General features: G+C 34.1%; 2 protein-coding genes across 2 annotated transcripts; one reads left to right on the forward strand and one right to left on the reverse strand.

The window, feature by feature from the left end:
- Nucleotides 1-40,069: 40,069 nt before the first annotated feature.
- LOC107857340 (protein ENHANCED PSEUDOMONAS SUSCEPTIBILITY 1-like) lies at nt 40,070-44,077 on the forward strand. The gene is made up of 2 exons (XM_016702237.2): nt 40,070-40,988; nt 43,402-44,077. The coding sequence occupies exons 1-2, from the start codon at nt 40,112-40,114 to the stop codon at nt 43,866-43,868; spliced, it is 1,344 nt and encodes a 447-aa protein (XP_016557723.1). The 5' UTR covers nt 40,070-40,111; the 3' UTR covers nt 43,869-44,077.
- A 4,041-nt stretch (nt 44,078-48,118) lies between these two features.
- Nucleotides 48,119-53,303, reverse strand: LOC124898935 (cilia- and flagella-associated protein 251-like). The gene is made up of 5 exons (XM_047413216.1): nt 53,239-53,303; nt 51,952-52,166; nt 51,609-51,872; nt 51,483-51,566; nt 48,119-48,255 (listed from the first exon to the last, which is right to left on the reverse strand). The coding sequence occupies exons 1-5, from the start codon at nt 53,301-53,303 to the stop codon at nt 48,119-48,121; spliced, it is 765 nt and encodes a 254-aa protein (XP_047269172.1).
- Nucleotides 53,304-72,089: the final 18,786 nt, after the last annotated feature.

The following is a 72,089-nucleotide window of genomic DNA, read 5'->3' on the forward strand; positions in this document are numbered from 1 at the left end:
TCCTCCTCTTCCTGAAGGGTATTTTGGAAATTCAATTCATATTCTCCAAGGGCTCACAATTTGTGGGGAATAGTACTAAATTGGGAATAAGTAGTTCTCCAAGATATAACATTTATGATAATGATTTTGGTTGGGAAAAATCAGTTAGAGTGAGGAGTGGAATGGCAAATAAAAGTGATGGGGTAATTACTTTATATCCTAGTGTAGAAGAAAGAAGTGTAGATATTGAAGTTTGTTTTTGCTAGAGACTTTGCAAGCATTGGAGAATGATCAAGAATTTATGGAGGCTGTAACAAAGAATTAAAATACATTCCTTGGTTACTAGGATCATTTTTATGTTGTATTTGCTTATTTTCATTTGTTAATAAGTAATAAATACTTTGAATAAGTATTTATTGTTGTTCCTAAAGTAATATGCAAGTATACATCCTCGTCAAGTAATAAAGTGATGATATGATCAAGTATCATTATCACATACACTTATGATCAACTATTCACAAAATTTAACAAACATTAATTACTCCCTTGCCCTTGTCTGCTGTATGTTGACTAGTTGGTCGCATGCTGAAACAAACATTAGATTTGGTGTTGTCATTTAATCTTTTATAGTTTATTACCATGCGAGCTTTTTCCCTTATTTGCTCACTATGGTTTCTTACCATGAATGTTGTTGATCTGTGTCTAGATGTTAATCTTCGAATTACTTCTAATTTTAACAATTCTTTGATTTGTTTCTCAAATTCTTCTATATCTTCATTGTTAGCTTCTATAGATGTTGTCTTTATGGTATATACTGGGTTGATTATTTCTAATTTATACATTATTTCATTAGCATTACAATGTGTTAAGGATTTTTCTCCTATTATTTCTATTTTATCTAGAATATTTATTACTTTATCTAAATCTTTAGGGGGATTTATCATGACTATTTTATTTATACCTTTTTGAAAATTATAAAATTGAGTTTCAACATTTATTAATGTATAATCTTTTTCTATTTCTTCTATATATTCTAATCCTTCTACATTAATTAGTGTGTAATTTTTTAATTCTTCAATGTTTTCCTTTAGTGTTTCTTGTAATAGGTTACTATTTTGGCATTGATTTTGACACTTGTCATTATTTGAGCATACTTCACAACATGGTTTTGAAGCTATTTTCTTTTTGTGTGTTCTTAGTGTTCTATCTACTGTTGGTAATGTTACTGTTTGTACTGGAGTATAGGTTAGATTTTTAAATAGTATTATTCCATCTCTTGTTAAGAGACATCCTTCGCTATTTTGTATGCAAAAAAGCAATCCTATTACAAAGTCTGAACCTATGTTTAAATCTCTCGCTAATCTTCTGTTAATATTGTAAGTTGGCTTGTAGAATTCATTATATGTGTTTAAGAAGCTTATTTGTGCCTTTTCTATGTAATAATTATTGATATTCTGCGATCCATCCATTTGTGTAGCTATTATGGGTTTATTGAATGTCTTTAGTAAATGTTTTGGTGTTATTTCTTTATTAATTATACAGTTGGTACATCCTGGGTCTACTAGTGCTAGAGTTTCTATCTCTATATCTTGGATTCTAATTTTCACTAATACTTTTATGGTAGAAAACGCTTTATCTTCATTACATATTAGGCTAGTGCCATTATCTTCTATGTTCATAAGTTGTGCTTCTAATTTTTCTAAATGTACATTTTCTTGTGTATCTTCTTGTGTATTTATTTCTTCTCTAGTTATTTTATCTTTTCTTTTTCGAAAGTAGTTAGACTTTGTTCTAGATTATTTACTCTGGCTTCTAGAGTTGCTACTCTTAAATTTAGAATTTGATTATTTGTATAATTCAGTTCTCTATTTTGTTCTGATTCTATCTTTATCTTTAGAGTGTTTTCTATACAATTTACACAGGCTTCTAAATAACATTTTCTACATTTAGCTCTGTTTTCTTTGCTTGAGTATCAACTACATATACGACATCTATTATTGTCTAGACCTTTATATTTTTGAAATTCATGTACACATTCTTGAGTGATATTCATTAAAATATTAATTACTAGGTTATTTAAATCTAAATCATATAGATGATCTATTTCTTGTCCTAACTCATTTACTAAATTATCCTCTTCTGAATCTGAAGTGTTAGTTTTAGAAATGTCTTTTATATCAAAACTTATTATTGAATATATACTCTCTGTATCTGACAGGTATTCGTCTACATTTAGTAATGTTTCTTGAAAATCTTCTATTAGTTGAGAATTTCTAGTTCTATTATTATTATTTCTTTTAGGACATACATTGGCTAAATGATCTATGCTTCCACAAGTATAACATTCTAATTTGTTTTTATAGTTTCTATCATTTCTATATTTTCTAACATGTCTATCTCTATTTAGCCATGGTTTTCTAGTTTTTGATTTTTTAAAGAAGTATTGTTTACGACTAAATGGTTTTTGGTTATATTTTTTCATATATCTTTTAGGTTGTTTTTGATTATCATAATTTTTGGTTGTGTATATAACAGATTTACCAAAATTCATTTCATTTCTTTTTAGTTGTTTTTGTATTTGTATATTCGTACATTTTTCTGTTAGTATATCCATTATATGTTGAGTTCTATGTCCTATGGTCCATTTTATGTTTGGACTAGCTACTACACCGTCTCTTTTATACCATTTTTCTTCTATTTCTCTTCCTAAGGCTCCTGGTAGCTTATTAAATAGTTTTTTACCTAGTTCTTCATTAAAAGTAATTCCACTGACCGTGCAGTAATAAAAATAATCTTGTAAAAATTTCTTTATATATATCTAATGTGAGCTATTAAGTCGTTCTAGTTTTATTAAAGATTCTTTTTGTAATGCTAATAATCCACTATTTGGATCTTTTTTGGCTAGTAACATATGCATTTTATTTGTGAAGTTATAGGGATTTGGATCCATGCTTAATAGAACCTGAAAGTCATATGGGCAGTTAGTTTTAAAACTTTCCCACGTAGCTTTTGCCGATTCTCCTAAAAAGGTTTTTAAGTATTTGTACATTGTTTCTATATCGGTTTCTGTATAATGTCTTAAATAATCTGCTGCTACTATTCCTTTCCATAAATCTATTACTATATACCATATTTGTGGGTCATGTGCTGCTATATTTAGTATTTTACCTTTACAACCTCCTTCAGTTTAATTGGTTCTTCTATTGGCATTCTCTTTCCTGCTGGTCTTATATTATCTCCTCTAAGTTCTATATTTGGATTTATGCTAACTGTTGGCCTCCTATGTACATTACCTGTACTATAATCTACTGGTTGAGGATTTGGGTTTTTCTATTGAAAAGGGCTAGCACTTGTTGAACTAGTTGCTTCTAATTCTGCTCATTCTTTATAACTCATTATGGAACTTAGTATGGATTTTGTATCTTCATCTTTCTTTTCAGAAATTAATTCTTCGTAATTTCTATACCCTAGGTTATCACTTCTTTCTAAGCAGTTTTTGAAATGTTATATACATTCTTTTATTTCCATTTCATTTTTCTGACATCCTTTACATTTAAAGGTTATATGTTTATATTCTTCTGCTAACATTTGAGCTTTTTCTATTACTATATCTACTTCGTAGCCTTCTTGTAGATCTTCTACATTCATAAATTCTTGTTCTGTTTCTATAGTACTTTCTGTTTCAGCATCGTCTAAATCTCTTCTAGTTGTATAATTATAATCTGCAAATCTAACTGAAGTTTCTCCCTTACTGGTAGTGTATAGTAAATGAGATTTTGGTGTAAGGATTTTTGGTTTATTAAATTTGTTTAGATTCTATTCTAAACCTTCATATACCTCTGGGTCTATTTTTATTAGTTTTATTAACCTTATACCTTTATTTTCCATTACTTCAACTACATCATTTACTTTTAATTTAAATTTAGTATTACCACTTAATGTTAATTTTCCTATAAATCCTACACACATTAATAAATTGTTACCACTATTCATTTCTTCATACCCTTTAGTCTGAATTCCTATTTTAATGTTTTTTTCAAATTCTTTTAAGTTCATTAGGAAATCTGGACTTATGTAGAATATTCCTCCATTATTTGTCATATCTGCTTTAGTTAATCCTATTATTGATTTCTTAATGTCTGACCATCTTTCATCGTATATTGTTATTCGTACTTTAGATCCTAGATTTTTTCTAGTTAATCTTTTTATTCCTATAACAATTAATCCCATATGCATTAGCAACATTTTATTTTTTATATGTTTTAAAGATTTAGAGTCTACTAAATCTAATATTGTAAAATTTTCTCCTACAGCCGATATCTATTGTTCTCTATAATGTTTATACAACTGATTATCTGTTGAAAAATATTTAGCATTGTATAATTTCTTAGGATTTAATAGTTTTAACTGATGTTATTGAAAAATTTGTAAGTCTTTATCTACATCTATTATTTCATTTAGTTCTTGATTCTGTTCTATAGTTGGTTGTCTTCTAAATATTCTAGATACTATAGTATTATTTCCTATTCTATTCTCAGAAAAACTTATTCTTTGTCTTTCTTCTCCTTGTCTTTCGTTGTTTTTGATGGTTCTCCGTTTATTTGATAGAAAGTCCGTTTTTGTGGTTTTCTAATTATATTTGTTTTTTCTTGTTTACGGGTTAGTTCAATTCTTTTTAGTTGGTTAATAAGTTCGCCTATTTCAGTATTTTTGGGTTCTTGAACCTCCTTACTTTTAATTAAGATATCTATCTTTTTATGTAATTTTGGTTCTTGCTGCACTGGTTTTTGAGCTTCTTCATCCTTAATTAAAATATCTATCTTTTTATGTAAGTCTAATAATAATTCTATTATAGTATTGTTTTGTTTTAACAAAATTTTATCTGTTATACTTGAAGGTATATGCTTAGATAATCCTTCTGGTTCGCTATGATAGCTTTTTGATTTTTCTAGTGCCTTACTATAATTTATATCTTCTTCACTCATGATAGTGATATTTCTTCTAATCTTTGTATTGTTATTTTTAACTCTCTTATTTCTTTATTTATTAACTCTACTTGCTCTACAATTTTTGTTACTAGTTGAGTAGTTTTAATTTCTAACTCTTTTGTTTTTTCTGCTATAGTTTTTATTAATTTTTCTATTTCTATTTTTGTAGGTATCGTTTCTAGATTGAATTTTTGATTTAAACACTGAATTTTTCTGTCTATTTCTAACTCTTGAGATTTTAAATAATCTAAATTTTCCTCTATTTTTTCTAGTATCTTTTTTTGTTTATTTTGAGTAACTTCTACTTCTTCAAAAATTCTTATTATATTATTATATTTTTCCTAATTTTTTGCTTAAATTTATTATTAAATCTATTATGGTATTATATTGTTTATCTTCTCAATGTAAAATGTGTTCTCCTTGGCTGAAATTACACCTTATAGTCGTATTATCTTTTAACACTATATATTTCTTTTCAGGTTGAAATCTAAGATCAAAATATTAAAGACATCTAAATGAAGCTATTTTGTTATGCTAGATGATAATAACTAATTAGATGTTTACTAACTTTGTTAAAATACCCTAATCAATTATTAGAAAATGTAATCTCTAGTTCTACTTCTTTTATATTTTTTTTATCAACCTTGTCTGTTTTCTAATTAGTGATTCTTTTAAATTTCTTGATGTTATTTTAACAACTTTATCTATTTCAGTATCTGTAAGGACTAGATTATCAACTTTGTATCTGTAAGGACTAGATTATCAACTTTTCTTATTTCGTCTTTAATCCAAAATAATTGTTCTTTAAAATGCTTCAATAATTCTTTAAGTTGATTTTTATAAATTAATTCTTCGTATAACTGACGTCGGGCTTCTCTAATGTGTATAACATATTTAAGTGGCATACCTTATCCTAATGGAATTTTATCTACTTGTTGTAAATAGTAATTTGTCCTATAATAAGAGTTTTCTATTCTTATGTTATTGAAATCTAATTCTTCTTTAGAAATTTTTAGCAGAGTTTTTAAATATTTTACATCTATTTTGTCGATGTTTTCCTAAGTTATTTGACCCTGTATTCTTTCTATATTATCTTCTAAATTTATACCCTATCTTCTTAATTTGAATCTATGATGACCCTCTTCTTCTGTCCACTTATTTAGTCGTCTAACTCTTTGGAAAATAGGTAAATCTTGCATTTAATTATATTATCCTAGTTGATATGCTTTTCTGTTAATACGTTCTTTAAGCCACCATATTCCGTTACTATTATTTTCTAAGTCTCTATTACAACCGTATAATTCCCATTTTAAGGCACTTACTAATTCTTCACTTACTATTCTAGATGTATTATATAGATTGTATGATCTATTTGCTTCTATTAATCTTTTTATACTCTTTTCTAAATTCTGTTTTGTAGCGATAATATTAGCTCTTTTGCTATATTCTCTATACAAATAGAAATAACTACACCTTATATCTTGGAAAGCTCGATGTCTTTTCATAGACTTTGTTTATATTCTAGTTGTCCTAGTCTAGTGATTAAATAATCTAGTTTATTATTTATCTTCTCTTATATTCTAAAAATATTTTTTTTTGTTTTGTATTTAGTAATGGTCTACTTATTAGCTACAGTTCCCAAAAACTTACAAGTTCTGATACCAATAATATAGGCAGATTCAATTATTTCAATAAATGACAACTTTTCTCGTTTAAATCAATATATTGTAAAAAAAATCCTACTCAGTACTCGCTTTTTTCCGTTGTTTCTTCATGTCTATAGTTCTTATATTCTATATTTTCCCCAAAATTTGATTTTTACCCGGTTCATCTCTTCCTCTTAATCTATGTTCTTAACAAATTTCTTCTTTAACACCACCCCGTAAAAACTTCATCTGGCAACTAACACTCATCCTTCGTCTATCCTGCAGACATAGCGGACTTATCAAGGCCAGAATTCCTAGGAATTTATAGGTTAATCCATTGTTATTATTAAGAAATCAAGAGGTAAAACATATACTACGGGTAATGAGTTTAAACAAACATTGTTTAATTTACACGATGTACAGCAAACATAAAAATTTTAAAATAAGGCATCGGTCATTGAGGTGCAATGGTCACAAAAAATTATTTTTTCTGAATCCCTTTGGATATTGTATTGGGGTGTCTGGTCTGGATTTTGTCTGACAGCTGGTGATAAATAAAAATTTGGTCCAAGGTGTCCTCTTACATAGTCTAAAGCTTCGGACAAATCATTAAAACCTTTGTAAAGAGGATTTCTTACACCTTTTATAGAATCTATTACTTCTAACCAAGTCTAAAAAATTCCATTTGTTTTACCATGTATAATTACATAATATTTGAATCTAGGCTTACTTTTGTCTGATATATATTGACATAAAGCATTTATAGAGGCTAAAAAATGTTTGTGGTCTGGATTATGGTGTGTTATCCAAAGATTATCTACCAAACATTTTTGGGATCTGTCTTTATGGTATATTCTGGATTAATTATTTCTAATTTACACATTATTTCGTTAGCATTCCAATGTGATAAGGGTTTTTCTCCTATTATTTCTATTTCATCTAGAATATTTATTACTTTATCTACACATTGTTACATATTTTTACAAGAAGACCAAAGAACACAAGAAAAGGCTCAAAACAGTCCACAAATCAAGAGGAATCCGAGGACCCCTTTGAGAGCTAGTTTCGTCCAAAAAACAACAACACAAGAATACAATGAAACAAGGTGTATTTATACACCAAAACAGCCACTAAAACATGATGAGCACAAGAAGATAGACAACAATAGGATAAGGATAACAACAACAACAAACGGTTACAAGAGACATGAACAAAAAAAACCAACGGTTTCCCTAAACAACACTAACTAAGACATGAAATGTAGAGATAGATAGTGAGACATACACTATAATAAGACCCAAGAACCCAAAGATATATTAAATATAAGGACCCCTAGAACTTACAATAGCAACATCACACTCTTACAAAGACACGAGAGGGAGTCCACCACTCAAGTACCATGGTTTCCAAGCAATACATATTCACAAGTGATTCCACACTTGCCATGTCCTAGTTTCGGCCTAGGGAGTCTTTCTCTCTCAAGAGAAGTGTTCTTGTTCTTTCAATATCATAAGAAAACTAACTAAAATAAAATCCTAACATGTTCCTTATATAGTTATTACAAAATGGAATACAAAATATCCATAATACCCCTCAAGGGTGAGGTGCCCCTCAAGTGTAAGAGTGGACTAATTTTTTTGATGTATTTTGGACCTCTTCTATACTTCCATTGCACACACCAAGTCTCGGGACCAATGCGCACCCTCATAAGTCCATACCCGTGATTATTCTTGTATCATCCTCTCTAACTTGAGAGGAATTCGCCCAACATTCATGGCTTTATCTCGTTCAATTGGCCACTTCAAAAGAACTACCCAAAACAGTCCGTAAAACATGAAGAATCCAAGTGCTCAATAACAACAAGTCTTTGGTAACATCTTCATTTAGCGCCTCGGCTTCCTCTCCATCTTACGAATTACCTTCAATCTTATTTGGCCTAAATTGAGCGTCAACCCTAGCAAAGATAGCACTAGGAACATTGTTATCCATTGTAGCCAAGAAGTTACCTACAAAAACACAAATAAATTAGTTGTACAATAAAAGTCCTCACACTCTCTCTTTATTTATTTGCCTCTCAGATTCCTCACACTTAAACTCACAAGTGTTGTAAGCTTTCTTGTACTCCGGGAGGTTCTGAGAGGTGAATCAAACGTTTACAATGACTTAAAAAAAGACTAAGATACACAAAGGAATGTAGACACGAAGAACGGTTTTCAAGACTAATTTACAATCTAGTAAATGTTGAGTAGTTCGTAAATTAGTATTGGAATCGTCAAACAAAACTAAAGAACAACAAATTGAAACTAGAAGATCAAAATTTGAGCCAAAATTTGTTGTGTGAACAGTATACATGTTGATGTGGCAGTTTACAATTGGTCACGGTCCATCAAATTTGTTCATCACTTGAAGTCTTAATCTTTACATAATTTTTTATAATGGATGACTTGATATTGGAGGGAAAGTAATTTCTTGTAACCTTTCAACTTTTCAAACTCAAAAGGTGAGATTTAACTTTACTAGTTCCACAAGACAAGGTCCCTTGTTTTAAGGAAAGTTGTTGGAAAATTGTTGATAAAGTCTTTGGTGGTTGTAGTGTCTTTCAAGACAAACAAGTGACATCCACTTTTTCCTTCACCTTTATAAATCAACTAAATACTTTATTTTAACAAGACATAAAGGTTGTGAAGAACATCAAGAACTACAACAACATTCCCCAAGAACAACAACAAACTACAAGAGCTACCAACAAAATCAAACTTCCAAGTCCAAATCCACAACAATTTTTGGACACCAACTCACGGCCAACCTACAAAAGCTTCAACAAAATTTTTTTTAGGTCACCAATCCTCAACAACAACACAAGACCAAGCTTAAATCAACAATAACATCACAAGGCCAAGGTGAAAACTGTAACAACTGTAAGCTCAAATCAAGATATAGACACAATGTGTTAGTGAGAAACAAAACAAACACTTAGATACAACAAAGACAATTAAAAATCTTGGCCAAGATACAACAAGAACACAGATTTCGGCCAAGAACACAACACGGACAGATTGCTCTTTTTTTTCTGAAATTTTTAGTTTTCCACAATTATTTTTTTTGATTTTCTAACAAGCAAGCCCAAGATTGATCTTGTAGGAACAACATCAAACCATGCTTTGATACAAAATAATACAAGAAGACCAAGTAACACAAGAAAAGTCTAAAAACAGTCCACAAATCAAGAGGAATTCGAGGACCCCTTTGAGAGCTAGTTTCGTCTAAACAATAACAACACAAGAATACAAGGAAACAAGGTGTATTTATACACCAAAACATTCACTAAAATGTGATGAGCACAAGAAGATAGACAACAATATGATAAGGATAATAACAACAACAGGTTACAAGATACATGAACAACAAAAACCAACGGTTTCACTAAACAACACTAACTAAGACATGAAATGTAGAGATAGATAGTGAGACATACACTATAATAAGACCCAAGAACCCAAAGATGTATTAAATCTAAGGACCCCTAAAAATTACGATAGCAACACCATACTCTTATGAAGACACGAGAGGGATTCCACCACTCAAGAACCATCATTTCAAAGCAATACATATTCACAAGTGATTCCACACTTGCCATGTCCTAGTTTTGACCTAGGGAGACTCTCTCTCTCAAGAGAAGTGTTCTTTTTCTTTCAATATTATAAGACAACTAACTAAAATAAAACCCAAACATATTCCTTATATAGTTATTACAAAATAGAATACAAAATATCTATAATGCCCCTCAAGGGTGAGGTGCCCCTCAAGTGTAAGAGTGGACTAATTTTTTTGGTGTATTTTAGACCTCTTCTACACTTCAATTGCACACACCATGTCTCATAACCAATGCGCACCCTCATAAGTCCATACCCGTGATTCTTCTTATATCACATACTCTCAAGAAAGAAGTCAGATATTGCTAATGACACCCTTACCTACAGTTAACATGACATACTCTATGATCATAAGTGATGAAAGTCAGAAGTCATTGGCTCTAGCTATATTTGCCACAGGTCTTCTTTGTTCTACACCTAATATAGGTGGTGTTGTAGCCATGTACTCTAAGTCCAGTTACTTAGGTAGTGCATATCATAAAGGGAAAAAAGGTTATAACACAAACTATAATCCAAATGCAGTATGTGATCACTACAAACTGAAAGGACGCTACAAGAGTCAGAGGTTTCAGTCGGTTGGATATCCACCAGGGCATCCTAGACATGGTGATTCCAAAGGGAATATTGAGACCAAAAACAACTATGGCCACAGACAAGGGTATGATCATAGGTCCAAGCAAAGGAGAACTGGTCCTAGTGCACATAATGCTATAGCTGAGAATTGGTACTATCAGTCACTACAAATCCAATCTCAGGGTGCTACTCGAGCATCACAGTCAACCTATAACATGAAAAATACAGGAATTGTAGTCATGCCACCATGGTTCACACCTAAAAAATATGAGCAGAGTTATCATATGTTGCAGAACCAAGTTCCAGTGCATAACATGACTACTTCATCTTTAGCATCCTCAGCTAAATGTACAAACTTGTTAGGTACTTATAGTGCCCTACTAGTTACAAATGATCCACAAGAATGGATCATTGACACAGGGGATACTAATCACATAACTGTAGATATTGATATTCTAAATCAAGAGTCAATATCAGAGTCTGTGAACCCAATGAAGGTGGTGTTAGCAAATGGTGATGTTTCACAAGTTACACACACTGGAACTAGTAACATATTTGATAATACCTCTCTCACAAATGTGTTTCAGATTCCATAATTTAAATATAATTTGTTATCAGGATCTTTGAAGTGGAAAGGTGAAAGAGATTGGTAGAAAAAAATAGATCGATTATACTTCTTACTTAATAAGGGACTACCAGGAACTACAAGAAGTAGTTGCTTCACTGTGTTGCTTGTAAATAGTACTAATGTGGAACTATGGCATAAAAGACTTGGCCATGTTTACTTCCCATTTGCTAAACAAGCTAGGTTACCTTTTTCAACTAGTGCATCAGTTAGTGAAAAGGCCTTTGATCTAGTCCATATGGACCTTTGGGGCCCCTATACAGTACCTACTTGTGATGGTCATAAATTCTTTCTTACTATTGTAGATGAGTACTCAATAATGACATGGATCTATTCTACTCAAATTAAAGTCCTTTCTTATATTTAGTATCAATTTCATATTTGCATAAAAACGTTGAGAACTGATAATGGTACAGAGTTTGGAAATAGTTTATGTGCTGAATTATTTACTAACTTAGGTATAAACCATCAAACTTATTATTATTATACTCCATAGCAAAATGGAGTTGCTGAAAGAAAACATAGACATGTGCTAGAAATAACTAGAGCTATTAGGTTTTAGGGTAACATCCCTCTCAAATATTGGGGGCACTGTGTTAAGGAGGCTACCTACTTAATTAACAGATTGCCTACACCTGTAATTGGTCATGTAACACCTTATGAAAGGTTATATAATAGGAAACCTTCCCTTGGTTATTTAAGAGTGTTAGGTTTCCTAAGCTATATAATGACTATAAATTAATTAGACAAACTTATGCCTAGATCAAGAGAAGTTATACATATGGGATATTCAGAAACAAAGAAGGGATAAATTCTACCTGATTTGACTAACAAAACTTTTTTTGTGAATAGGGATGTCATTTTCATGGAAGACATATTTCCATTCAAAAGTAAGGTTACTCAATCACCTGAAGCAATTTCCCCTACGACTGATCAAGATCTGTTACTAGACACTGGAAATCCTATGACTCTGAGAACTGATACAAAGTTTCCTGTATCTCAAGCACCTATGCAACAACATTTAACTGCTGATACTATAAGCTCACCTCAGCCATCTTTATCCACTGCAATGCCTTATTCTATAACAACTCAGACAAGAAATGCAACCACAAGAACAACATATTTTCCTACCACTAGATAAACTAGAAGTACAATTGCTAGGAAAGCTCAAGAGTTGCTGAGCAAATCAAGAAGAGGACCAAATTCTCCTGGATGGATGAAAGACTTTGTGTCATTAACAATCAATGACAATGTTTCTTATCCCTTATCTGACTATATATCATATGATAAATTATCATCTAAATAACAATGTTATTGTCTGCATTTTCTAGCATTATTGAACCATCAACTTATGTACAAGCTATCAAGGATCCCAGGTGGATAGAAGCTATGCAAACTGAAGTTATAGCCCTTCAAAGCAGAAATACTTGGACAATGGTTGCTTAACCTGTAGGTAAAAATCTAATTAGATGCAAATAGATCTGCAAGGTGAAATATAAGTAAACAGAAGGTGTGGAGAGATTCAAGACAAGGCTAGTTGCTAAAGGCTATAGCCAAAAGAAAGGGATTGATTATCAAGAAACTTGCAATCCTGTGGTTAACATGGTAACCTTGAGAACAGTTTTTGCAATTATTACAGCTAGACAATTGCACATCCATCAGATACATGTGTTTAATGCCTTTTTACAAGGATATTTGGAGGATAAAATCTATATAGAGCTTTCTCAAGGATTTTAGAGTCAGGGGGAGAAATATAACAATGTATGTAGACTCTCAAAATCCTTGTATGGTCTAAAGAAAGCTCCCAGATAGTAGAATGCAAAACTATCTAAAGTCTTAATCAATTATAGATTCAGGCAGAGTTAGTTTGATCACTCCTTATATATCAGAAGATCAAAGGAGGGATTGGTTATTGTATTAGTATATGTTGATGATATACTAGTTACTGGAGATCAGCTAGATCAAATCTTAAAAACAAAGACATCACTACATAATGCTTTCAAGATGAAGGACCTAGGTGAACTAAGAAACTTCTTAGGTATTGAGTTTTTCAGATCTCAACAAGGCATTGTCATGCATCAGAGAAAGTATGCTCTTGAAATCATATCTGAAACTGGACTTAGTGCTGCCAAACTAGCTCCTACACCTATGGACACTACTACAAAGTTAACTACTATTGAGTATGATCAGCATATCAAGGAAACTGATCAAGATTGTGATGTGCCTGCTGACCAAGGTGCCTATCAAAGACTTGTAGGCATGCTGTTGTGTCTAACAATAACCAGACTAGATATAGCATATAGTGTACAAACACTAAGACAATTCCTACATAAACCAAAATATTCTCATATGACTGCATCTCTCAAAATTGTTAAGTATATCAAGGAAAACCAGGACAAGGTCTACTATTGTCTAGCAACAAAAATGATGTACTTATAGCCCATTGTGATACAAATTGGGTTGCTTGTGCATTTTCTAGGAAATCTATCATAGAGTACACTATAAGACTTGGTGATTCACTCAGCTCATGGAAGTCAAAGAAGAAAGCTACTGTGTCTAGAAGCTCAGTTGAATCTGAGTACAAGAGTCTAGCTTCCACAGTAGCTAAACTCTCATGGATTATTGGCCTAGTACCAGATCTTAGACTTCAAATTTAGTTACCAGTTATAGTCTTTAGTGATAGTAAAGCTGTAATTAGATGTCAACAAATCATGTGTATCATGAGAGGACTAAACACACATAAATAGATTGTCACTTTGTTAGACAAAAGATTCAACAAGGCTTAATAAAACCTGAATACATTTCAACACATGATCAACCAACAAATGCTCTAACTAAAAGTCTAAATGAAGTATAGCATGAATACTAAATCTCCAAACTTGGGCTTGCTAACATATTTGCAGTACTAAGATTGAGGGGGAGTGTTAAGGAGTAGGTTAATACAAATGTAATAGAGGATCTAAGTATCAGTTAGTTAAAAAAGTTAGTTAGGAAGGTAGTTAGCTATCTTCTAGAAGAATACTACTCTCTATATATATATGAAATATGTACTACTCATTAGAATGAATAATACAGATTGACAGTTTCTTCTTCTTTCATTTTACTCTAGTCTTCTACTTCTCTTCTTATTCTATTTCTTCTTCTTCATCATCTTCATACTCTATTGCTTCTTGATCACTAACTTAGCTACTGCTTAATCACTAATTCATTATCTATTAAGTAACCTAATTCTTGTACTCTACTGAATTAGAATTAACAAGAACACAATAATAATTACCTGGTGTTTGAAAAATCTTATGATGAAAGTTGAGATTGAAATAAACTCTATGTTAGTGATAGGTTTAATAAAATAAAAGAATCACCACCTCAATAATGGAAAATAAATTGATCATCACTTCTATTCTTTCTTCCCAAAATATAGTAGCAGGATCTAATGGTTTATAGTTAAACAACCTCACCCACTCAAGTTTGATAAAGTTGGATAGGAGCTATTATATCTTGTGGCGATCACAAATTCTTCCTGTCGTAAGAGGTCATTGTTAATATAGGGTACAATAAGAAAACCACAAACAAAAGAAAACAATAAGAACACATTGATCTTACATGAAAATCCTTGACAGGAAAAAACACGAGAAGAGGCAGAGGAAATTCACTATAAAGGAGAGGAATACAAGGTGGAGATGATAGCCTACATTTTGTGTATATAAAACCATCCGAAATATCCCACTAAACGCACTTATATAATATGTGTGTACAAATAAATCCTGTGCTAAAAATCATATAGGTCCATACCCCACAAAAAATTGGTCCGATCCCTATGCTACTACCACAAACCCCATAAAAAATAACAAACATGGGTCTCACCCGCAAACTTTTCAGGACCAAATCAACAAAATTTAGGTCACACACTCTAACAATCTCCACCTTGACATGAATTCTAATTCAGAACTCAAATCCATTCCAAGAAAACTTTCCACCTCTTCCACAAAAGCCCCTAAGGGAACATTTTAACTACTGACACCAACCAAGTCCAAGCAATGCTCAAACTTGGAACTTGATAGTGTTTTGGTCAACATATCAGCAAGGTTATCATAGGTACTAACCTTGCTTACCACAATATCACCACGAGTAATAATTTCATGTTCAAAATAATATGGAACATCAATGTGCTTTGTCTTCTCGTGAAACATCTAATCTTTTGTAAGGAAGATAGCAATTTGACTGTCACAAAAGATTGTAGTAATCTGCAAGTCTTTGCTAAGTTTACCAAACAAACCCTTTAATCAAATAGCTTTCTTGTAAGCCTCTGTAATAGCCATGTACTCTACCTTAGTAGTTGACAAAGCAACTGTAGTCTGTAAAGTAGCTTTCCAACTGATAGCACAACCACCAATGATGAAAACATAGCCTGTAAGAGATATCCCTTAATCAAGGTCTCCCATAAAATCAGAATCAACATACCTAATCACTCCATCTCTATTTTGCCCAGACTATAAACAAATATCAGCAGATCCATGCAAGTATTTGAAAATCCACTAAACTACTTTCCAATGTTCTTTACTAGGATTCTTCATGTATCTGCTAACTGCATTGACTGTATACTAGAAATCTTATTGGGAACACGCTATCGCGTACATAAGATACTCAACTGTAGTAGAGTATAAACTCGAGACATATAGTCATGCTCACATAATGTCTTTGGAGATAACATGGACGATAGTTTGAAATGGATAATCAATGGAGTACTAAAATGTTTGGCATTTTTTATATTGAACTTGTGAAGAAATTCCTCAATACACCTTTTAGAACTCAATTATAACTTACACTTCTCTCCATCCCTAAGAACTTCTTAGCCAAGGATCTTCTTTGCTACTCTTAGATCCTTTATCTCAAACTTATTGCTGAGTTAGGCTTTGACATTTATTATCTCTCTCATATCCTTTGTTGCAATCAATATATCATCAACATAAAGAGAAGATACACGAACGAACCATCACTTACCTCCTTGAAATAGACACAACTATCATAACTACTTTTCCTAAACATATGAAAAGTCATAAAAAAAAAGTCAAACCTCTTATACCACTATCTGGGCGACTGTTTTAAGACATAAATAGACTTTTTTAGCAAGCATACATAGTCCTCCTTTCCCGAGACTATCAAACCATCTGGTTGTTGCATATAGATGTCCTCCTCAAGTTCTTCATGTAAGAAGGCATTTTTGACATCCAACTGCTCAAGCTCAAGATTGTGCATAGCCACAATATCAAGCAAGGCTCGAATCAAACTATGCTTTGCAACTGGAGAAAACATATCTGTGAAGTCAACGCCTGGATCCTAATTGTAACCTTTAGAAACTAGTCTTGCTTTGTACCTAGTATCTTCAACTCCCGATGTTCCTTCTTTCTTTTTAAATACCCACTTGCAATGGACAACTTTCTTATTTTTAGGCAATCTCACCAAATCCCATGTTCCATTCTTATGAAGTGATTCCATCTCCTCCTGCATAGTAATCATCTATCGGCCAGAATAATCACATCTAACTGTCTCTGAGTAAAAAGAAGGTTGTTCACCTGTCACGACCAAAACTAGGGCCTGGCTGTGACGGAAATCCCAATCTATCAAGGGCTGGAACGTCCTTCTCTATCTGGTAATCATGCACAACATTCATACAACTGAATAAGATACAGAATCATAATCTTCTACGAAAACATGGTCAATTTTGAATTCAATATAAGTATGGAAACTATAAATCAACTACATCTAAATATATTCTGACTCGGTCTGCAAAATCTCTACTACATGAAAATCTGATAACTGTCTGAAACTGGGACAAGGCCCCCAGTAAACCAAAACAATACTAAGTGACACAATCTGAAAAGACGGGCCTTCTGGAATAGAGAAGGCTCACCAACTAAACACAACAACTCTGTCTGATAAATCTACTGCCTTTCTGGACCCCTAGACTAATTCTCAGAACCTGGAGGGAGGAGGGGGGTCAATATAGATGTACTAGTATGAAAAGCAATTGAAAATAAAAATTTTATGTAAACAAAATATCGAGAGAGGAATTTGTCAAAATATCATGTATGAAATAGTGCCAAAATAAATGGGCACATTTTCTGAAAAATCATAAATCATTTTGGGCAATGCAGTTCTGATCTTTATATTAATCCCGAGTTGGGTGGCACTCCCCTATAATTTTGATATTCTATGGGTGATACGGAATCCGCCATTGACTCGGCGGGGAAACCCCCAACCTGAGTGCACCGCAAGGGTTGGAGTTTCTGATTCTTATGTGCCACATAGTACTAGGCCAACGTAATATAATATACCCGAATTGAAAAATCACGGTTTTAGACAATGGGTTATCTGAACACATTCCTTCTTCGGGGAACCACCTAAGCTCTCTTTGTGACTATTTTTATCCTATTATGAATCATTCATTTTTCTAGTTTCAGCATCGGTAAAGTCTGATTTCAAGCATGCATTCTATTCTATTCTGAATTATCATGGAATAATCTAAATTGGTGTCGTCACACCAAGACTTGCAAGTCCTATTTCTAAGCCATAATGCATCATGCATAATTCTTTCATTAAAACATTGTTCAGACCACCCAAACATACAAATAGTATAAGAGATTTCATGTTCCGAAAGCATAAGTCAAAACTATGCAAGAACTCTTCAAACATATAGTGGTCATGTGCTTTTAGCAAAATCCATGCACTTTTTCAATAGATGTATTTTCAACATTTTTCAATACAAAAAACCCTCTCTTTTGAATTCAAGATTCATAACCAAATCATTCAAAAATCAAGACACTTCGTAACAAGCTTTTCAAGATGCATTTCAAAAACAATCTGTATCATGTGAAACATGGGAAAATTCACATCAAGAGAAGGATTTCAAGTGAGTCATGCTCTCAATTTGAATATTAACTTAAATGACATACATACATACATACATACATACATACATATATATATATATATATATATACAATTTCAAATCAATGTGGGGAAGGTCAAAAGACCAAAACAATACCGTCAAGATTTCTAAAACATAAATGTATTTATGAATCTGAAAACCCCTTTCTTAAAATTATGATTTCTAGGACCATGAGATTTTAGGAAAACCCCGTGTACCATAATTTCGAAAGATAATAGGTAATTCTTGAAGCTTATGGATTGGGGATTCCAAATCTTCAATCGCTTTTGAAAACCCACGGTTAAATCTTGAGCTATGAGGGTTTTTAGTTTGAAACCCTAATGGAGTTTCTTGAGATATTTTTATGAAAATAATATTACTTGGGTGTTCTTGAGATTAAATCCCGTGTTAGAGATAACAAGGGGTTGGAAAAGTACTATTTTACCCTTAATGAGATGGAGTAAAAATATAACTGGTGCCCGATTTTATGGGTCACTACGATGAGCCACAAACGCGGTGGCTCAGTAAAAATTGACAATTGGGAAATTGTCTCACTCCGCAATGCACCACGATCGCGAAATGTAACGCCCCAAAAAACGGGTCTCAAGGCGTCACACAGAGCTTGAGGCTACGAGTATCCCCAAGCTAACCCTTTGAGCCATTTTCATTTAATTCAACACAAATCAACGGGGATTTCATAAATAACCCTCAAATATCAACAGATTAATCATTATCCAAGAATAAAGAATTTCAGAAAGAAAACAAAATACGACTTATTAGTCAACTCCCAACATCTATACTAGTCTGACAAGCCTTTAAGAAAATCAATAAAACCAGCGAGCCATTAAGACATGCCCCAACTGACTCATACTCAATTATCAAATATAAATAATTTCGTGAAACCAACATCAGACATCACGTCCTCGAAACATGAGGACTCAACACAACAGAGGATGTAGAACAGCATGCCCAAAGAATCACTGTCGAACCTAGAACTGAGCACCTGAACCTACATTCCGAGAAAATACCGCCCACATCCGAAGATGTGGGTCAGTACCATAGAAAGGAACCGAGTATATGGGGATGTATGCAGTTGTATAAACATCATCATCATAAATATTTATAAGAAATATGCAAGATGTATGAAAGATTCACACAGCCCGAAGAAAATCATCATAATCATGAGAGGATGAAATAAGTATAATAACACATGTGAGACATCATATAATTTTTCAATCACTTTCAGTTCGTCAAGAATATCAATTCTTATAATGTAAATATCATTTAAATCTTTCGAAAGAATAACTTTCACAATTCCACTTTCAAATCACTTCACCATTCACCATAGAAACAAGGAAACACAGAGACACTGGGAGATCCTTTAAACAACATAAACCATGTGAGCTACATGGAGTCCAACGTACAACCCACGTTGGGGAGAGCCGTCCTATCCTTCCCATCAGAGTAGGACATCGATATAAAATCCACACAAACTAGTGACCACTATATAAATCAGCCTCAGGCTCACTCCTATGGGGGCACGTAGTTCTAGGGAAGTAAGGTCTCTTTATACCTCCCACTCGGTGCTAAAGATTTCTCCCGGACTTAGCTCAGATCATTTTAAAGACAATCCACAACAAAACAATTTCAGTAATATATAAAATATACATCGGGAGCCATCATGCTTCCCATCTATCAAAATCTAACACGTTGTGGATTTCTTTCACACTCGAGTTCAAAACAACTCCATTAAGACCAAAAGGTAAAATAACTCAAATTATTTCAAATATTCAACATCAATGTGCTTATAACACACACTTTCTCAAAAAAAAAACACAATTTCCAATAGGAATTCACGACCCAAATATCAAAATCATGATAAATATCATTCAAGATTCATGTTTTATATCACCACACATGTAAATTTATCTTTCAAAATCATAAATTTCAAGATTTCATAATAATCATCATAAGATATGGGTTCATACTTCAAATTCATAAAAATCAAATAAAAATCATGCCTTTGTAAAGAAAATTACTTTTGGACACAAGAACAAAAGAGAATCATACCTTGAATGATGAAATTTAGATCGATACTCATTTTTGAGATGTTAATCGTGCCTTTGAATACTGGTTCTTGGAGTTCTTGAGTTAGGAACTTTGAATCTTGGATAAATTTGTAGAATTAATAGTGAACTTTGGAGGTTCTTGAAGTTGGATGTAGGAGCTTAGGGTTTTCTTTTTGAGGGAGTTTGATGAAATATAACATATAATGCTTCTAATAGGCTTTAATATAGGGTTTGGATGGATTTTGGGTGAGGGAGAATGACCAAAACGCCCCTAAAAATCAAAAAAATTCTCGAATCTGTCCTTTGGTGGACTGTTTTGATAGTCTGAAGTAGATCAACCATAACGTTTTTCTCCGATATTCAAATTGGATGAAACAAATTTCATTAGAAAGAGGACTCGCATAGCTTTTCGTTGATATATAGTAGATCACCCAGATCATTATGTACAAGGATTTATGATCGTTTAAAGTTGGAGCAAAAATATGTCAGGCCTCAGTACTTTTTCCTGCATGTTTTACTATTTACTACTATTCACGATTCGATCGGAATGTTCATAACTCGTCGTTTGGGTGTCCGTTTTGGATGATCCACATATCATTGGAAAGATTATTCGATACTTTATGCAATGGTGGTCATTATCTAACACATTTCTCACGAAAAATTTATAATTCATTCTAGAAGATAGAACCCAACATGCTTACGCACAAAATTTCAACAAAAAATTTCCCAGGGTATTGCATCATCCCCCCCTTGGAAACCTTCATCCTCGAATGACGCTAGACATGCCAATATCAGATAGGGAATAGAGAATATAGCTAAAATAATTTGTTAGACTCATCACCACATCGTTTCTCACTCTGAATGTAACATAGAATGTATAAATTCAAGAAACTACAGCTGAACACATAATAAATGATAGCTGAACTGCTGCAACTTTTATCAAAAGTGCATGATTTAGGAAAGGACGGTACCTTCAGCTTGATCGGAGTTCACGGAAAATAGGTGTGGGTATTTGTATCGCATTTCCGCCTCAGCTTCCCAAGTTGCACCCTCAACAGATTGGTTTCGCCACAACACCTTGACCAAGGGAACTTCTTTGTTCCTTAGTCTTCGGACACTGAAATCAAGAATCTCAGTAGGAATATCATCAAAAGAAAGATTTTCTTGAATGTCAGCACTCACAGAGGAATCCATTACCAAAGCATCGCTAATATGCTTTCTAAGCATGGAGACATGGAATAATGGATGAATAGAGGACAACTCTGAAGGCAACTCAACTTCATAAGCTACCTTACCAACACGGCTAAGAATTTTGTAAGGACCAATATAACGGAGACTAAGCTTCCCCTTCTTTCCAAATCTCTTCACCCCCCTCATGGGTGAAATTTTCAAATACACTAGGTCACCAACTTCAAACTCAAGGTCTCTCCTTCTAACATCCGTATATGACTTCTGATGACTCTGCGCATTTTTCAACCTTTCCCTAATCAACTTAACTTTTTCCATAGCCTCAAATATCGAATCAGGACCACTCACAGCCGCTTCACCCACCTCGAACCAACCTATGTGTGATCTACACTTCCTCCCATATAAGGCTTCAAACGGAGCCATGCCAATACTAGAGTGGAAACTGTTATTTTAAGCAAACTCTATCAACGGTAAGTGATCATCCCAACTTCCCTTAAAGTCAAGTGCACAAGCTCTCAACATATCCTCTAAGGTCTAGATGGTCCGCTCAGCCTGACCATCGATCTGCGGATAAAAAGCAGAACTCCAAAGCACTAGGGTACCAAGACCCTTCTGAAAAGCTTTCCAAAATTGTGAAGTGAACTGAGTACCACTATCCGAAATGATAGACAAAGGAACTCCATGCAGTCTAACTAGCTCTCGGATATACAATCTAGCATAATCCTCAGCAGTATATGAAGTATGAACAGGCAAGAAATGAGCAGACTTAGTCAACCTATCAACCACAACCCAAATGGAATCATGATGGCATCGGGAAGTAGGTAAACCAATCACAAAGTCCATATTTATCTCTTCCCACTTCCAGGTGGGAATACTAAAATCTTGCATCATATCACCAGGTCTTTGGTGTTCAACCTTAACCTGTTGGCATGTTGCACACTTAGTTATAAACGTTGCTATATCTTTCTTCATGCCCCTCCACTAATAGATTTCCCACAAGTCTCGGTACATCTCGGTAGCACCAGGATGAATAGAATATCGCACCCCGTGCGCTTCAGCCATAATCCTCTATCTCAGATCATCAACATTCGGGACACACAATCTACCCTGCAATCTCAACACACCTTCTCCCCCTTGGGAGAAAACCTCTACTTTTTGGTCCTTGACTTACTCCTTCAGTCTGACCAAACTAGCATCTAAGTATTGTTTTTCCTTTACTTCCGAAACTAAGGAGGATTCGAAACTACTCTGAACCCCTATACTACCTTCAGCAGAGTCAAACAACCTAACCCATAATCTAGCCAAACAATATACATCACGAGCCAACTCTTTCTTACCTTCTACCACATGCGAAACACTACCCATGGACACTCTACTTAGGGCATCCGCCACAATATTGGCCTTGCCTGAATGGTACACCACACTTATATCATAGTGCTTTAACAATTCTAACAATTGTCTCTGCCTAAGATTCAATTCTCTGTGGGTAAACACACACTGCAGACTCTTATGATCAGTGAAAACATCAACATGGACACCATAAAAATAGTGTCTCCAGATTTTCAAAGCAAACACAACAACAGCCAACTCAAAGTCATAAGTGGGGTAATTTTTCTCATAGGGTTTCAACTGTCTAGAAGCATAAGCTATCACCTTACCCTTCTGCATCAATACACAACCCAACCCAACTCTCAAAGCATCACAGTACACCACAAAATCATCAACACCAACAGGCAAAGTCAAAATAGGGGCTGAAGTGAGTCGAGTCTTCAACACCTGAAAACTCTTCTCACAAGATTCGGACCATAAGAACTTCACTTTCTTTTGGGTTAACCGAGTCATAGGAGACGCTATAAAGGAGAAACCCTCAACATAACAACGGTAATAACCAACTAAACCCAAGAAACTTTGGATATCAGTCGGAGAAATAGGTCTAGGCCAATTTCTAACAACTTCGGTCTTTTGGGGATCAACTCTAATACCCTCGAAAGAAATGATATGATCTAGAAAAGCAACTGACCTTAGCCAAAACTCACACTTATTGAACTTGGCAAACAACTTGTGATCTCTAAGGGTTTGCAAGACAGTTTGGAGATGATCAAAATGTTCATCCTCACTACGGGAGTACATTAGTATTTCATCGATGAACACTATGACAAACATATCCAGATATGATCTGAACACTCAATTCAGGAGGTCCATGAAAGCTGCTGGGGCATTAGTTAACCTGAAAGACATAACAAGAAACTCAAAATGGCCATAAAGAGTTTGGAAAGCGATTTTCGGGATGTCATACTCCCTAACTTTGCGTTGATGATAGCCGGAACGAAGGTCTATCTTTGAGAAATAACTTCCACCTTGCAATTGGTCAAACAAATCATCTATTCTCGAAAAGGGGTACTTATTTTTTATGGTGACTTTATTCAATTGGCGGTAATCAATGCACATATGCAAAGAGCCATCTTTCTTTCTCACAAACAACACAGGACCACCCCAAGGAGAAACACTAGGCCTTATGAAACCCTTATCTAGTGGATCTTTGAGTTTCTCTTTCAACTCCTTAAGTTCTGCAGGGGCCATATGGTAAGGAGAAATAGAAATGGGCTAAGTATCGGGAAGAAGATCAATCCCAAACTCTATCTCTCTATCAGGAGGTATCCCTGGAAGATCATCGAGAAAGACATCAGAAAACTCATTGATGACGTTAACAGACTGGAGAGTTGGAGTCTCAAACTTAGTGTCTTTGACTCAAACCAAATGGTAAATACACCCCTTGGAAATAAGCTTTCTAGCTTTGAGGTAAGAGATAAAATGACTCTTGGGTGACACAGAATTCCTAGACCACTCAAACATGGATGTACCCGGAAAATGAAACTTGACCACTCAAGTCTGACAATCAATAGAGGTATAAGAAGAATACAACCAGTCTATACCCAGAATCATATCAAAATCTACCATGTCTAACTCTATCAGATCAGCCAATAAGACACTATGAAGAACGGTAACAGGACACTTTTTTATACACTTTCTGGGCAACAATCAAATAACCCACTGTTGTAGAAACTAGGATAGGCTCAGGAATAATCTCAGGACTCATTTTAAAATTCACAACAATCAAAGGTGTAACATATGAGAAACTAGATCTAGGATCCAACAAGGCATACACATCAAACTAAAATATATGAAGCATACCAGTAACAACATTAGGAGAGTCCTCCTATTCCTGGCGGGATGGGAAAGTATAGAATCTATTCTGGCGCTGCCTTCCAGCATTGCTAGAAGAGGCGCCCTGAGCTGGGCCTAGGCGAGTCGCTGGAACTGGAGCACTAACAGTCTGAGTCTGGGTCTGAGGGCGATGGTCATGACGCCCTTGTCCATCCTGTGGACAATTTCTAACTCTGTGACCCATGTCACCACATCGGAAACAACTCATCTTCTCACCCCAACACTCACCCGAATGAGCCCTACCACACTTAAGACACAGGGGATGATTTGGCTTACTGCCAGCACTGTACTGGGACCTGGATGCATATGACCTAGTACCTTACTCCTACCTACCTCTACGCACGGAAGCACTAGAAGATGACGGTGCTGGCATAGATAAACGATCCTGATACTGAGGGCGACTCTCTCCCTGTGATCCAGTTTGACCCTGTCCGTGCTGCTCGGACCTAGCTCTCTTATTCCCTCTCATTCTATCTCTCTCCTTAATCTTGTCTGCCTTAATTTGTTGGGCATGAGTCATCAGCCTAGAAAGATTCATCTCACTAACCACATAACTAGACACTCCAGTCACAAACTTACTCATACTAGTCCGATTATCAGCCACTAAGTCAGGAGCATACTTGGACAACTAATTGAACTTTAGACAGTACTCCCTAACAGTCATAGCACCCTATCGCAGGTTCATAAACTCTTCCACCTTGGCCTTCCTCATTTCCAATGGGAAAAACTTATCCAGGAATGCATCTTAGAACTCCTACCAAGTTGTAGGGACAGCTCTCTCACCTCTACCTTTCTTCCAAGCAACAACCCAGTCATAAGCAAGGTCTTTCAACCTATATGCAGCCAACTCCACACTATGTTCCTCAGATACATGCATCACCTGAGTAATCTTCCACACCTCCTCTAAAAACAATTATGGATCCTCATCAGACTTGGACCCATAGAATTCCAATTGATTCATCCGCATAAAGTCACGGATCCTGGCAGCAGCTGAATCACCTCCTTGCTACTGTGGAGCTGGGGCTGGGTTGGACTAAATATTTGCAGTAACAGCTTGGGGCAACGCCTAAAAGGCTGCTCAAAATTTAGCATGAGACACATTTTCATTCAATGGGTTAGTGTGTTGAGGTTGCTGACCATCATTATTTCTTCTCGCTCGACATGGAGGCATATTTCTGAAAGAGGAGAGCATGAATCAATAGCAGAGAGAGACACTTTAAGTACAATAGACTTCTGAAAGAAAGAATCACACTTTTTCCTAAAACATCTTGTAGCCTCTTGCTCATAGATGTGGCGCACTACACACCGATGATCAAGACTCTACTTAACGCACCTTGTCAGACTCCCTAGGATACCTTAAAACCTTAGGCTCTGATACTAATTTTGTAACACCCCAAAAAGAGGGTCCCGAGGCGTCACACGGTACTTGAGGCTACGAGTAGCTCCAAGCTAACCCTTTGAGCCATTTTCATTTAGTTCAACACAAATCAACAGGGTTTCCATAAATAACCCTCAAATATCAACAGAGTAATCATCATCCAAGAATAAAATAATTTCATAAAGATAACAAAATATGACTTATTAGTCAACTCCCAACATCTATACTAGTCTGACAAACCTCTAAGAAAATCAATAAAACCAGTGAACCATTGCGACATGCCCCAACTGACTCATACTCAGTTATCAAATATAAATATTTCCATGAAACCAACATCAGACATCACATCCTCGGAACATGAGGACTCACCACAACAGAGGATGTAGAATAGCATGCCCGAAGAATCACTGTCGAACCTAGAACTAAGTACCTGAACCTACATTCCAAGAAAATGCAGCCCACATCCGAAGATGTGGGTTAGTACCATGGAAAGGAACCGAGTATATGGGGGTATATGCAGTTGTATAAACATCATTATCATAAATATTTGTAAGAAATATACAGGATGTATGAAAGACTCACATTGTCTGAAGAAAATCATCATAATCATGAGAGGATGAAATAAGTACAATAACACATGTGAGTGATCATATAATTTGTCAATGACTTTCAATTCATCAAGAATATAAATTCTCATAATGTAAATATCATTTAAATCTTTCGAAAGAATAACTTTCACAGCTCTACTTTCGAATCACTTTACCATTCACCATAGACACAAGGAAACACACACACACTGGGAGATCCTATAATCGTCATAAACCATATGAGCTACATGGAGTCCAACGTACAACCCACATTAGGGAGAGCCGTCCTATCCTTTCCATCGGAGTAGGACTATCGATAACAAATCCACACAAACTAGTGATCACTATATAAATCAGCCTCAGGTTCACTCTTACGGGGGCACATAGTTTTAGGGAAGTAAGGTCACTTTATACCTCCCACTCAGTGCTAAAGATTTCTCCCGGACTTAGCTCAGATCATTTCAAAGACAATCCAGAACAAAATAATTTCAGTAATATATAAATATACATCAAGAGCCATCATGCTTCCCATCTATCAAAATCAACCACATTGTGGATTTCTTTCACACTCGAGTTCAAAAGAACTCCATTAAGACCAAAAGTTCAAACCATTCAAAATATCTCAAATATTCAACATCAACACGCTTATAACACACACTTTCTCAAAAAAAAAAAACACAATTTCCAATGGGGATTCACGACCCCAATATCAAAATCATGATAAATATTGTTCAAGATTCATGTTTTATATCACCACACATGTAAATTCATCTTTCAAAATCATAAACATCAAGATTTTATAATAGTCATCATAAGATATGGGTTCATACTTCAAATTCATAAAAATCAAATAAAAATCATGCCTTTGTAAGGAAAATTACTCTTGGGCACAAGAACGAAAGAGAGTTCTTGTTGAAAAACCCCACATACCTTGAATGAAGAAATTTAGATCGATACTCATTTTTGAGATGTTAATCGTGCCTTTGAATGATGGTTCTTGGAGTTCTTGAACTAGGAACTTGGAATCTTGAATAAATTTGCAGAATTAATGGTGACTTTGGAGGTTTTTAAAGTTGGATATAGGAGCTTAGGGTTTTCTTTTTGAGGGAGTTTAATGAAATATAACATATAATGCTTCTAATAGGCTTTAATATAAGGTTTGGACGGATTTTGGGTGAGGGGGAATGACCAAAACGCCCCTAAAAATTAAAAAAATTCTTGAATCTGTCCTTTGGTGGACTATTTTGATAGTCTAAAGTAGATCAACCATAACGTTTTACTTCGATATTCAAATTGAATTAAACCAATTTCATTAGAAAGAGAACTCGCAGAGCTTTCCATTGATATATAGTAGATCACCCAAATCATTATGTACAAGGAGTTATGATCGTTTAAAGTTGGAGCAAAAATACGCCAGGCCTCAGTACTTTTTTCTGCACGTTTTACTGTTCACTACTATTCACGGTTCGATCGGAATGTTCATAACTCGTCGCTCGGGTGTCCATTTTGGTTGATCCACATATCATTGGAAAGCTTAATCGATAATCTACGCAATGGTGGGTCATAATCTAAGATATTTTGCACGGAAAATTTATAATTCACTCTAGTAGATAGAACCCAACACGTTTACGCACAAAATTTCAACGAAAAATTTCCCGGGATATTACATGGAGTCTTACTAAAAATTGAAAAATGCAAAATTGGGATCCTCCATGACCCGCCACTATTGCGAAGTACTACTGGAATTTGACAATTTCTAATTAAACCCTCTCCGCGATGTGCTAAACACCTGAATGACGATGTTTTGCGACTAGAACATAAAATAGCCATAACTCCCTTGCTGGGTGTCCGTTTTGGACAAATCTTATATCGACGGAAAGCTTATTCAGTCACCTATGTAATAAAGAGTTAAAATTTAAAGAGTTCTATAGGGATTTAAGTTTAATTCCCTCTAGAATCCCATGCTTGATACTTTTAGGGACAAATTTTAGCTTGGAACTTTTGGGGCGTTACATCACCCAAATCAATACTTTCTGCTACATTCAATCCATAAGCAACCAATTCAGCTTTACCATACTTCTAAGGAGGTGAATATATCTCCTAGGCCTATCTTTATCAATAGAATATTGTGGTGTCACTTGTAGTGAAGAAGAAATAGTATCACTCTGTATCTCCGAACTAGACTAAGAAGTAGGCACTGGTGTGGACTCTTCTCCAATTTGTAATTCAACGTGGATGCTTGAATTTTTCTCATTCATGTCACTAGCCTCATTTGAGGGAAAATCACTAGAGTTTTTACTGGAGGAAGCACGAAGCATGGCAGTTTCATCAAACACAATATTCCAGTTAATTATAACTTTTCTATTTTTTGGACACCAAAGCTTATATCCTTTAACACCAGACTTATAACCCATAAATAAGCACTTGAAAGATCTAGATTCCAACTTACCATTAGTAATATGAGAAAAAGTATGACATCCAAATATGTTCAAATCAGAGTAACTGGCAGGAGTACTGGACCATACCTCTTGTGGAGTCTTTTTGTCAATCGCGACTGAAGGTGAGCGATTAATGAGAAGACAAGTTATAGAAGAAGTTTTGGCCTAAAAAGACTTGGGTAAACCAACATTAGAGAGCATACAATGCACCATATTTATTAGAGTCCTATTCATTCGCTCGGCCACACCATTCTACTGTGGAGTATGACAAACTATTAAGTGCCTCACAATTCCTTCTAACTTGCATAGAACATTAAATTCATTAGACATAACTCTAAACCATTATCCATTTGAAGTAATTTTGACCTGCTTTTCTATTTTCTTTTCCATCATTGTCTTCCACTCCTTGAAAGTAGGCAACACATCATTCTTTTGCTTTAGAAAGAACACTTAAACTTTTCTAGAATAGTCATCAATAATAGTTAACATGAAATTAGCACCTCCTCTAGAAGGTACTCTAGAAGGACCCTAGAGATCAAAATGAATATAATCAAGTGTGCCTTTATTTGAGTGGATGCCTTTAGTGAATTTAACTCTCTTCTATTTCCCGAAAATGCAGTGCTTACAAAACTCCAATTTGGTAATACTCTGGCCATCAAGAAGTCCTTTCCTACTTAGTTCATCCATCCCCTTTTTACTCATATAACCCAGACGTATATGCCAAAGTTTAGCAACATCACTATCTGATAGAGAGGAAGTAGAAATAACTACATCACCTATAACTATAGAGCCTTGAAAGAAGTACAAATTAGCAATATTTCTTTGTCCCTTCATCATAACAAGAGCACCTTTGGAAACCTTTAGCACTCCACCTTTACTAGTGTACTTATATTCGTTCGAATCAAGGGTACACAAGAAAACAAAAAAAAATTCAGGTCTGGGACATACCGCACATCACAAGGTGTCCTAACAACCCCATTAAACATCTTAATCATGATTGTTTCAATACCAGCTATCTTATAGGGTGTATTATTTCCCATCAATATATCACCTTTGGAGACTGTTTCATATGTTGTAAACCAATCCCGATTGTGACACATATGAAACGTGCAAGTTGAATCTAGAATCCAAACCTCACAAGGTTTGGAGTTACCATCAGAAACAAACAAAAGTTCTTTATTACTATAGCCGTCTTCAACAAAATTGGCTTCACTGGACTTCTCTGGTTTTTTTCCTTTTCGATTTTCAGCTTCCCTTTTATTTTTATTCTGAAATTTATAACACTCAGATTTGATATGGCCCTTCTTTTTGTAGTAATTACAGGTTTTATTTTTATTTCTGAATTTTGACCTATTCCTATCATGTATTACTATGTATAAATCTTAGCTCAGTTCAGCTCCTAGTTGCATGCATAAGAGGCTTAAAATCTAAAAATTTTACTAAATGTTGGGGATTTAGTCATTTTTAAGGCCTCTTAACTTGAAGGGTTTTAAATTGGTCTTCCTGACCCCAAGACATTGGTTTTTGAGTTAATTCATGTTCAAGGGTGTAAGGTACATATCTCAAAGAAGTTTTAGATTTTTCTGACGAGGATTGGATCATGTTTGGATCACGATTCTAGTATCTTATCGCAATAGGGCCGCATCATGGTGGTAATAGCGCTAGAACACTCATTGCATCTCAGTGACCATGTAATCCATAATCCAGCTAAGAATTTAATTGTCTAAGGGGTAATTATGCCTTTTCCCCTCTACCCAATTCATCAATTCATGAATTATAACACTAGTTAAGGCATTATTTACCCATCTTCTCCAATTTTCTCTCAAAAAAATCCTTTCCTCTCCTAAGATCATAAAATTCCATTACTTTCTCTCCAAGAAAACAAAGAATTCAAGTTTCCCAATCCAAGAACATCAAGAAAGCAGCAAGATTGGTGTTTCTCTCTCCATACTAAGGTTTTAAGGTATGTGTGATGTTCATCCATGGGCCTTTTTCACACATGGATTCCAAGAACCCCTTTTTGAATTCAAATTATGAGTTTTTACAAGATTATGTTGAACTATCTCCATTAATATCTTCTTATTTTAATTTCAAATTAAGATTATAATTTGTTTTCAAGTGAAATGAATTACAGTATGTTTTGAATATTGTAGTTCCCATATCATGTTCATGCAATTTAGGATAAACCCTCAATTTATGGTTTTTGTCATGTAATCATGCTATCTTATCATTTTTAAAATCACTCCTATGTTAAAGTCTTAATCTCCATGTGTTTGATGAAATGCCAAAGCGATGGATTTTGAATAATGATTTCCTATTATGATTTTTCAAAGCTTTTATATGTCCTCATTATTATACTCATTCAATGCTGGTGGGTTATGAATACCCTATACCTAGTTGTTTACATAATTTCAGTACCTTCAGAATGATTTCAGATTAACCATGGGCATTGTCATTCAGTAAGTTATCATGATCAGTTGTTGGTTTAGTTACACTTTTGTCATGACCCAAGCCGAGGCCCTAGCCGTAAAGAGCATCTTGGATCGTGAAGTCCCCAGCACCCTTTTCTATCTAGCAATCATGCACAACATTCATACAATATAAAGAAATATGGAAGGTTAACAAAAACGAAAACATGGTCAACTTCTTAATTCAAATTGACAATACAAAATGAGGCTAATAACCTTCAAAGTACATGACACCAGTCTACGAAATCTCTAACACATAAAAACAACTTCTGTCTAAAAATTGGGACAAGGCCCCTAGTTGGACCATGAATTAAAACCAAAAAATAAATGTTCCATAAACACAGCTGTAACACCCCATATTTTTTAGCTAGAAATCAAACCATCATTCTTACGTGTGTAAACTCTAATTCCATGGTTTAGTTTTAAATTCATGTGTAATGATCTTTATTTTAGTGTATGAAGTGAAAAATATTTATAAAAATCACTTAGAGCAAAGTTGAGATAAGAATCTTCCATTCATCCTAAGTTTGATATTCGATTCTACAAGGGTCTACTTTGAATGTGTATAACTTTCTATACACATAGAATTTTGGAGATAAAGACCCACCAAATTGTAGATAATTGAATTATCTTTCCAACGATATCAATTTTACCTAAAACTGATACTCGAGTAGAAAGTTATGGCATTTTTCGTGTGAGGCAGTAAGCCAACACGATTTTGACGTGACGCGTTGCTCTTCTAATGCTGTGTCTGACGCGACCTTAAGCTGTTTTACTCATTATTTCAGTTCTTAATGGTTCTAGGGGTATTTTTGTCACTTTCTCTCACCCAAAATCTGTCCATAACATAAAATGACCTGATTTTTTAAAAAAAAAAATTGGGAGCCACTGGAGATTTGTCCAAAATGGACCGTTTAGGAACAGCGGCTATAACGCCATTGTGGACCTCCATTGGCCATTTAGCCTTTTTCCAACTTTTAAAAAAAGAATTAATTCAAAAAAATTTCTGTAAATACCCTATATTCAAAGTCATCACATATTCTCAATCACTCATTCTCTTGTTCTCTCATTCTCTCTCAAATATTCTAATATTCTCCTAAAGTGCTAAATTTTTATTTTTAAATTTTGCAACTACAAATATCAAGTGGAAGTTTTCTAAAGTCGCAACTTTCAGATACTTTTAAAATTTGGTATTGTCGTTTCATCTCTTATTTTTTATTTTTATTTAGTGTAATATTTGTTGAAGGTTTATTTTTATTATTTTTGTGTATTTTGAATATTTATTAATTTAATTTATAATATGGATAAATTAAGAAACCTCGGTAAAAGTATCAAAAAAATTTATCTCGGAAGTGGTAGTGGTAGTAAAAAAATTAATTGGAGGTGGTTCTGGTAGAGGTAGCTCAAGTACAAGATATACCCATGTGCCTCCGGTACTAATTAGTCAACTTTTTAGGGATGAAATAAGTGTAGGTGCTCACGATATGAATTATTTAAAATCTCAAAAAAATTATGGTATAGAAGAAGAGAATGAAGTAGACACATGAAGTCGAAAATGCTAATGTTAGATCTGAATCGATTAATCTTCCTCCCCGTCCTCCTCATGCCCCTTTAAGATCTTGTAGAAGAACTAGTATTGCATGAGAATTTTTTTGAAAAAAAAAAGGAGAAACTAAGGTTGAATTCAAAATTTGTCAATTGGTATACGAGCATAAAATCGAAGACAATAAAGGTGGTGCGGGTTCGTTGATGAGACATTTAAGAGAAAAACATACAGTAGAGCTAAGTATTGCACAAGGTGGTAAGGCTATTGGTGGGCCAGTACAAATTAGATTGAACCCAACAATTGGTCAATTAGTTAAGAATTATAATAAAATGAAAGACCGGAAAGAAATAGCGAAAATAATAGATGTGGGTTGTTTACCTTTCACTTTTGCTTCTTCGGATGCTTTTATTCATAATATTCAAGCAATTTATAATCTTATGTTTACAGGTATTCCTAAAATTACTTGCCGGCCGATATTTTTAGACTTCATACCCAATATGTTTATTATTTATTTGTATTATTAAAAAATATTTCATGTAGAATTGCTCTAACTTCTGATCTTGATCGTGTTGTTAATAAAAATAATTATTTAGCAATTACTTGTCAGTAAATAGATAGTAATTTTGTTATGCAAAAACGTATTCTAGCATTTTTGTATGATGAAGATCGTAGAGACACTGGAAAATTTATTTCTGAATCTATTTCTAAAGTTACAAAATATTATGGTATTGAAAAAAAGTTTTATTTATTGCTTTTGATAATGCATCTAACAACAAAACTGTTGTTGACTTGCTAAAAGTTGAACTTTCTTTGCCACAACCTGGAATATTTCATGTTAAGTGTTCTTGTCATATATATAATTTAATTGTAAGAGATGTTCTTGAATTTTTTGAACTTTCTATTGAAAAGGTCCAATTTGTTGTTGGCTTTATTCAAGAAAATAATCGAAAATGTAGAGTGAGAAAATTTAAAGCTAAATGTGAATAAAATGGACTTAGACTAATATTTATGCCTAAAGAATATGATACTAGATGGAATGTTACTTATAATTATGTAAAAACTTGTCTTACTTATACAGTTTCAATTACAATGACTTTTAATCAATATTCTGATTCTTTTCCTGAGTGTATGTTACATGATTCTGATTGGGCTGCAATTGCTAATCTTGTTAAATTTTTGGAAAATTTTTATATAGTTGTGGTTGAATTTTATGATGCTTATTATCCTACTGTTTGTAATATTTTAGCTTATTTAGCCGACATTTCTTGTTTGCTTAATGAATATAAGAAAAAAGAAGGTTACAAAGAAGATATTACTGCTATGATTGCTAAATTTAAATATTATTTTTATACGCTTCCCCCAATTTACTTGATTGGTGCTATAATAAATTCATGTATGAAATATAATACTATGGATGAATTTAGTTCTATTATTTATAATGCTTTAGAGATAAAGCCTGAAGAAGAACCTTCTTTTTTTACAGCTATGAGTGATGCGAACAATTACATGAAAGCATTATATAACCATTATGCTGATTTACTTGATGAAGATGTACCGACAAACATCACTCCAATTGCCGCTTCTCAAGCTTTCGAGGAACCATCATCTTCTAAAAGGAAGCACATGGTAGTTATCCTGATTACTTTTTTGATTTAAATGTTTGGGATAGAATGCAACCTTCATCACGCAGAACACATTCTCGAGAAGAGTTTAAGTATTATCTTTGATAGCCGATTGAGGATCGTAGAGCAAGAATCTGTGGGCTGTATTGGTGGAAGAATAATGAAAGACAATATCTTGTGCTTTCAAGATTAGCTAGAGATATATTGAATGTTTCAATATCAATTGTTGCATCGGAGAGCGCTTTTAGTAAGGGACGATAACAGCTTGGAGACAACCGACACTCATTGGAAGGCAACGCTATGAATGTTCTAGTTTTCCTTTGATATTGGATTAGAGCGGAACGAAAAAATCAAGGAATGGAGGTCGAGCCGACAGACGAACAAAATCTTAAAGAAATTATGTCTTCAAGGTAGAACTCAACACAATCAAGTCCAATGCATGATTTTGCCCCCATTGATTTTGATTTTCCTATGGCAGTTCCCGTTAATATTAACATGCATGAGTTGAAAAAAATAATGCAAAATTTATAGATTTCTCAACCATGTAACTTATAAGTTTTGGATAATTTTGCAATCAATAAAATACAACATTCATTCACTCCTTACTTATTTTTTTCATTTAAATTTAATGTCTAGTTTAAATTAAATACTTTTAATATATTACTATCAAACTTTACATTAAGTAATAAACATAACAAGCATATGTACATATAATGAAAAAATAAAAATAATGTTAGCAAATATTACTTAGACAACTAGTATTGACATATAAAAATACTATAAGTTTATTTTTTAAATGTATACATTTTATATAGACGAAAGTAATATATATGAATTTATACATGTGTATATGTTTTCTAAAGTAGTATATATATAATGTATATATGTTGTATGTACATTGTTTCATGTAGTATTTTTAGTAGTATATATATTATATTGTACGTATATATGTGAATATATTTTCTATAGACTAAAGTAGTATATATTTAAAGAATACATGTGTATATGCCTTCTAAAGTAGCATATATATAACGTTTATAAGTTGTATGTATATTATTTCAAGTTATATTTTAAGTAGTATATATATATTATATTGTACGTATATATATTTAAATATTTTATATAGACTAAAGTAGTATTTATATGAATGTATACATGTGTATATGTTTTATAAAGTAGTATATGTATAATGTATATATGTTGTATGTATATTGTTTCATGTAGTATTTTTAGTAGTATATATATTATATTGTACGTATATATGTGTATATATTTTCTATCGACTAAAGTAGTATATATTTATTGTATACATGTGTATATATTTTCTAAAGTAGTATATATATAACGTATATATATTGTCTGTAAACTTTTTCAAGTAGTATTTTAAGTAGTATATATATATATATATGATATTGTACGTATATATGTGTATATATTTTATATAGACTAAAGTAATATTTATTTAATGTATACATGTGTATATGTTTTCTAAAGTAGTTCATATATAATGTATATATATGTTGTAGTATATTGTTTCAAGTAGTTTGTTAAGTAGTATACAAATTATTTGTATGTATATATGTGTATATATTTTCTAGATAGAGTATAAACCAAAGTCTAAACTCTAGAGTAGTATATATTTATTTTATCGTATACATGTGTATATATTTTTTAAAGTAGTATAATATATAATGTATATATGTTATATATTTATTGTTTAATGTATTTAAAATGTATATAGGTGTATATATATAGTATATATTGAAAAAAATATGTAAATTCAAATTTAACTTTTTTTTTTATATTTTGACCGATTTGGACCGGTCGAAACCGGTTCTAGGCTAAGTGGGCCGGTCACGGGCTGATTGGAGAGTTTTTACTGTTGGGCCAAGACCGGACAAGCCTATTAAGAACTGGGTCCGAACCAAACCGGTTCACGGACTAGTTACAATTACTGGGCCAATGCCGGTTTGAACTAGATCGGTCTGGTTGGCAGGTATACTCATACCTAGACTTGCAAGCCATACAAATCATATTATATCATCTCTATAGCCTTTCTTTCAAAAACATGTATCATTGAACACTCAAATATCAAACAAGAGTTCTTATTTTGAAATGAATATACAAGTTTAAGCAAAAATATTTTTTCTTTCAAAACTTAACTCTATGGTCATCTCTTTCACAATTCATACACTTCTCATGGAAAAACAAGAGCATTTAAAGTACAGAAGATACTCTCCAAAATCATACAAATAAACAATGCATAATTCGATAAAGGAAGCAGTCAAAACATCAGTCTTTTCATTATTCCTTTATTAACCCACAACAATTTGAAATCTCACAACTCTTAACATCAAAAAGGGTTCACAATTCAAGTTCTTCAAACAATTTAAAAACCCATATCATATATATACATATACAATTTAGAATATTGTAGAATATACTTTTCAAGCCCATGAATATTAGGATAATTTTACATATCTTTTTTGATGGAGGAAAATTGAAGAAAAATCTTGAGATATGAACCGACGAGCATTGAAATTGAGAAATTCTTCTTGATTTTCTTGGGAGGAAGAGAATGAGAAATTTGGGAGATTTCTACTAGTTTAGTACGACTTCAGAGTTTTAAAACGGGTTAGGACCAGTTTTCCCTTGATTCATTTAGAGGAAAACAAATTTTTACGTCGTGGGGGGGGGGGGGGGGGGGGAGGGGGGGGGGTTCGCGCGGCAGCAACCAAGCCTGGCACGACCCATCACGCACCCTGAACAGTGTCTCACTAAAACGGTCATAAATTTTTGCTCCAAACTCGGATTGATGAATGGTCAATTACATTGAAAAGTAGACTCAAAGATATTTAATCTGGGTTATAATAGACCACCTAACTAGTTATATTCTAGAATTAATGATCATTGGAAATTGACCCAAGAAAGAACGTCTACTAAAACTCAATCGGTAGGAAAGTTCTCAACTCAATTCTGAGTTAGAAGATTTTTATGACCTCAATTCATCTCCAAAGATGTTCACACCCTAAAGAATTGATACTGAATTGATATTCACACTTATATCTAAATAGAAACATTGAGTTCGGGTCTATACACGCAGAAAGAATGGTTCAAATTCTAGCCCAAATGTGGGATGTTACAATGGGGTATATGTGTCAAACTTTTCTATTTGATTTGTTTCATTATAATATTTTATTTTATATTTGTGATTCTTTGATTCTAACATCTTGCATAATATACTTAAAAATATAATATTTAATTAATATTTTAATACAGTATAGATTATACACATATGTAATTTAAAATTATACGATTTTCTTTTCATTTTTTAAACTTCGAATCTAATTAAATTAAAATATCTAAAATTAAATGCACGGGAACTGAGGATATTTAAAATGCTGGAGTCAACTATCAACTTTAAAATCATAAGATTTCTTTTAATTGTTTAAACTTCAAATCTAATTAAATTAAACTATTTAAAATTAAATGCATGTGAGCTAAAGGTATTTGAAATGCTAGAGTCAACTAACAACTTTGGAATGGTATCTTTTGAAATCTCCCTCAGCGTTAAAGTTGCCAATTTACTAATTAGCACATTACAATCATGTGTGATTAACTTAAATCGTTTGACTTAAATCTTGTGTCAAAATTTTGGCGGAGTGCTTCAGAAATTTCATCTAGACATTCGAATTCAATCTATTTTGATTGAAAATATGAAGACAAAACAAAATATTCATGTTTAAAAATATCCGAGTTAACATTTTAAAAAATGTTTGCATGCATTCTCAAATGAATGAAGTGTATGATTAAAAGATGATTATACATAATTTATGTGATTAATTTATTCAATTTTTTTAAAATATAAAAACAAAATATTTTGTGGTCCAACTCGTCTCCAAATCCGTGCATGACCATTTTGCCCTTCTTTGTAATTGTTATATACTATTTATGAAATGTGGAGATGGTTGAAAAGAATGATTTGGGGGGAGTTTGAGGCTTTTAAAGCCATGAATTTAACTTCGGTCATGCAATGATTTATATCATTATTATCCTACCATCATAGCATTGTATTGTGTTGTATCATTTGAATCTTTATGTGTTTGTTGTTATGTACATAGTTACCTTATATCTTTATGTATAGTTAGTCTTATTAGATGGTATATTGTAGAATTGTTAGTAGAGACGATGTGGTATATCGTAAAAAGCATAAGTTTGTGAAACGTTCTTTCCTTCGAACATTATTTCAATCAAAGATAACTATATAAATGAAATAAAGGGAGTAAAATTTGTCATAAAAAGTTAAATTATACACTCATCATATGATAAAATTTCTTTAGATTATCAATTAGTGTAGAGTCAAATTTTAATACGAAGATTCAAAAATTGAACCTTTCTAGTAAACTGTTCTACTAAATTAGATTCAGGTATGATGTAGTAGATATCGAATTATCATATTGAAATCAAAATTTTTGAAATTGTGATTTCGGGAGTATGATACTTGATATGCTCTTCTATTTATTTTTTTATATATATTTGATACGGTATTTGATATTTATAAAAAGAAAACTGAAATATCGTAGCATAGTATATAATAATATTTAGTATTGGTACAAAATAATTGTTTTGATGTTTGAGCTTTGACTACTTTATCTTGATTGAAATGTTCTCTTTGCGTAATTAATTATTGAAGCGAATTGCTATTACTTTCTTTTGAAAATTTCAAAATGAGTAATTGATTAAAGAAGAGAATTGGTTGTTTTTCTTTACAATATTTCTACATGCGTGATTGATTAACAAAGTTTTCAGTTCTTTCTTTTGAATGTTAACAAAGTTTTCAGTTCTTTCTTTTGAATGTTACTACATGAATAAGCTGTTAGTACGATATAATTGAGTCATTTCTTGAAAATCAAAGTCAAACAAATTATAGTTAATAATTTATGTTGTACCACGAAATGTACAACCCGAACTTAAGATTATTGAATTAATTTAGAATAACAATAATATAGTGTTTTTGATAACCAAAAACCAAAATGATCTAATCTAATTTTTTAATATCATACCATGGCCAACCCTAATTAAATCATTGGCTTTAAGAATTCAATATAATACTGTTCATTTCCTGTGAGACTTCACCACTTGCAATCTCTTCCACTTCATCCAAGAAATTCCCCTCCTTCCTCATAGCTTTCATCAAAATGGAAGAAATTCAAATAATTTCTACCTGTTTAGTTGGAGCAACTTCAAATGAATCATTTTCACACAAAAACATTGAAATGACACCATGGGATTTAAAGTTCCTCCTTCTTGGCACTAGCCAAAGAGGTCTCCTTTTCCACAAACCAAAACAAGAAAATAATAATATTTTCAAATCATCACTCATTGACCACTTAAAAGAATCCCTTTCTCGCACTTTACACTTCTTTCCTCCATTAGCTGGCCGGCTTTCGACCATCAAAAATACAAATGATAACACGATTTCTTTCTTCATCAATTGTAATAATGCTGGCGTGGAATTCACCCATGCCAACGCTCCAAAATTAACTGTAGCTGCGATTCTTGATTCTACACGAGCGCCACTTATTGTTCACCCTCTTTTTCCACTTAACAATATTCGAAATTTTGAATGTGTTACTAAGCCTCTATTTGGGGTTCAAATAACAGAGTTGACTAATGGTTTTTTTATTGGATTCACTATGAGTCATTGCTTATGTGATGGAACTAGTTTTTGGCATTTTATTAATTCTTGGTCTGAAATCTCTCGTGGGTATGAAGTTATTTCCAAAATTCCAATTTTAGAACGTTATTTTCCTGAAAAAATGAATCTTCCAATTCATCTTCCCCTGAAGATGTATGATGAGAAATTGTTTGAAAAATTTGAAGTTCCACCTTTGATTGAGAGAATATTTCATCTTAGTAAAAAAAGTATAGGTAGGCTCAAGGATAAGGCCAATTCAGAAATGGGAGTTATATCAATTTCTTCTCTGCAGGCTTATTTGGCTCATCTATGGCGATCTATTACTCGTTGTCGGAAGCTTGATGATGAGAAAGAAGTTGTCATCAGCGTCTTGATAGGTGAGTAAACTTTTAATTACTTAGATCTCATTTATTTTTATTAATATTAAGGAGTTGGGTGGATTATAGTGGTTGAGGATTGTTTGTCTTGCAATGGTGGTAAAATTGTGTCATGAAATAAAATAATCATGACAATGTTGTGGGTGAAAATCATCTGAAATTAAAATTTCTATTTTTTGTGGAATTTTCGTGTGTTCATTTTGTGAGTGTCATCGAGCTGAAGTGATAGTATAGTAATGATGGTTTTCAAGTGGTCTTTTTTTTTTTTTTTTATGGTGGAGAGAAATAATTGCTATAATAGTGGAGATTTATTTCGAGAGATGGTGGATGATAGTTGAGAAAAAAAATATTGACAATTTTACAAAATTCAGGGGCGAATCTGGACTATTTCACAAAGTTTACGGGCAAATTTGTGTCCAATTCCTCATATTGTCACTCAACTTAGGAAAACGTCATACTAAAGTCACTTATCTTTTTTTGGTTCCAATAATGTCATTCAATTTTGTACATTTTCCTTACAAATTGACAATTGTTAAAATAGTCCTTATTCTTTGTAAGAAAAATGAGTAAAATAGTCCCTTAAGTTAAATCGTGAATTTAAATAATCTTTATTCTTTTATTTGAAATATTAATAGGCTTCCAACTATATTTCACATTTTTACTTCATTACATACTCCCTCTATCCTTTTTTAGTTGGACACATTTTATTTTACACGGTGATTAAAAAATCATAAATTGAATGAAAATTTTTATTATTTTACCCTCTAGCAATATCAATGATATGGCATAGAAATGAATATTGAAATTAGAATTGTTCAGATTTTAATGTATATACTATGAATTATAGGGGTATCATGAAAAAAATTAATTAATTCTATTTCGATTTAGTAAGTTATCAATTAATATGAGTCATTTACTTTTAGTAAGACGACCAACTAAAATGAGATGGAGGGAGTAATTAAATTTAAAAAGACATATCACAATATTAAAAGACAAAATAAAAATAATAATTGAGAGATGTATTTAGTTTTTAAAGTCACTTGAAGAGGTACTATAGATTTCCCCCCAATAATATCACAAGATTGACAAAAATAATATTTGAAAACTTTAACATTTTTAAATTACACAATGATCATATGATTTTTTCTAATTTTATTTGAGGTTGATTGATTGGTATTATCATGATGTCCTCCATCAATATTTAATTTATTATAGAAATTCTTTAAAATATTTATATATGATTGTTTTTCTAATAGCTAGAGAGTCGGGAGGTTGAAGGAATTCATCGTCTTCTATATAAATTATGAATTTTTTAGCAATTATTGTTAGAAGAAATTAACAACTAAATTTGAACTATTTGATCAAAAAATAAAGATTAATCATAAAATAAATAAATATAAAATATTATTTATCGTTGAACTCCTAAGTTTTTAAATAAATAGAGTGCATATAAGCTTTTTTAACAATATCAATCACATTTTTTTGGTGGACTATATTATTTTAATATTAAAAATAGAAGTTGAATTAAAATTATACGCACTATTTTTTATAGTTAAAAAGTTATTAGTATATCATATTGTTAAAGAACATGGATCATTTCAATTCAAAAATTAACTTAAGGGACTATTTAGTTATTTTTCTTTTAAAGAATAAGGATTATTTTAGCAATTATTAATTTGTAAGGAAAATTTACAAAGTTGTATGATATTGTTGGAACAAAAAAAAGGATAAATGACTTTAGTGAGATACTTTCCTAAGTTGAATGACAATACGAGGAATTGACACGCTATATATTGGAAACCCTTCCACCATTTGTCAATAAGGGAATACTTTAGCCAATTTTGTAATGGAAGGTGCATATTTTACCTCAATTACTGATGGATGACATATTTGAAACATTTTTCAGAGTTTAATGAGATATTTGTGTACACTTTGACCCCTTATTTCATAAATTCATATCACCATCTTACTACCATGGCAAGACAAACGAGATTGTTATTTTATTTTGAAAGTATTTTAGACTCTTAAGGTTAAAGTCCTCATTAAGGAAGAAATTAAACCCTTTCTTCAAACTTTAAACTTTTATGACAAACATTTTTTGTTGAATTTTAGTGTGTTCAATAGTGGTAAAATTAAACTTTTTGTGAAATATTTTAACTTGAAAGAAATAATCGACCTACACATGAGACATAAATAATCTATCCTCATTAAGGTTAATTTCAAAGTTTAAAATTAAATTATTTCTAAATACAAAGTGTATGTTATGGTTTGAGACATAAAGAAAAGACAACTCAGTGTACTATAATTTTGAAATTCAGAAAAGGATCGGACTACAAATTTTTGAGATATATTAAAAAGAAAACAGTGTCATATAAATTAAGATAAGAAGAATACTTAATTATGTTTTTAACAGGTGCAAGATCAAGGTTAAATCCTCCTCTTCCAGAAGAATATTTTGGAAATGCAAATCATATGAAGCATGTCAAAACAAGTGCAGGGGAGTTACTGAAAAATGGTTTAGGATGGGCAGCAATGCAAATAAACAAGATGGTTGTTTCTCAAGACTCTGAAGAAGTGATGAAATGTTACAAAGATTGGGCTGGAAATCCAATTATATTCACTAAGGGCTCAGTATTTGTGGGGGATAACACTAGATTGAGAATATATAATTCTCCAAGGTTCAATATTTATGGTAATGATTTTGGTTGGGGAAAACCAATTGGCGTGAGGAGTGGAATGGCAAATAAAAGTGATGGGTTAATTACTTTATTCTCTGGAGTAGAAGAAGGAAGTGTAGATATTGAAGTTTGTCTTTTGCCAGAGACTTTGCAAGCACTGGAGAATGATAAAGAATTCATGGAGGCTGTAACTAAGAATTAAAACTTCCTTAGTTACTACTAGGATCATTTGATGATATCTATGCTTTTTGAATAGACATTTTATAGTATTACCTTGTGGCTGTCTTGTTTCTTTTATTATCTAGAGGTGTGATGTCTTTGTTATTGTTTCCTTTTATGTATTTTGTTTGTTATATTATAATCTGTTCAAAGTCAGAGGTCTACCGGAAACAGCCTCTTTACTTCATCTGAGGTAGTGGTATGGATTGCATATACTTTACTCTCTGCAGATCCCACTTTGTGGGAATACACTGGGTGTGTTGTTGTTGCTGCATTTGCTTATTTACTTTTGTTAATCAATTTTCAGACCCTACTTTGTGAAAATATATTGGATATATTGTTGTAGTACTTTTGTAAAATATTCATTGTTGTTCCTAAATGCACGTGCAAGTTTAGGTGTTGTTGTCAAGTAATAAAATGATATGATCAAGTATCATTTTCACAGACTTACTAAATTAATTATTTATTCAAGCAACTACTACAAAGCTATATAAATAAACACTTAAATTGAGTATATATATATTTGAATTGACTGAGTTATATATCTAGTTTATTGATTAACATAGTATTTCTTGTAAAAAATCTCTCTGAGTCCTTACTCGTCTATTAAGTACTAAACCTAATGCGTTTATCACTACTGAATTAGAATTAACAAGATCACAATAATAAATTATGCAAATTAATTAATCAAGCAAGACAAGTAGGTATGTTTAAACTATATATATATATATATATTAAAGAGGGTCATAGATGTGGCACCCACTTACGCCATTATTTCATTTTTGTCAAAAAAAAAATTCTCCCATTTTTAAATTATGGAAAAACTATTTTTGAAGGAAAAGTGAATAGTCTCTTCCTTGGGGTAAATTGTTTGTTTGATTTTTAATTTTCTATATAACTTCTTTCTACTATCCTAAGTAAATTTTGGTTATTTGATTATACCAAAGTCATTGAAATCTTGATTTTTACAAGTCGTCTTGTATGAACATGAATACAACTTCAGTACTCACGGTGCAGAATCATGCCTTCTTATCTATCTCTTGAATATCGATCAAGTGATAGAGGTTTTCTAAGTTGCTCGGTTCTCCAAAATGTTGCCGTATCCGTGTCGGGTTCTTCAAAAATACACTATTTTTTGGAGAATCCGACACATCTGTCGACAATTGGGAAGACTCCAAGCAACATAGGAGCTTTTGACTGGATGTTGGGTTTTTGTGAGCAATGGTGATGAAATACTTGATATATTCAGATATCACCATTAATGGTGTTTACAAAGGAATCAGAGAAGGAGAAGGAAGAGTTAGTTAGAGCCTAGAGAGAATTGGAACAGAGAAAACTAACTTGACATTGAGGAAATGATTAACTTCTCTATCTACAACTGATACAAGCTCCACTATTTATAATATCTTAACTAACTCTAACAGTTTGCTAGCTTAATTTACACAACTTGCTGTACAGCAGTCATCTAGTCAGCACTAACTTTAGCAGCTCTTAACACCCTCCCTCAGACTAATGGTTGAAAGAGATCTCTTAACATCAGTTTGGACAACAAATAATCATGTGGCTGCTTTCCAAAACTCTTGGTAAGTAAGTCGGCTACTTGCTCCTTGGTAGATACATGGAAGGTCTTGATCACTCCTTGTAATAGTTTCTCGGCCAACTATGCCAAAACAACTCTTTTTTCAAACTATTTTGTCAAATACTCAAAAGTTTTAAAACATTGGTCAAATACCCACATAATTCCACCTGACCATCAACTTTTTCAACTTAATAATTTTAGCCCCAACTTTTATAATAATTCACTTTAACGCAATACTTCCAACTTAATAAATTTACCCACAAGTTTCTAATAATACACTTCAACCCACTTCATCATCCACCATTATATATACCAAAATATCTGAGTTTTCCAAAAATATTTAAAAAAAAATAATTCAAAAGCTAAAAATAGAAGGTGGTTATTTTTTCCTCCAAAAAGCTCTTATTCTGGCCACTTTTCCGGCGATTAGCTTCAAATCAGTCCACAAACATCATAAGCTTGTCTATTGCATCCATTGTCACCCCATTTGTTTTCTATCTTCTCAAACACACTTTTTACTATTGTTAAAAAGCTTTAAATCACTCACATTACTTAAAACCACTTTAGAAAGTGCATTACAACATCTCAGGCAACTCCAAGTTCATTTCTCTATTCCATAAACCCAACAATCATTGATTAGAAGCAATATTTGTAATTTCAAATTTTGTACGGATATCTGCACAGCCATCGACCAATCATCATCAGTCATAGACCGTGCATATAACCCGACATAGACCATAAGCTTAATCTACCGTCGACCAAAGCTTAATTCTAGGATGTCTATTGTAGAATTTGTTCTAGTTTCTGGTGATTTCATGGGAGATGGGTGGAGACTCCCAAATGTTGAAAATGAAGATCATTTACCAAGGTGACAATTCTCATTCCTGTTCGCCGCAACAGTTCGTACGACGAATTCATTGCAAGCGTAATGCAGAGCGGGGATCTAGATTGTGCGCTAAGCGACGTGATTATTAGTTATCTAATTGTCGTCGATGGCACACATTTGTACGGTAAGTACGGGGAGCATTCTGTTGAGTGTCGTTGCACAGGACACTGAAAATCATATCTTTCCGATTGCCTTTTGTGTCGCCGATAAAGAGAACGATGTTGCTTGGACCTTCTTCTTCCAAAAAATGAAGTCTGTCGTAGAATATGAACCAGATCTATGTATCATATCCGACAGGCACATTAGCATCACCAATGCCTTCTCCCGTGTATAGAGTCGTGCACATCACGGACTTTGCATGAGGCACCTCGCTGAAAATTTTAGAGTAAATCAACACTGCGGAGAGCATCTTTATCTATTCTACACCGCGATAAAGGCTTATTCCTTTGATGAGTTTACCGATAATTTTATGAAACTGAAGAGTAAGTGCCTCGAGGAAGCACATGTCCTTGAAAAAATGCTTGGTTTTGAAAAATAGAGTAGAGCACACTTTCCGGGCAATAGGTACGACGTGATAACCTCAAACATCGCCGAGTCACTCAACTCGATTTTGATGGATGAATGGGAGTGTCATACGTATTCAATTCAATTGCTAGAAAATTTGGTGAAAAGTTTAGGGAGCGGCATGCCTTTGTCGATGGTAAAGAGAACATATTTGTGCCTTATACGGAAAGGATCCTAAGGGATAATAAGAGCGCAAGAAATTCCTTGTATGTGAGTAATCCAAATGGGGTTCTCGACCAGTACACGGTGTTTGGCAACGGCTTCACTACCAAGGTCAATCTCTTGAAGAGGAGTTGTTCTTATCGGAAATTTGACTTGGTAAAAATACCGTGCGAACATGCGATGGCAACTTTGCGAGAAAAGTATGGCAATGGCGAAGGTTATGGTAACTCTATCTACGACTACTCTTCACCAATTTATAAAGCTGAAAGTTACCTCCTCGCATACTCGGAAGCAATTAACGTTGTCCCTCCGGAGGCCGAATAGACTATGCCACAGGAATTACTAGACACTTAAATTTCTCCACCTCCCCCAAACTCGGAAGGAAGAAATTCAAACACACTAAGGGCATCAGTGAGACACTCAAGTCCAAAAGAAGGAAAAAGTGTTCAATATGCAAGAATCCGGACACAAAAGAACCACGTGTAGAATGGCCATCAAATCATAAATAGGCTTTTTTTAGCTTCAGTTGTAAAGCTACTATTTTGGTGGCTAAATGTGCATTTCTGTAGATTTTAACCTTCAGTTGTAATAGACCCAAATCGTTGTCTACGATAGACTACGTAACGTCTATGGTGTATATTTCCCAAGGTCTAAAAAAATATTATGTATTGGTTATATTATTCCTCATCTAACATGGTATCTTGGTCATTTTCTAGCTTTATCTCTCCAATCGATGCAATGAATCATTATCTCTCTTATTTCCCGTTCCCATTTCCATTTAACGAAAAGCTATAAAAAATGTTTGTTCAAGAGAAAAATCGCTGGTATTTACGCAAACCAAGAGTTTTCTCTTCTCAAATACATCGACTGACCATTGGGTGGAAATATGAAAGGATGCCATCTATAGGTCTATAAGTACATGGCCTATTCTACGTAACCCTTCATTTGTCCCTAAACCCAAAATATTAGAAACTCTCTTCTTCTTCTTCTTCTTCACCCAAAACTGAAATCATGCCTGGTCATAGAATTGCCCTTCGCCCAATCAGGCGAGTCCCCCCTCGTCACTATGATCTGCTTCTTCTTCGAAATGACTTTGAACGTTTTTTCCATGGTCTGGGAGAAGATCGACAGTACTTAGAGTGTGAGCTTCGCCAAATTTCTTGTTTCCTTCGAGCAATTCTGGAGCGTCTTGGAATGGACGGCAACGACTACATCACCCCCCACCATCCCTATAATTTAGTTTAATTTGTTATTTTAGTTTATGTTTTTATGTTTTTTTGGTTTGTTCATTGCTGAAGAAGCTTTCTTGTAGGATCTTGTTAGAAGAAACTTCTTCTATTTTCTCCTTTTTGCTGTAAATATTATTATGTAATGCAATGAACAAGTTTAATATAAGTATGTTTCAGTTTGTTTTGACATTGTGTTTACCATTTTTGTTGTGATCCCTTATTTTTTTATGTGGCGGTTATTCTGCTGTACAGACAAAAACTCGAATCAAATATGTATGCCTTGTTCAAATTATAGTACTGTAGCTTAGTTGACTAATTTCCTGAAGAGTAAAAAGTAATATATAGTCTATCGTCGATTGTATACTCAGTATTTCCTCAACTGTATATTTTAGTCGATCGTAGACTATGTGAATCGATGGGTCATCGGTTAAATTAAAATAGATAAAAACATATTTTGGGGCTGGTGGAAGAAAATAATTTAATTAAAAAAGATTTAGACAGACTATCACGTGTTTTGTGGCTAGTGAAAGAAAATGATTAAATTAAAAATGATTTAAATAGATAGTCACATATTTTGGGACTGGTGGAAGAAAAGAATAAAATTAAAAATGATTTGAATAGATAATCACATATTTTTTAAATAGATAATCACATGCTTTTTAAATAGATAATCACTTGTTTGTGGATGGTGGAAGAAAATAATTAAATTAAAAATGATTTAAATAGATAATGACATGTTTTGGGGCTGTTGGAAGAAAGTAATTAATTTAATTAAAAAAGATTTAAATAGATAATCTTGGAGTGGTGGTGACACTTAATAGACCTTCGTAGATGATGACCTATGTCAATCATCGATTAGTCTGGTCTACCGTAGACTTATACCTTTAGTAGTGCATCGATTGATGTCATGATTATGCATTGACCATGTACACTGTTATAGACCATCATTTGGATGTAGTTAAAAAATGAATAAATAAATTAAAAATAAATATAATGTGGATTTTTACATATGTGAAAGAGTGTAAACAAGTCACATAATCATATTAGAGCTTAAACAAATTGGGGGGGATGAATTAAGGAGTGTGTGGATGGGTAGTGGTTGAATGTTCAATATCGTAAGAGTAATGTTTGTCAAAGCACAAGTATGTTTTGAGGATATGTATTATATTTGATGACTACACATTCCACATACTCCCTCCATCACTACCCCTAAATCAAAAGAGTGTGTGGAATTGATAGTGGTAAAACAATCATATCCTCAATACATACTTGTGCTTTGACAAACAGTACTCTTAGAATATTGAACATTCAACCACTACCCATCCACACACTCCTTAATTCAATCCCCCCCCCCTCCCCAATTTTTTTAACCTCTAATATGATTATGTGACTTGTTTACACTTCTTCACATGTGTAGAAATCCACACTATATTTATTTTTAATTTATTTATTCATTTTTTAACTACATCCAAGTGATGGTTTATACTAGTGTACATAGATCACCGTGGTCTATGCATAATCATGATATCAATTGATGCACTACTAAAGGTGTAAGTTTATGGTAGACTAGACTAATCAATGGATGACATAGGTCATCATCTACGACGGTCTATTAAGTGTCACCACCACTCCCAAATTATCTATTTAAATCTTTTTTAATTAAATTACTTTCTTCCACCAGCCCCAAAACATGTCATTATCTATTTAAATCATTTTTAAGTTATTTATTTTCTTCCACCAGCCACAAAACATGTGATTATCTATTTAAATCATTTTTAATTTATTTATTCATTTTCTTAACTACATCTAAGTGATGGTCTATATAAGTGTACATAGATCATCGTAGTCTATGCATAATCAGGATATCAATCGATGCACTACTAAAGGTGTAAGTCTATGATAGACCAGACAAATCGATGGCTAACATAGGTCATCATCTACGACGGTCTATTAAGTGTCACCACTAGTTCAAAATAGAAAAATTACTTTTTCAACGGTAATAAACGGCTACTTTTGTAAGCCATTAGTGTTAACATTTCGTTTTTACTTCATATATAAGGTGTTCATCCCTCATTATTTTATTTCATTCACTTTGTTTTGTTTTTAAAAATCCTAAAATTTTGCAAGCATCTCAAACATCCAATTCTAAAAATACTCTAATTTTTCATTGTGGGAATGCGACCTATCTTGAGGACGTCATACACGGACTCAAATCCAAGTCACAAATTTTATAATTGTGTAATTGCAAAGGTGAGGTGTGTGTATTTTTTTTTTAAAGTTAAGTTAATCATTATGTAATTATTTTTTTCCTAGAATAATGGCACATGCTCATTTTTTAAATGGCTTGATGAGCTATCACCTCGAACCAGTCTATCAACGTTGAGTCTGGGACTCGAGACATCAAATCTTCAAGGCTTGGCAAAATTTAATCTAATACAACGACTCCAATAATGCGAAGAAATTAAAGATTATCTAATGACTTTGTTCAAAGAAGACGAAGAATAGGGGGATCACTTTAAAATATTGCTACATGACACCCAAATAGAGAGGGATCATCTAAAACAAAAATTGATTTTGGCCGAAGAAAGGGAGAATGTCCTAAAAATGATGTTATGTGATATAATGCTAGTAGTCGTTCTTTGGAAAGTGTAACATGGATGTAGTGATATTGAGCAAATAATAATAGTTCTATTTTTATATAATGTTAATATTATTTTTGATAGAATCATAGTCGATTAAACAACACCTCAACTTTAATTCGACCAGCAGGGTAATAATAAACTATGGATATGGTATATGAAATATTAAGTATGCATTATATGATATCAAGCATACACTGTACCAACTATGACCACACCCTGCATATTCAAATTCCATGCCACAAATCAGTTTGATAGAAATAGATTCACTACAGAATCAAAACAAGTTTCATAAAATAAAAGAATAATTGTCATATCCTACCACCTGAAATTTGTGAACTAAAAAAAATTTTCATATCCTAACAACTCATCATTCAACAACACACTAAACGGCTTAGGATTTAAATGTCTTTTTCCCTAAGTTCCTCACCAACACAAGTGTTACTATTTATTTCATCAACAATGTCAATGACCACATCTTTTTGGTCATCTTCAACTCTTTTTTTCTCAATAGCTGCAACTACTTCTTCATTCTCACCTTCTTCTCCATTTTTATCAGCATCTGCAGTAGCTGGTGCTTCTTCAGTTTCCTTTTCTTCCACATATTCTTCTCCTTCTTCTCCTACAGCAGCTGTTTCTTTCTCAGCTTCTTCTTTTCACTCACTTGCTGCTTCTTTCTCAACTTCTTCTTTGTCAGCTTTGTCAGCTTCTTGTTCATCAGTTTTTTCTTTTTCCTCGCCTTCTTGTTCATCTGTTGCTGCTTCTTCTTCTTCTTCTGCAGCTGCTACTTTTCCACCTTCGTCTTGGATCTTATCTTCTTCCATTTCTTCTTCTTTTTCCTCTTCTGCCACAACAAAGGCCAACCCATCCATTTTTCTCCTTTTTTCTCCTTCTTTCTTCCTCTCAGATTCACAAAGGTCCACATGCACTGTATCATCATATTACAAAGTGTTACTGAAATTTAAAGCTAAAATTCATTAAAAACATCAATTATTGAATGAAGTTACCTCGCTCGTGTTGTCGCTCATCCTTTTTCTTTTTATTTATTCTTTTCTCTCTGATATAGGCAGCAATATTCAACGCCGCTTTCTCAAGCGCAGCAACATGCTTATAAAGATCTTCGAGAGATGAGGTTCCTGCTGCATCTTTAGAGGTGCTCGAAGAATCATCATCACCAACGTGTACTCCAATGGGGTTACCACCCAAATCCCCATCATAATCACTTTCCTCATTTGAAGTAAGGACAGTCACCCCTTATAACTCTTTATTTAAGCCATCGAGGATGTTATTCATCACCTCATCCGTATATGGATCAAACATAATCATCTAATCCATCTTCATCTCATGAACATTAGGGATGATGTATGGGTGCATGTTCTACAAAATATCAATTAACAATAATATAACATTCGATACAACGGTAGTATTATTGGATAATAGAAAATAAGTTCATAACTCGGTAACTTTTCCTTTATACTTGAATGGGTCACCTTCGATTATCTTGTCACTTTTTATAGTGTGCCATCTGAGGATGCCGGGAATGGGAAAGGGCTCATCCATTGATTTTTCAGCAAATTCTCCAAGATGAGGAAAGGCCTCATAGATCCAAATCTATAAGTAGTACAACAGTAAAAAAATTGACTTAGAGTCTATGAAAGAGTATAAATAAAATGAGAATCTACGATAAACTCATTAAAGGGTTTATGGTAGATACCATGAATGCCCAGGGAAATCCAAATAGAGCATAGGATGCCTTTTATTTCTCATCAAATACTTCCTTCTACTTCTTCAGGTCATTTGTCTTCTTTAGATAGTCCATGGTCAGTTGAAATGTCTCTTTCCCCCATGGATACTTCTCAAAGAAACTCAATGAATCGACCATTCAAATCAGTTTTATGTAGACAACCTTCATCGAATCTTTTGCAAGAAATATAGTATGCAAGAACCACAATAGACAACACTTGAACTTATGGTCCTCATTCAACTCATTCCCTCTGATCAGGTGTAACAAGTTGGCCACCGTGATGTTTTTGTTTTTCGTCACCTTAAAACAAAAATTGTCCCCCTTTGATAACACCTTCTTCATTTTTTATTCACTGGGATATGATGAACAGTTCAGCACCTTGATCAAACAAAACTCTTTCAAGAAAAAACATATAGGATTTTTGTTAACACAGAACCACATCTCATGATGCATCTTATCAATCCTGACGTATCGCAACAGCAAATAATGGACTAACTGCCCATTGAACTTGAGATATTTTAACTAGTTTCTCAGGTGTCCGAAATAGAACCGCTTGAATCTTTTCTTCAATTCTTGGTCAACAAGAACTTGCTTAAATTCTTGATAAGTAGCCATTCTTGATCTGAATGATATCTTTGCCGAGAAAGATCTGACCTTGTCAATTATCGTTTGAAGGTCATACCACTCCATAGAAATACACCTTGAAAGATATGGCATGGAAAAGGAATCACTATCTTATAATGCCTCAATTATCTAAACTAAAATGCTATACAGTGCTCATGACCCCGAAGGACTACACGTTAACCCATTACTAATATTTTTATATGTACACTGCATAATATATAAATATAAATACGAAAACATGAACTGAAGGCCATAAGGTTCAATACTGAACATACTCTAAATAATAACAATGTCCGAATAAAGTGGTATCACAATACCAAAATAAAAATAAAATATTAAAGTCTAAATCTAGTATGCAATCTAGTCTAAAAGCCTCTAACTGTCTAAAGTAGGGAGTGGAAGGAACATGTCTCCAACTAATTCCCGACTACTGAAAGCCAAACTAAAGTACTGAAGTAATAAAGTAGTAATCATGTCCTCGGAGAATGAGGACTCACTGTTAACTCTGACTGCTGAAATTTGCAATGATACTGTTGCTCTGGAACTCATGCCTCTGAACCTATGGTGCAACATAAGAGAAAGCACCATAGCGCAAATACGTCAATACGTCAAAATATACTGAGTATATGAGTCGGGTAGGCTAAATGCAAAGGGTTTATATGCATGAACAATGCTAACTGATATGAATGTGAGAATACATACATGCATAAGTAACTATAACTGAACTTGTGGTAATACTAACTACTGAGTCAGAATGCTGACAACATGAGTTTAATGATACTGAGATACTGAATAGATGAACGACTACTTTTGACATTTCAAATTATGAAGAATTGGTCTAATTGACTGTGTCTAACAGTCTTGAAACTAAATACTGATAATGTAAGCTATGACAACTGATCCAACTGATCTAACTGATATAACTGTGATGATCGTCCTAACCAATGTAATTGATACTGAGCGAATGTATATGACAGTCTAAATCTTTTAATAATGATTAAGAGTGACTAAGCTTGAGATCAGGCCTAACTAATGGGTGATCTCTGGAACTAATATTAAGAATACTCAACTGATTCTGAGACTGAGATCAAGCCCATCTGATGGGTGACCTCTGTAAGTATTGATACTGAATAACTTTATATTAGATCAAGCTTATCTAGCAGGTGGTCTATGAATCTGTGGAACTATCTAAGTTCCTTACTGAGATTAATGACTGTATCTGACAGTCCTGATTTCTGAGTTCTGCTCTGAAGACTGATACTAAAACTGTAACTATAGGAGTTCTCACTTAACCGACTTACCCCAAATCTGAACTGGTGGGGTCCAACCTATAACCCCAGCTAGAAGGGTATCAATATCGTGCCATGGGTAAAGACCTCTTTGGTCAAGCCTATCTAATAGGTGACCCTCGTAAGAAGTCAAGCCCAAGGCAGTATAATAGTTAAGCCTCTCTGATGGATGAAAAGCTTTTTCTGATGGGTGACTCCTACATCCTGCGCTGGCTACACAATTCTGGAGTTCAGGGATTGCTCCTAACAACTCTGCCTCTCTAATGGCGAGCCGCCATCCTTGTACTCGCTCGGTGCTAGCTTCTACTCCCAACTGAAAGACTCTGAACTAATTCTTAGAACTTGTACTTGATCTAAACTAAAGTTGTTACTAAGTTTCTTACTTTACTGAGCTGACTGAGTTCACTTGGTTTCGTTATCTGACGAAATACTACTGAATCTATTATCTGACTGAATGATACTAAGTTCTGAATTGATTTCTTGAATGCTACTGAGATCTGAGCTAAGTACTAAACTGAAGCTGGAATGATAACGATACTTAGATTACTGAGATTTCTTATGTTCTATAACTTTCTGAGAGTTTTAAATTCTGTAACTTACTGAGGTCTACTGATCATAGCATGACTGAGATTATCTTGAGACTAACTCGGCTCTAGGCACAACTATATTTTTTGGGTACAAGTACCCCTAGACCTCGATGGAAGAAAACTGACGCACATGATACTTCTTGATCATTGGAATAGAATCCACAATTCGTAATACCATAAACAGAGGATTTCATACTACACATGGTTCTTAACACCTTATACATGAAAGGGAATACATATAACATGGGTATACTTACATACTTCAATATCATTGATATTCCATATCACAACAACAATTCATAACAACAACACATATCAATAACATAGAAATCATGTGGAAACATAAGGAATAGAACATGGACTTGTCATTTAAGAACTATTAAGTCATAAAAACATGGATTCTATCATTCTTGGTATTTTATCAAACATCTTACATGCACACTTTGGGCATAGGTGTACTTATCAGTTTGATAATCTTAATCCATTCAAATTTCATGGGTTTCAACTAACCTACTCACATGCTTCATGAAAAACACATCAAGATACAACCTTGAATCCAAAAAACAATCATCAACATGAATATAGTCATAACACAACAAGCAAATCACAATTTATAATTTAAAACATAATTCTTGAGCACCATGGATGAAAGGGATTCATGGATGAACACTACACATACCTTAGAAAGGAAACTTTGATGAGTTGCTGGAGAGTTATTGGATTGGGAAACTTAATTCTTGATTATCTTGGGAAAAGGGCTTGAATCTTGCTTTTGGGAGATGATTTTAATAAAAACCCTAATCTTGTGGTTGAAAGTTTAAGAGAGGGTTTTTGAGATGCTCAACTAAAAAAAAATAGGAGAAAGTTACGTCCCTTGAGGGTTTTAAGTCGTGGGAGGTGAAGGAAAAAGAACAAAATACCCTTACTAAACCGCTTCCCAGTTGCTGAAAATCTAAGGCTGACGACATTTATGATAGGCCATCAGACTTGTGATAAGTCATCACAAATGTAGCCACTGGGGGCTGGAATTGATGGATTTCTACTTAAGGCTGACGATATTTTTGATAAGTCGTCACACTTGTGATAAATTATCACAAAATGCCGTCACTGGGGGTTGATTTCTGTCTGACGACATTCATGATAAGTCATCACACTTGTGATAACTTATCACAAAATGTCGTCAGTTAGTTTTCCAGGCTGACATACTGGAGTAAAATGGGCATAACTCTTTGCTTCGATATTGAATTTGGACGAAATTGGTATCGTTGGAAATATAATTCAAATATCTTTCATTTGATATATAGTAGGTCCTCTAATTCGATATATACAAGGAGTTATGTTCGATTGAAGTTGATCTAAGTTTTGATGCTCACTAAAACTTAAACGATAGGAAAGCTTTCAACTTGTCCTTGAGTTAGGGGACCTATATGATCTAAATTCATGCTCAAATAGATTCCCACACTACATAATTTATTGACACACTAAATTTACATAGGATTCGAGGCTTTTGGAACATTTGCGCATATGAATGACGGATTTTCATTCTAGTCCGAAATGTGGGGTGTTACATATCCCATCATCATTATTACTCTCTTCACTGTCACCGCTGACATTTCACTTGAAAATATCTTCACTAGAATCGTTGTAGTCGCTTATCTTCTTTAACTCTGAATCTCATTCGGACACTGACTCTTTGATTTTCTTCCTTTTTGAGACATTTCCAACTTCCTCAGCTCTTCTTTTTCTACTGCTATCAGCGGTACCGGTTTTGCATTTAGGAATGATTTTTTTTTTGCACATTTTCAACATAATCTACACCTAAAGAACAAATCCCCATTTTCAGTTCATAGACCATAAGTCTATGAACAAAAATAACTCAATGCTCAAATGAAACTCCCCCAAAAATGTTAACAAACACCCCACCATTAAACAGTTCACTACACAAACATACAATAACTGAACCAAAATCCAACATGCAATATCAAAACACAACAATTGCTAAAAATCAAACTAGTGCACCTAATCAAACTTATTAGCTATTACTATTTTAATTTTCACTATTTCAGCAATCAGGTTTTAAAAGAATTTCATACATCTTAAAATTGATTTCAATCTAGGTCATTCTCATTTCATAGACCACGGGTCTACGGATAGACCGCGGGTCTACGGACAGAAACAGGTTGCTGTTCAAATCAAAATGCCAAAATAACTCTTCAAACCATAATTATCCCACCATTTAACACTTCGTTGCTAAAAAAACCACGACTAAACCAAAACATCAAATTCGAAAAAAAAAATTCCACATTACTACGAATCGATTATCAAAAAAACCCATTTAAATAGATCTAGAAATGATTGAAACTTGATTTTAACTAACCTTGTGAAACAACAGAGACCCCTTAGCAGCTGGAGAAGAAGATGAAATGGAAATGGTATTTTTGGAAGAAATAGTTTCAAAAGCGGGAGTTGGAAATTGAAGAGGAGAGAGAGGGTGGTTTTTTTTAATATTAGAATAAGTAGATGATGTTAGGTGTATTATATTAAATTTTTAAAGTTGTAAAAATGATGAATTGGTCCCTTGGCCCACATGTGGGCCCCACCTTTTACATCCTAAACCTAAAAAAAAAATTAAAAAGAAATTAAGTAGATATTTGGCAAATTAGTTTTGGAGGGTTCCTTCTTTGCCAATTATTCCCTAGTTTTTCCCTAACAAAATGATAATCAATGTTAATATGCTTTGTTTTTCCATTAAATATTGGGTTTGTTTCAATTTGAATAACAACTTTACTATTACAAAACTTTTGAATTGGAAAATTTATGTTGATTCCTAGCTCCCTGAATACATTTATCAACCATTTTACTTCAGCAACTGCTGAAACCATACTACTAAATCCTCTTTCTGCATAACTTCTTTCTACTGTAACTATTTCTTAGATTTCCAAGAGACCACAGCTCCACCAAATGTGACTAAGTACCCAATCATAGTTCTTCTAGTTTAAAGGCATCCTCCCCACTCAAAGTCATAATATACTTATATTTTCTCAGAACTTACAGATGGCATGAGAATTCCAATGTTTGGAGCTCCTTTAATATATCTTACAACTCTCAAGAAAGCATCAAGGTGAGTGTAACACCCCAAACTTTTGGGCTAATGTTAAACCGTCTTTCCTACACTGATGGACCCGGACTATAATACATCATACTATTCTTAGCTTAATTCAGCTTTTATTTACAAGCTTAAGGGTCTTAAGGCTCGAAATTTTCATTAAGTTTTGGGGGTTTAATCATCTTCAAGACCCCTAAACTTCAAGGGTTTCTATTTTGACCTTCCTGACCCTGACATGATAGTTCTTGAGTTAATTCATTTTCAGGGATGTAAGAAGTATGTCTCGGAGGAGTTTTAGATTTTTTGGACAAGATTTGGATCACATTTGGATCACGAATCTAGCAAGTCACCTCAATAGGGCTATGTCGTGGTGACATTCCTTTGGCACGTACATTGCATTATGGTGAAGGTTTTTTCGTCCAGTTCTTGATTTATAATTTTAATATATGTGCCATGATATTTATCCTAGTGTGTGAAGTTCTTATTAGGTGAAAAATGTTCATAGAAATTACATATAGCAAAGTTGAGCTAAGAGCCTTTGATTCGTCCAAAGTTTGGTATTCGATTCTACAAGGGTCAATTTTGAACGTCTATAACTTTTGATATATGTGGAATTTTTCAGCTCAAAACCACCAAATTGTAGATAATTGTGTCATCTTTCCAATGATACCAATTTTACTTTAATCTGATACCCAAGTGAAAAGTTATGATCATTTTCATTAGAACCAGTAAACTACCGTGATAAGACTGTGTCGTGGTGAGCCTGAAAATTGCAATTACGAGTTAAAAATCGCCTGAGGGGTAATTGTTTCTTTTTTCCTTTATCCAGTTCATAAATCCATGACTTAAATCACCATTTAGGGCATTATTTGCCCATCTTCTCCCATTTTTCTCTCAAGAAAACCCTATCTCTTCCACAAAAATAAGAAATCAACCCTTTCAAGTTCAAGATTCTCAAGAAAAGTGTCAAGATTAGGGTTTAATCCTTCAAGCTAAGAAACTTAAGGTACGTGGGGCTATCCTAAACCTCATGGGCATGGATTTACTATTTTCAACTAGCTTTAAAGAGTATATATGTATTGTAACACCCCAAATCTGGTACCCTAAATGCTACACGATGCTCATCACCTTGAAGGACCACAAGCTAACCCATGACTAATATTTGTAACTGTATACTACATAAAATACTTTATAATGCAGAAACATAAACTGAAAGGCCATAAGGTTCAATACTGAACATAATCTAAATAATATAACATCTGTGTGGGGTAATAGAATACCCAAAACAAAACTAAACATACTGAAGTTTGAAACATGATAGTATAAAAAGCCTTTAACTGACTGAACTGTCTGAGTAAGGAATTGATGGGATATGTCCCCAACTAACTCCCACTAGTAAACTAATTAACGAGATAATAGGGAAATAATCATGTCCTCAAAAAATAAGGACTCATATCTAACTCTGTCTTCGGATATCTAGAATCTACTGTTGCTTTGGAGCTCGTGTCTCTAAAACTATGGTATAAGACACCATAGCGGAAATGCATCAGTACTTTGAATGTACTGGTATGTATATGAGGTAGGCTGAATGCATGGGGTTCACATGTATGAACAATAATAATAACTGACTAACTCTCATGAACATGAGAATAGATTCATAAGATATAACAACTGACTCTAATACTATGGTAATGTGATTACTGAATCTAAATATAACTGATAACATAAGTGATTGTATATGATAGTCCTGAATCTGATTGAACTATCTGAGTTTTGTACTGTATCTAAGTTGACTGTATCTAACAGTCCTAAAATTTCAAGAACTATCTGAGTTTTATTACTAAGACTAATTGACTGTATCTGACAGCCCTGATTCTGTAACATGATATTGTGGGAAGTAGTTATCTAACTGACATGTGCCTAATACGCCATTATGGCTGAGTTGGGGTCCAATCTGTAACCCCAATTGGAAGGGTGTCAATACCATGCCACTGGTAAGGACAAGCTGTGGGTGACCCTCATCTGATAGTGTCCCCTGTACGAAAATGGTGGGGCCTTTATCTGACAGTGGTTATCCACCTCATCTACCCTCATCGACAGTGTTGATATCTTAACCTATGCTAGCTACATAGTTTTTGAACGCAAGGATGACTGCTAAGGATCACACCCTCATTTGGCAGTATGTGTCCCTATCATTGGGTTCACTCCATACTAATTTCTACTCCCATCTGAATGGACACTGAACATGGTTTACTGAACTGAACATGAGCTGAATTATTGAATTTCGTTAACTGACAGAATACTACTGATATCTGACAACTGACTGAGTTCATGAAATCATGGAGATTTTCCTAAATCATAAGACTGTCTGAAGTCTAAGGATTCATAGTTTGATTAAGAGTATCATGAAAACATGACATGGCTCTAGGCACACAGCTAATGTTTCAGGTACAAGTACCCCCAGGACTCGATAGAAGGAAGCTGACAAAGCATAACTTGCTTGAATATATAATAATCATCACAATACATTTATTGAAGCATTTCATCAAACATGTGATAGGCATAAGCTTGTACATACATGGGGATTTCATGATATCATGCTAATTAGACACTTTTCCTTCATCTAGGAATTTAATCAAACACATGGTAGGCATAGATGTGTAAACAACATCATACAACAATTAACTGTCATGATTCAATTCTAATTTAATCATTCAGGGGTTTAGTCATAGGATTTTATGAATCTATACCTATACAAATTAACCCATATGGAATTTTAGCACTCATTCCTGGAATACAATTCTATTACTCATTATCAACATGAAAAAGAGAAGCCAAATCATGAAATTCATAAGAAAATCCTTAACTTGAATTTAGAAAAGGGATTCTTGGGCTTCATGGATGAAAGGAGTCCATGAATGAATACTATGCATACCTTACTTCGTGATTTCGTGAAGATTGTTGGTGAAACCTTCTTGAAATTGGATCTTCTATGAAAACCCTAGCTTTTTCTTGAGAAAAACTTGAGAGAAACTAGTATATTTTGGGTGAAAAGTGGCTGAATCACATATTAAAGGGCTTAAATAGGGGTGGGAAGTTGACCCTCTTAACCCTGGATGCGTCATTTAATTTCAGTAAAATTTTCCCAAACTGAACCCATAGCTTAACGCAGCGCTATCGCGCCGTGTCACTGGAATTTTACAATTGGAAATTTGAGGGATGGTGCGACGTGAAGCCATCGTATTGTCACTTCTTTTATGACCTGGAACTTTGGTGCGACATGGGGGAAATCGAGCTGAGACACTGGAAAATGAACAATTCTGAATTTGGGCCCTGGCACGATGCACCATAATCGTGGACCCCCACTGGAATTTTCTAAATGCTATTTCCTCTTGTGTCACGGCGCACCAATGACTAATATGGCGTTGTTTTACGACGGGAACTTGAAATAGTAATAACTTTTGTCCCGATTATTGGATTTGGGAAAATCTTATATCGATGGAAAGCTTATTGAATCTCCCACATGACAAAAAGTGAAAATCTTAAAAATTCCTCATGGAATAACCATCATTCAATTTAGAAGCTAATACTAGACATTCTTGAGATGAAATTAGCTAGGAAAAAGTATGGGGTATTACAATATCTCCCTCTTTAGAAAATTCATCCTCCAATGAGACCGACTGAGAGGGGAGAAAAGACAACTTACATACATACTGAACATGAATAACTGGAACATGATCTCATGACTGATATGACTAACAAGCTGAACATATAATACTGAACATGCATATCTGATGCATGTGTAACTGATTATGAATGCAAGACTAAGTGTTCTGAAGAACTAAGTTTCTCATTATAAGAATGTATGTCTGATGCATAATTATATAACTGAACTGATACATGAGTGCATAACTGAATATGCAATGGTACTTGGTACCAATTTTATAATGGGAACATGAGCATAAAAATGCATACCAAGTTTGTGATGAACACTGAACATGAAACTGAGTAAGCTTAAGGAGAACTGTTACCTTGAGCTTAATCTGAGTTGGCGAAGAAGAGGTGAGGGTACTTGGTATGCATGTCTACCTCTGCTTCCCAAGTAGCTCCCTCAATGGACTGATTTATCCAAAGAACCTTTACTAGAGGGACTTCTTTGTTCCTCAATCTACGAGTCTAATAGTCTAAGATTTTGACTGGAATCTCTTCATAAGAGAGAGTGTTCTGAACATCAATGCTTTGAATAGGGACTACTACTGAAAGGTCACCTATACACTTTTGAGCAAACAGACATGGAAGACTGGATGAACAGAGGCTAGATCTGAAGGCAATTCGAGCTCATAAGCTACCTTACCAAAACAATTGAGAATCTTGAAGGGACCGACATATTGGGGACTGAGCTTTCCCTTCTTGTCGAATCTCTTCACTCCCTTCATATGAGAGATCTTTAGATAGACATGATCACTAATCTCAAACTCGAGATATTTTCTACGAACATCTGCATAAGACTTCTGTCGGCTCTAAGCAGCCTGGAGTCTTTCTCTAATCAACTGGACTTTTTCTAAGGAATTGAATACCAAGTAAGGCCCTATAACTGAGGCCTCACTAACTTCGAACCAACTAATTAGAGATCTATATCTCCTACCATAGAGAGCTTTGAATAAAGCCATCTGAATACTGGAATGATAGTGCAAACTCAATCAAAGGTAAGTGGTCATCCCAACTTCCCTTGAAATCAATTGCACACGTCCTTAGCATATCTTCTAATATTTGAATGGTCCTTTCTGCTTGACCATCTGTCTAAGGATCAAAGATTGTACTAAGATGAGCTTAGGTACCAAGACCCTTTTGGAATGCTTTCTAAAAGTGAGAGGTAAACTGGGTACCTCTGTCTGAGATAATGGACAATGAAACACCGAGCAATCTGACCAACTCCTTGATGTAGAGTTTGGTATAATTCTCAGCTGAATAAGAGGTATGAACTTGAAGGAAATAAGTTGATTTGGTCATTCTATCTATAATGACCCAGACTGAATCATGCTGATGAAGAGTTCAAGGCAAACCCATCACGAAGTCCATGTTCACAACTTCCCTCTTCCAAGTAGGAATACTGAACTCCTGCATAGACCCACTAGGCTTTTGATGCTCTATCTTAACCTGCTGATATGTAGAGCACTTAGCCATAAACTCTGTAAAGTCTCTCTTCATCCCACTCCACCAATAGATTTCTTGCAAGTCGCAATACATCTTTGTGGCCCCTGGATGAATAGAGTAGCGCATACCATGTGCTTCTACAAGAATTTGTTGCCTTAAGTCATCTACACCTGGAACACAGAGACGACCCTAATAACGAAGAACAATATCTCCCCCTTAGGAGAAAACCTCTATTTTCTGATCTTAAACTGACTTTTTCCACTTGACAAGGATGGGATCTCTATCTTGCTTTTCTTTTACCTCAAAAACTAGAGATAATTCTAAAATACTCTGAACCTAAATATCACCCTCATCTGTATCGACTAAGAGAACGCCTAGTCTGGTAAGCTGATGTACTTACTGAGCTAACTTTTTCTTACTATCATCTACATGTGTAACACTACCTATAGACAGTCTACTGAGAGCGTCGGCTACTACATTAGCCTTTCCCGAATGAGAGAGGACACTCATGTCTCATAAATATGAACACCGTATAGATAATACCACTAAATCTTCAAGGCAAAGACTATAACTAATAACTCAAAATCATGAGTAGGATAATTCCTCTCATAGGGCTTAAGCTATTTTGAGGTGTAGGCTATGACCTTACCATGATACATGAGGACACAACCCAAACCAACTCTGGATGTATCACAGTACACTAGAAACCATCTAGACCATTTGTAAGAGCTAATACTGGAGCTAAGGTGAGTCGAGTCTTCAACTCCTAAAAACTCTTCTCGCAATGATTTAACCATGGAAACTTGAATTTCTTCTAAGTCAATCTGGATGCAATAGAAGAAAATCCCTCAATAAATTGTCTGTAGTAGCCAACAAAACCCAAGAAACTCCTAATATCTGATGGAGAGGCAGGGCGATCCCAGTTTCTTACTGCTTTGGTTTTTTGAGGATCCACTCTAATGCTATTATTGGAAATGATATGACCAAGAAATGTTACTGACCTTAACCAAAATTCCCACTTACTAAATTTGGTGAATAGCCAATGATCTCTAAGAGTCTGAAGTACTATTCTGATATAGTCTGCATGATCTCGCTCACTGCAAGAATAGACCAAAATATCATCTATGAAGACTATGAAAAACATGTCCAAGTAATGCTTGAACATACGATTTATCAAGTCCATAAAAGCTGCTGGGGCATTGGTGAGACCAAAGAACATAACTAAGAATTTGAAATGACCATACCGAGTATGGAAAGCTATTTTTGGAATATCACATTCTCAAACTCTGAGCTGATGATATCCGGATCTGAGGTCTATCTTAGATAAATAAATGGCACCCTGAAGTTGATTAAACAAGTCATCTATTCTAGGAAAGGATACTTATTCTTGACTGTGACCTTATTGAGTTGATGGTAGTCTACACACATCCTAAGAGAATCGTCTTTCTTGTGCATGAATAATACTAAAGCGCCCCACGGGGAAACACTGGGCCTAATGAATCTCTTATCTAAGAGATCCTTCAATTGTTCTTTAAGTTCTCTGAGTTCTGTTGGTGCCATTTTGTATGGTAGAATAGATATAGGCTGAGTATCTGGAAGAAGATCAATGCCGAAGTCTATTTTCCTTTCGGGAGGAATTCCTGGAAGATCTTTGGGAAAGATATCTGAGTATTTACCTACAAATGGAACCGATTTAAGGCTGGGATTTTCAGAACTAGTGTCCTAAACTCGAACAAAATGATAGAAACATCCTTTAGATATTATTTTCCATGCCCGAAGGTAGGAAACAAACTGACCTCTGACCGCTGAAGTACTAACCTTCCACTTAAGGATGGGTTTATTCAGAAACTGAAACTATTCTATTCTATTTCTGTAGTCGACTTTGGTATAGCAAGAATAAAGCAAATCCATGTCGAGAATGACATCAAAATAAGACATCTCTAATTTTACTAAGTCTGCTAAAGTGACTTTCTGAAATATCATAATCGGGTAGTTCTTGTATAACCACCGGGCTATGATAGTTTTACCCACTGGGGTAGAGACTGAAAAGGGCTCTGCTAGGATTTTAGGACTGATTCCAAAATCGCCTTCTATATAGGGAATAATAAAAGACAAAGAATCTCCTAGATCTAGCAAAGCATATACATACATAATAAAGATCTGTATTATACCAGTAACTATATCAGGAGAATTTTCCTGATCCTGTCAGGACAGAAGAGCATAAAGATGATTTGAGAATTGCCCACTAGTAGCACTGGTGGTGGCACCCTACTGATTTAGGTGATTGGATTGAGCTGAGGAGCGGAGATGAGTCTGATAACCTAACTGAGAAAAGTCTCTAACTCTCTGGCCTGGCTTTCTATAATCAAAATAGACATTGCTACTAGCTCTACAAGCACCCTTGTGGTTCTTACCACAAGTCTAACAAAGGGGATTAGTTTGGGCATTGCTAACATTGCCCTGAAACTTAGAGCCTGGTGCTCTATATCTGTACCCTCCCTGAACTTAGGAACTGGAGCACTGGCTGAAGAAGGGGATGGAACTAATTATTTAGGATAAAACTGGGAATGTTTTCCTCATTTTTAATTTAGACTGAGCAAAGTTGAAACTACCTGTCTTCGCTTTCTTATTCTGCTTCTCCCTCTTCTTAATTTTCTGCTCCTCTATCTACTGAGCATGAGTCATAAGCCTGGCTAAAGTCATGTCACTATTTAGCATGGCAGATTGCACTTATTTACCATGCTATTATTTACCCCTAAAGTGAACTTACTCATCTTAGCTCTGTTGTCTGTAACCACATGAGGGGCATATCTAGATAATTGATTTGAATTAAAAGAATACTCTTTCACCGTCATATTTCCCTGCTTAAGGTTGATGAATTCTAGCACCTTAGCCTCCCTAAGCTCTTGGGGAAAGAATCTATCTAAGAATGCAGTGACAAACTCCTCCCACTCTATAGGACCTGCATCATCTGACCTCTCTGACTTCCACTCTTTGAACTAAGTATGAGCCATATCCTGTAACTGATATGTAGCTAGCTCAGCACTCTTAACAGTAGTCATCCCTATGATGTGTGTCACCTTATGAACCTGATCAATGAATTCCTAAGGGTCCTCATCTACCTTAGACCTGAGGAAGGACGGAGGATTCATTTGGGTGAAGTCTCGAATCCTAGATGTAGCTAAATTGGCCACTGGGTTGGCTGTAATGACTGCTAGCCATTCATTTTGAGCGGCAACTGACTGAGCAAGAGTAGTAAATAAGGCCCTAAACTCTGCATGAGAAACATGATCTCCCAAAGGATCTACGAGCTGAGGGGCTGACTGATTTCCGTTTCTTCTTTTAGGAGGCATGTTCTGTAGAAGAAAGAGAGAAATGGATTAGATTGAGAGATTGACTTGAAATTATGCACAATGGCACTACATGAATGTTGAAAGAGGGGAAACTATTCCTAAAACATCTTATAGCCTCCTGTACATACATATGGCACGCAACACACCCATGTACAATACTCTACTAAATGCGGCTTTAAGACTTCCTAGGACTCTACTGAAACTTAGGCTCTGATACCAAATTTGTAGCACCCCAAATCTGGTACTCGGAATGCTACACGATGTTCATAATTTCGAAGGATCACAAGCTAACCCATGACTGATATCTATACCTGTATACTGCATAAAATACTTTATAATGCAGAAACATGAACTAAAAGTCCATAAGGTTCAATACTAACATGATCTAAATAATATAACATCTGTGTGGGATAATAGAATACCCAAAATAAAACTAAACATACTGAAGTCTGAAACATAATAGTCTAGAAAGCCTCTAACTGACTGATCTTTCTGAGTAAAGAGTTGATGGGATATGTCCCCAACTAACTCCCACTAGTAAACTGATTAATGAGATAATAAGGAAATAATCATGTCCTCAAAAGATGAGGACTCACTTTTAACTCTGTTTGAGGATATCTGGAATCTACTGTTGCTCTGGAGCTCATGTCTTTGAACCTATGGTTTAAGACACCATAGCGTAACTGCATCAGTACTTTGAATGTACTAGTATGCATGTGAGGTAGGCTGTATGCATAGGGTTTATATGCATGAATAATAATAATAACTGACTAACTATCATGAGCATGAGAATAGATGCATGAGACATAACAACTGACTCTAATACTGTGATAACATGATTACTGAATCTGAATATAACTAATAACATGAGTGTCTATATCTGACAGTCCTGAATCTGTTGAAACAATCTAAGTCCCGTACTGTATCTGAGTTGACTGTATCTGACAGTCCTGAAATCTAAAGAACTATCTGAGTTGTATTACTAAAACTGATTGACTATATCTGGAAGTCCTGATTCTATAACATAAAACTGTGGGAAGTAGCTATCTAATCGACATGCCCTTGATACGCTATTATAGCTAAGTTGGGGTCCAATCTATAACCCTAAGTAGAAGAGTGTCAATATCGTGCCACTGGTAAGGACAAGCTATGGGTGAACCTCGTCTGATAGTGTCCCCTGTATAAAAATGGTGGGGCCCTTATCTAATAGTGCTTATCCACCTCATCAACCCTCATCGACAATGTTGATGTCTCAATCTATCCGGGCTACATAGTTATAGAATGTAAGGATGATTGCTAAGGATCACACCCTCATCTGATAGTGCGTGTCCCCATCCTTGGGTTCGCTCAGTGCTAATTTCTACTCCCATCTGAGTGGACACTGAACATGATTTACTGAACTAAACATAATTTGAATTACTAAATTTTGTTGACTAACAGAATACTACTGATATCTAACAACTAACTGAGTTCATAAGATCATGGAGATTTTCCTGAAATATAAGACTGTCTGAAGTCTAAGGATTCATAGCTTGACTGAGAGTATCATGAAAACATGACATGGCTCTAGGCACACAGCTAATGTTTCAGGTACAAGTACCCCCAGGACTCGATAGAAGGAAACTAACAGAGCATGACTTGCTTGAATACATAATAATCATCATAATTTATTTACTGAAGCATTTTATCAAACATGTGATAGGCATAAGCTTGTACATACATAGGGATTTCATGATATCATGCTAATTAAATTCCTTCATCTAGGCATTTAATCAAACACATGGTAGGCATAGAATGTGTAAACAACATCATACAATAACTAACTGTCATGATTCAATTCTAATTTAATCATTCAGGGGTTTAGTCATAGGATTTCATTAATCTATACCTATATAATCAACCCATATGGAATTTTAGCACTCATTCATGGAATACAATTCAATTACTCATTATCAACATGAAAAAGAGTAGCCAAATCATGAAATTCATAAGAAAATCCATAACTTGAATTTAGAAAAGAGATTCTTGGGCTTCATGGATGAAAGGAGTCTATGAATGAACACTATGCATACCTTAGTTTGTGACTTCGTGAAGATTGACGGCGAAACCTTCTTGAAATTGGATCTTTTATGAAAACCCTATCTTGTTCTTGAGAGAAACTTGAGAGAAACTACTATATTTTGGGTGAAAAATGGCTGAATCACGTGTTAAAAGGCTTAAATAGGGGTGGGAAGTTGACCCTTTTAACTCTGAATGCATCTTTTAATTTTAGTAAAATTTTCCCAAACTGAACCCATGTCACGATGCGGCGCTATAACATCGTGTCACTAGAATTTTACAATTGGGAAACTGAGGGATGGCGCAACATGGAGAGATTGCATTGCCACTTCTTTTGTGACCTAGAACTTTGGCGCGACACGGGAGAAATCGCATTGAGACACTGGAAAATGGACAATTCTAAATTTAGGCCCTGGCACGATGCGCCATAATCACGGACCCCTACTAGAATTTTTCAAATGCTATTTCCTCTAGTGGCGTGGTACGCCACTGACTAATATGACACTATTTTACGATGAAAACTTAAAATAGTCGTACCTCTGGCCCAGTTATCGAATTTGAGCAAATCTTATATCGATGGAAATCTTATTGAATGTCTCACATGACAAAAAGTGAAAATCTTGAAAATTCCTCATGGAATAACCATCATTCAATTTAGAAGCTAATACTAGACATTCTTGATATGAAATTAGCTAGGAAAAAGTACGGGGTATTACATGTATTCATACAAAATTGGTTTCAAGATTATTAATGAACATGCATTGAAAATCCCATATTTTGATAAAATCTTGTATAAGTTGTGGATGGCACCCTAAAAGTGAACGTTTATCATTTAATCATGTGATATTAAGGTTGTGAAGTTAAATGAGATCATGATTTATGTAATTCCCTCTCTTACTATGAAATTCATTATTTTAACATGTTGTTGATTGATTATAACGATTGTTAAAAGGTTGAGTTTGAAGGATTTCTATTATGTATAAATTGTATTATTCTTATGCTTAAATGAGAGGGTGTTTTCCTTGAACTATAAGTGTTCATGTTCGCAATTGAGAATTGCATTAAATTGATAGAAAAGGTGACCACCATAGGTAAAGTATTGAAGAGAGAATGCTTGTTTTCATTTGTTTTGAAATATGAACTTTTGTTTGATTTAAGATATTTTGGGTGGTTAATAATGCATTTTGAAATATGAAAAGGGCAATAGAAATGTTGAGATATCGCTTGCAAGTCTAGGTATGACGATACCCTATTATGATATACCCAAAACAGAGTAAGAGAGAAGTAATTATAAGAAGAAGACATGTTTTAAAGAGTAAAAAATTTGGGATTAAGAAAGTTAGATGGTTACCCAAAGAAGGCACGAGTTTAGATAACTCATTGCCTAAAACCGAGATTTGTCAAAACGTGTTCATGTTGCTGATTATAAGCTGGCGATGGCCCTGTGGCGTAGTAGAGATGTAGAGACTCCAAACCTTAAGGCAAACTCGAGTTGGGGGCTTGGCCGCCAAGTCAAGGGCGGATTCTATATAGCCCATGGAATTACTGATTGTAGGGTGTACCATCTAGCTCAAAAGAGAAATAAAGAGTAGAGTCATAATTCCAAGAAAATATTTTGAAAGTTATCAGATTATGCCCATGTGTTTTCAAATGTTTTATGCTGACATGTTTTTATGAAATGCTCTCACCTATGTTTTATAAAAATGTATTTTGTTTTTGGATTGTTCTACGTGCCAGTACCTTTGTGTAATGACCCCTTATATTTCAGGTTCTAAGGCCCAGGCCCGGTGTAATGACCCTTCAGGTCATTAGTCATGTTCTTGATTATTTTCGCTGATAGAGCTCCTCCATAGCCGTCCCAAGTCATTAGTGACTTTCTGGAATCGATAGTTTGGTTACCTGATGATTCATTTGGTTTTTAGAACCACTTTTCTAATCTAAAGTCTTCGTCGATTCTAAATGGCTGCCGAGCAAAACTTTAGTAAAATATTTTTGGATGCAAATTTTGTCTACGCCAGTAGCTATGTAATATCAATTTTAGGGTAGGTAGATCCTTGGTTTGGATCCCACAACACCCGAGCTCATTTCGACCCATTAGTCGAAAAGTAAAGAATCAGAATATATGGATGTAGGAGCCACAAGTTGCCTAAATGACCTCATATTAAAATACAACTTCACCAATGTATTTGGAATGTCTAATTTAGTGGGGTCACATAGTTCGTTTGGGAAAATGGAGTCTGAATGAGTCTGGGAGGTCAAAAATAAATTTTGACCTTGCAGACCCATTCAAACTCGTATAAAACGCTCATTAGGCCAATTTTTGGGGCATTTTTCATTTCTTTTAGAACCCTAGAAGCCATGAGAGATTTTTGACTAAAAAATAAGTCTTGTGGGTTGATTAGGAGCATGAATAACTTGTGTAACCAATTTTTACTACAAATCTAAGGTAAGATTCCTTCAAATTTATTATTAATTTCTTGATTTCTAGACCCAAAAACTTTAAGTCTTTGAGTCTCAGTTGTAGCCATAAATATGATTGATTTACTCAAATTTCTTGAGGGTTTTAACTCCCTAATGATATTTATACTATGGGTTGGTCTCGGAAACTCATTTTTTGAAGGTGGGGTCCACTTGGGGATTTGGTGTCAGTTTGGACCCATGGAATAATGGTGCCATAATGGGTGTTGTTGTTCTTGTATTGATACTTATATTATGATATTTATAGCTTAGCTCGTGAATGAAAAAGATTCAAAAAAGGGGAGAAGCTTATTGGTTCGTGAGCAATTGGAATCAAGGTAGGTTAGGCTTACCCGTAGTTAGATTGAGCTTGGTTGTAATATAACTATTGATATATTATGATATTGGGTGGGTTTTTTAGATAATAAATGGTTTAATTATGATGATTGGGATTAGTTGATTCTTATAGGTTGTTAAACTTATAAAAGTATGATTGTTAACCTTTAGCTTAGAACCTTGGATAGAGAATGATGTTGTTTAATGAACTTAAAAGTATGCTGACCTAGTTATTGCGCAATTATTAAATGGCCTTGATGTTGGGTTGACTTAGGAAGAATACTTGAAGAAGATTTGTCCTATAGGCTTAGTAAGTACTGATAAGCCCTTATGGTGTGACTTAGATAATCTAGCCTAAATTCGGGTAGAAATTAGTCTTGTAGAAGTGACTTTAGTATTATTAGGAGTTAGAAGTGGGACTTGACCCACCTTAAACT

This window comes from Capsicum annuum, chromosome 1, assembly GCF_002878395.1.
Source record: "Capsicum annuum cultivar UCD-10X-F1 chromosome 1, UCD10Xv1.1, whole genome shotgun sequence".
Taxonomy (NCBI): domain Eukaryota; kingdom Viridiplantae; phylum Streptophyta; class Magnoliopsida; order Solanales; family Solanaceae; genus Capsicum; species Capsicum annuum.

What these genes read in the sequence shown, in the direction of transcription:
- LOC107857340 (XM_016702237.2), top strand. Translation starts at nt 40,112, where the DNA reads ATGGAAGAAATTCAAATAATTTCTACCTGTTTAGTTGGAGCAACTTCA. An exon ending in TGTCATCAGCGTCTTGATAG is followed by an intron (nt 40,989 to 43,401) that starts GTGAGTAAACTT and finishes TGTTTTTAACAG; the next exon opens with GTGCAAGATCAAGGTTAAAT.
- LOC124898935 (XM_047413216.1), bottom strand. Translation starts at nt 53,303, where the DNA reads ATGGCTACTTATCAAGAATTTAAGCAAGTTCTTGTTGACCAAGAATTG. An exon ending in TTGAAGAAAAGATTCAAGCG is followed by an intron (nt 52,167 to 53,238) that starts GTTCTATTTCGG and finishes AAATGAGGAAAG; the next exon opens with TGATTATGATGGGGATTTGG. An exon ending in TGATAAAAATGGAGAAGAAG is followed by an intron (nt 48,256 to 51,482) that starts GTGAGAATGAAG and finishes AAGACGCTCCAG; the next exon opens with AATTGCTCGAAGGAAACAAG.